The sequence below is a fragment of the Salarias fasciatus genome, chromosome 15 (genome assembly GCF_902148845.1).
Source record: "Salarias fasciatus chromosome 15, fSalaFa1.1, whole genome shotgun sequence".
Taxonomy (NCBI): domain Eukaryota; kingdom Metazoa; phylum Chordata; class Actinopteri; order Blenniiformes; family Blenniidae; genus Salarias; species Salarias fasciatus.
In genome coordinates this window covers 9650378-9720971 of record NC_043759.1, presented here as the reverse complement: position 1 = coordinate 9720971, position 70594 = coordinate 9650378, and the positions used below count along the sequence as shown (strand labels likewise).

The 70594-nt window shown below is 43.6% G+C and overlaps 4 protein-coding genes across 7 annotated transcripts; 1 reads left to right on the top strand and 3 right to left on the bottom strand.

Annotated features, from left to right (window-relative positions):
- Positions 1-20598: 20598 nt before the first annotated feature.
- scml4 (Scm polycomb group protein like 4) lies at positions 20599-26899 on the bottom strand. 3 transcript variants are annotated; one of them, XM_030109712.1, is made up of 6 exons: positions 26716-26899; positions 25514-25770; positions 24540-24669; positions 23103-23303; positions 22708-22847; positions 20599-22310 (listed from the first exon to the last, which is right to left on the bottom strand). In XM_030109712.1, exons 2-6 carry the CDS (start codon positions 25709-25711, stop codon positions 22185-22187), a joined length of 795 nt encoding a protein of 264 aa, XP_029965572.1. In that variant the 5' UTR covers positions 25712-25770; positions 26716-26899; the 3' UTR covers positions 20599-22184. The 3 variants fall into 3 exon arrangements, with proteins under 3 accessions (XP_029965572.1, XP_029965570.1, XP_029965573.1); XM_030109710.1 differs by having other exon boundaries at positions 25514-25716; XM_030109713.1 differs by having other exon boundaries at positions 23103-23300; positions 25514-25716.
- A 7207-nt stretch (positions 26900-34106) lies between these two features.
- sec63 (SEC63 homolog, protein translocation regulator) lies at positions 34107-44719 on the bottom strand. 2 transcript variants are annotated; one of them, XM_030109707.1, is made up of 20 exons: positions 44470-44719; positions 43465-43564; positions 42100-42214; positions 41829-41941; positions 41670-41731; positions 41330-41388; positions 40932-40982; positions 40722-40830; positions 40524-40618; positions 40067-40199; positions 39767-39859; positions 39507-39652; positions 39232-39379; positions 39002-39084; positions 38764-38829; positions 38489-38644; positions 38217-38396; positions 37929-38129; positions 36794-36898; positions 34107-36409 (listed from the first exon to the last, which is right to left on the bottom strand). In XM_030109707.1, exons 1-20 carry the CDS (start codon positions 44591-44593, stop codon positions 36272-36274), a joined length of 2277 nt encoding a protein of 758 aa, XP_029965567.1. In that variant the 5' UTR covers positions 44594-44719; the 3' UTR covers positions 34107-36271. The 2 variants fall into 2 exon arrangements, with proteins under 2 accessions (XP_029965567.1, XP_029965568.1); XM_030109708.1 differs by having other exon boundaries at positions 38489-38641; positions 44470-44593.
- Positions 44720-46765: 2046 nt separating this feature from the next.
- iyd (iodotyrosine deiodinase) lies at positions 46766-49631 on the bottom strand. Its single transcript, XM_030109709.1, has 6 exons — positions 49580-49631; positions 49210-49402; positions 47675-47872; positions 47395-47554; positions 47150-47306; positions 46766-46948 (listed from the first exon to the last, which is right to left on the bottom strand). Exons 2-6 carry the CDS (start codon positions 49397-49399, stop codon positions 46766-46768), a joined length of 888 nt encoding a protein of 295 aa, XP_029965569.1. The 5' UTR covers positions 49400-49402; positions 49580-49631.
- Positions 49632-50585: 954 nt separating this feature from the next.
- ppp1r14c (protein phosphatase 1, regulatory (inhibitor) subunit 14C) lies at positions 50586-68699 on the top strand. Its single transcript, XM_030109714.1, has 4 exons — positions 50586-50925; positions 64435-64518; positions 65080-65112; positions 66228-68699. The coding sequence occupies exons 1-4, from the start codon at positions 50692-50694 to the stop codon at positions 66300-66302; spliced, it is 426 nt and encodes a 141-aa protein (XP_029965574.1). The 5' UTR covers positions 50586-50691; the 3' UTR covers positions 66303-68699.
- Positions 68700-70594: the final 1895 nt, after the last annotated feature.

Below are 70594 nucleotides of genomic sequence, written 5' to 3'. Positions count from 1 at the left end.
ATGTGGTAAGAGTTGTTACAGGACATTTCTGTTTGTAAAACTATAAACTCAGATGTTTTTCAATCCTGTCAATAAAAAGCACCGGATCACTCAGGTGTGTCGTGCTTTTGGATTCAGAATGTGAAAATTCATCCACTCCGACCCGCACATCCATTCCTGCTTTATGAACCACAATCTACCTGCAATAACTGGCCAAGCAGAATGTTATGGATTCTTTATGAGGGTGCACTTATGCCTCATTAAAGTAGTTTAGATTAATTTTCAGTCTGTGCTGAACCTATTTTTTTTCTCCTAAAGCTGTAGCAAATCTGAAATGAAATACTCAAGTTGAATTGAAAACCTCATTGAAGTCTTTCATTATGTGGCAAATAATGACCCAGTTTTAATCTTCGCTGTAAAGCATCAGCAATATGCAAGTACATTCAATTTTCATTCATTTCTGAATGCTGGTCATGACTATTTGTAAGTTAATACTTTTTTTTTTAATTTTGTCATTTGTTCTTTGTAAATCACCATAAAGAATTTGAAGTGAAGCACTCAAGATATCAGCAGTGAAGGCACTGCCAGCTTTAATACAAGTGATTCAGCAAAAAATACTGCATTCACAATTCAGGGACTGCAGTCATTTTTGTCTTTATTGTTTTCATGTGCTCAGTAGTAATTGAACAATTGATTGTGTGCCACAGTCAATAATGTTAAGAAGAAAAGCCTGTTGATTTTTTTCCCTCTCTTGATAATAATAATAAAGCCTATTTTATTTAAATAATAGTTGAAAAGCAATTTACATTTGTTTCTTTCAAATGAACAGCAGTTTTATTTTATCTATGGTTCCTTTAAAAGACATGGGTCCACAGAGAAACAACACACAAACTACAAACAGCATAAATCTATAAGGAAGTGCAGTTAACTGCAACATAGAGTGTGTGTGTGTGTGTGTGTTTGTGAGTGTGTGTGTGTGTGTGTGTGTGTGTGTGTGTGTGTGTGTGTGTGTGTGTGTGTGTGTGTGTTTAATAAAACTAATCAAAACAGACTAAATGAAAACAATTATCAGAGAATCCATGTATTTCATTGGCAGTGAGTTACTGGATCAGAAAGGAAACACAGGGAAGTAGCCAAAGCGCACAAACACACACACACACACACACACACACACACACACACACACACCCAAACATTCAAATACACATAGTGGATTTCCGGCAGGATAGCCTTGCTTTCTGCCTTCCTTCATCTCTTTCTCTCCCCTGTCTATCTAACAGCATTTGGGCAAAGTGCCTGAACCACAGCAAATTAATTAGGCAAACAAAGTGCATGCTGGGGGAAAATTAGACCTCCATTTCTTTGGAGCATTCATCATGTTTGCTTTTGTCTGTCGCTTTTGGGTGCCGCTCCGGCGCTTGATGCCACAGACAGCGGCCCCCACCTCGGGGGAGAGGAGCAGTCTGCGGTGTGGGTTGGTGAATATTTTGTTCTGCCTCATCAGAGCAATTCGTTTGTGGGAAGTTGAAAAGTGCCTATTGAAATATGAGAAATACAGCTGGAAAAACACCCCTCAAATAGCCGTTCAGAGACGTCTGGTGAGAAAGGGAAGTTAAAGTTTTGGAGTTTTTGGCACACCTTTGAAAGAGTCGAGGTGTTGAAGTTATTTGAAGAGACAATCTGTTTTTCTAAATGAATCCACTCGCAACAAAAAATGCACAACAGGTAGATAATATATGGACTTTTTTCTTAACAGTTTAACACATGTGGGAAAACTCAATAAACCTTGCACTACACAAAGTATACATTAATTCTTTTTTATTATAAACGGTTGAATTCTAAGATATACTTTACATCAATCTTCTGCTTTATCTAAACGAGGGTCGCTCTGCTCGTTGGCAGAGGCCGGGCACACCCTGGACGGGTCCATCACGGCCCAAAAACAACACACTCACACCTGAGTGCAGTTTGGATTCACCGCTCCCCGCAGAAAGACAACCAGCTGGACCGCGCTCACACCGGAGAGACTCGCAAAGAGTGCCGAGCACCACGCCAACATATGGCTCCACTGCACATCGTTCCCGTTGTGGAAATGGACTTTTAATAGCCTGCAGTTAGTAAGTAACTGTGAATATTTACCTCAGCACCAATTGGATTATAAGTCTATCTGACCATCATGAAGACAAGCACTAAAATCGCAGTATTTACTGCAACATTGCTTTTTTAGTTGTTGCTCAGCGTTCGCCCTCTGCGAGAGCCTCATTGAACTCAAACGGGCTGCGTTTCGCTGCGCTAATTGCAGTGTGACCACATGCTCAGCGTTTTAGGCTCAATTTTTCAGCAATCGGTGCATGCCGGGAAGATTTTCTCACACTTGTTCCTCTCCCACACACACATTAAGAACGTTTATGCCTCTGCCTCCACACGCGCGCACACACTCAGGAGTGTTAGTGGATTGGTGGCGGGGCAAAATGACAGCTAATAGACAGTTCACACATTTCAGTGAAGACATGGCGGTAATCTTCGTTTGGCAGTCTTGGAGCAAACCAATCCACCGCCGACGAGCCGGCATGCATATATGCTCGTGTCAATATTGAAATAGAAATGTAAAACCGAACACATGATAAAGATCATACTAAGCCATGCAATTACCAATGCACCGCTCCACGGGAAATCCCAGTGCACGCTGGTATTTGATGTGGTCTGTGGGTGCGGTATGGTTTTATCGCCATTCCTCTTTATATCTGTTCAGCAAAACACGTCTGTGATTAGCATTCGCAATGAGTCACCCAGCAACTCTGCAACAAATCATTAAGGAAGGAGATACAGCAAAAAAAAAACAAAAAAAAACAGTAACCACCAGCTATGGATTAAGTGCATGAAGTTGCTGAAACCACAAACATCTGAAATGAAATAGAACATTCATGAGCAGCTGAGAAAATAATAAAAACATAATTGTCTTCAAAAATGGATCTTTTTTTCCTTTCAGCATCAAATTAACTTATTGTTCTTATTATTATACGATGGTTAATGTTTTTTGCCAAAAGTTATATGATAGATTAACACCAGCCTCATAATTATGTCCCATGCCCATGTGATAAATATGAAGCTGACAACACCAGATGTTGTATGCTAATTTGTGCGCTTTATCTGGGTTTTTCTTCCCTTTGGACATAGACAGGCTTGCTGCCTCTACTTACTTTGAGTCTTTATGCTAAACCAAGCTATCCTGGCTGTAGCTCGGCATTTAATTATACAGGATCAGATATGAGAATGGCATTGATTTACTCAGCGAGAGAGCAAAGAAGTGTATCTCCCGAACAAACCACTCTTACTTTCATTAAGTATGATATCGAGTTCCCTTGTAAGTGTCCCGGCTGCGTAATGGAAGCTCACTGCAGAGTTGTTTGTGGAAACTATCTACTCAGAGGAGACGTGACGTCCCGACTGAGCATCTTAACTCGGCACATTTTTAGTAAAGAAATTATGGAAGCATTTAAAGCTAAAGAACCAGTCGGCCCGGCTTTGCTATTGATTTTGTCACGTACATTAATGCGGACGACTATGGAATATGCGTCTGTGGAAATATATGACAGAGATCAGCAGTGTGTGAATTAAAGGCTCTCAAGTTTGTCCCATTAAATTCATAGTACACTTAACAAAATGAAGGGTTGGGAGATGTGACGGAAAAGATCCCGACCGATCGAAGAACCATCCCCGATATATTTTACTCACTCCGAGTCAATGCTGACATTTAAATTGATACAGTCTATAAAATGAGCCACTATTCATCAGTTCGTTCATTCATCTTCGACGTGGTTTTATCCAAGTTCCCAGCTGACAGGTCGCCAGTCCGTCACAGAGTTATGCTGATCACGACACGGCGCACATTTATTTCCAGTAAAGCTTTTACCTCGTGTGATAAGAGAAAGCTTTTGTTGCGATAAGTACACCCTGGTCTTCCCTGTGCATGCATGAACTTTTTCCAGATATTCTCTGGAAATGTATCTTAAAACGTATTTTTGAAGTAAATTTGTGAATTTAAACTGCCTGTCGGAGTGATTTTTGGACTGCGTTTTCTGTTGACGTGTCTCCACCCATGGTCAGCCGGGAAAGTCTCCAGCAATTTACATTAGACAGAGTGGCATAAAAGATGAATGAGCGTTTATGAAACGTAAATGTGCACACCACTGATAAAGACTCATCATAAACTAATGAGTCTACACTGCAATTCAAAGGCACAACAGAGTTATCGATTGCTAATTTCATATAAATTATAAAACCTCCAAATTACTTTAGATAACGTTGGCTGTATTCTATAAAAAGCAAAAAAAAAAAAAAAAAGCACAGATAATGTCGACAGGGAGAGAGTGGTAACAGATGTTGCTGAACATGAAGAGACACTGAGTGATATTCCCTGAAGAAAACAAAAATCCAGCTCCACTTATCTCTCTCTAACACCTTTAAGCTCCTTGACTGAGGAGACAAACAAAATGTCTGGTGCACAAGTGTCAGTATTGATAAGCATGCCTAAGTTTACCTCCTCACTTCGGATAAATCCAGACTAACTGTAATAGCCAGCGATATTAAACACGGGGATACAGTCTTAACTTGGGGGAGTTTTGTGAGAGGCGATGCTTGCCGGCGCTCTGGCATATCATCTGTCTTCATTTGATTATCCAGACAGCCAGAAAGAGTCTCTTATTGTCGGGACACGGAGGACTGAGGCTCGCAGACTTTGAGGCGCTGCAGCGGGAGGGCGTGTTGTTTCCTCAAGTAACACTATGGCGTATCAAAGCTGAAACATCAGCACGCTAATGCAATCCCAGTTACACGCAGCCTTTGATGCCACATTTGATGGCAAGCAGATGTTCTGTAGATGATAGTGCCTTGCTCCGTATGTGTGTGTGTGTGTGTGTACAGCACTTGTGCACGGGGCTCCCGTGCGCATGCGTGCACCATTTTCTGCAAAAAGCCTAACACTTTCTGTCCTCTCCCTTTGTCTACAGGTGTAAGTGCTGCGGCGGAGCGGGATTGGTAAGTCAGAAATGTAAGATCAAAGGTAAAAAGAGGGACTGGAGATGAAAGAGGATGATAAGGCACTCTGCAGTTAAAATGAATGGATTTCGACATTGCTTTTTGCCTCTGCAAGGGACTATTATCAACTTTTGGCTTCAGTGTCCCTCATCCATCGAAAAAGGCACAGAGGCAACTACCTTTTTGCAAAACACCATTAGGAGTCATGCTTTGTGCTTTTATTCGAAAAGCGGGAGAGGGTGCACGGGGTGCTCGTCCCCCGAGCAAATACAATGATGTCTGAGTGTGATTACACGTCTGATTAAACTGCAGCTCCGTCAAATTTGAGGATGAATGCAATGCGGATGATTATGATCAGGCTTTCATCACTTCCAAAGGGGCTGTCCTCAAGGTCTAAGTTGAGATGGTTTCAGCTGGCGTGAATTCGGAAAATATATTTGAGAGGAGTTTCCCGTGAACGTCTGAATGCTGGGGCAGGTAACCATACAAAAGTTTTTGTAAGAATTTCATTAGGTTGCTGTTATTCATCGCGCTCTCAAACGTATCCTTGCTCAAAGTCATTTTTGCCTGATTCCCTCAGCAGAACGACGAGTGCTTTATTTTATTACAATCAGGTCCAAGTGAAAGCTCACCCAGGAAAAGGTGTTTGGGAGGGGAAAAAAAATATCTTTTTAAAGGTTGATTAAATCATTAAATGAAGAACTGATTAAACTGTCAGTGCTGTGGTGAAAGAGGGAGCAAGGAAAGGAGGGAGGTGAGTGCCAAAATCCATTTATTTACCCAGAGGCTCATTAATTCTATTTTCTCCCTTCGTATGCACCACTGATCCAGCTAAACAGGGCCTAAAACAAGTGGCTAAACAAAACAAGGCAAAAGCACCTGGACAGAAAACTGAATATTAAGGAGCAGCAGTACTGTGTTAATGTGCATCTCGAGTTCATGATATGTTTTCTGGTTGATATATGGGGCAGCGTGTGGTGGTGTGGCGGTTCGCACAGAGCATCACCGGCAGCTTTATCATGTGCAAAGGTTTTCTCCAACTACTCCGGTTTTCTTTCACAGTGCAAAAGCATACATTTGAGATTAATCTGTAATACTCTGCCACAGTGGGGTCTGTGGTCCGGTGTTTTTCTGTTTTGGTTTCAGGTGGGCGGTGCCAGGCTGTGAGCTGGCTGCTGATTGCAGATTTGTTTCACCTGTAGGGCCGGGGTGGAGATCATTCACCTGATGAGAAGCAGCTCTATTTAAGGGGACCTGAGAACGGAAGACCGATCGATTGAAACATACTTTTGCTGCCTGTGTATCAAACACGATGAACGTTTCTCTTTTATGACCCCATCATGTCTGCTGCTGCCTGCAGGTACCTGGAGGTGTCATGGGAAGAGTTTTTCCTGCACAGTTAGGCAAGTTTACAAGAGAATATCAGGACCGATTTACATAACATTTCAAATGAAAGTGCATTGTTTGTGCCTTTTCAGGTCAGAACTTTTTGAAAAAGAAATGGCAGAAACACAGAAAACTGTAGTTTTCATGCAGGGCCACTAGTGGGTGCTGTTGCACAGAACAATATGGCGAGTACACAAACATTTTTTCCAGCTGGGGTGAGCATGCCCAGACAGAATTGGAGCTTTTTTTGAAAAGTTCCACCTTGGGAGTTGGTTTTCAAACACTGCTGTCGTGCAAGCAGATGAAAAATCCCAAAGATTCAATCAAAGTTTCCTCCTGAAAACACTGTGGCGTAAATGAGGCCTCGGAGCTCTCTCAAGTGGGCCTGCTGTTCCTTCACAGCCTGGCTTTGTTTGGCTTGGCACATGAAACGCCTTCCCCACTCAATATTTTCACTCATCCACAGCGTAAACGATCGACTCTGCCCGAACAAACACATGTGATCATTTCCGTTAATACTTTGAATTGATTTGATGTGGATGATTTAAATGTTGCCCTCAGCCAGGGAAGAATACGACCTAATGCATTAATGTGCGATACCCTGTGTGATTTTTACGTCTTTCTATCTATCGGTGCTTCACTCATCCCTCCCTTCCATCCACTCCCATGATAAGAGATGATCAGTGTGATAACGTGGCGTTTTCATTTGTGCACGTACACATTTTTTGCACAAGTATCCACCAGGCACAGTTCTTCATTCATTTATTTTTTTCCTCCTGCAATAATCACAACTCAGGACTCTCTCTGTGACGGCAATAACAGCTCCGCGGCGGCTCGCATTTCAACGAGGTGTCTTGGACGATTTCTGTCTTTAGTGACAAACAAAACTGAGGAATGCCTTCCTGCTGAAGTTTCTATTAGCATCAGAGAGAAAAGCTGCTTTCTTCCAAACAACTTTTTTTCCCCCCCGAGTACAGCAACTGATTTTGTTCTTTGTCTGGATTAATCAATAAGAACAAGATTTTAATTTGTCATTGCCTATAATACACAGACACACAAGAAAAATGGGCCCTGATGCAGCAGAAAAACGGGGACCGATACTCCCTTTTATGCATTTGCCTATATACAAGCAGCAGGCTACTCTGTTTTCTTGCCCGTTAACTAATTACATATCTGAGGGTGTGTTCACACCTGTCACCATTAGCCTGGTGTAAATGAACCCCGGTGTGATCGCGGCGTCAGCGCGTTACATTTGCGTAAACACGTCAATTTCCGCACACCGCACGAGACGACCGAGTCTATTTTAATAAGCAGGTCTCAGTAAGTTTACAAATGGACAGCCTGATGGTTTAAATTGAAGATCAGTGTGAGTCTCGATGCAGCACAGAGACCAAAAACACACGAAAATATAGTGTTACTGCTGCGGGTCATAATTAACCTGCACAGCAGTGACGTCCCTGCCGCTATTCAGAGGGTCTTATGCATTTAGATGCGGCTCTGTAGACAAATAATGACCACAAATGCACTGTACTGCATTTACTGGTTCGGAAGTTATGTCGCAGGATATGAGTCACAACGGCTCTCTGGCTCTTAACATTTCTATCTGGTGTCACAAATGTCAGCGTGAGCACAAAGTGAAATGGACCGCCGTGAACTTTTCTCTTTTATTCACCTTTGTCCTCTGTCCTGATCAGCGGAGCGCGTCACAAATGCAGTTCTCCGTTTTAAAAACCTCTTCATGGAGGTGTCATGAGCGCTGATATTTATGGAGGCTCGCTGGGCTTTATGAAAACAGCAATTTCAGATGAATAAGACAAAAAAAATGGGGTGAATTAAAAAGATTTTGTCTAAATCAGTACTGTGAAGGGTCAGAGTGGGAGTCTGGTCACAGTGTGAAACATCAGGCCGCGGTTCTCAGCACCGAGTTTTGATTGCGGTTGTGGTTCCTTATTGTGTTACGTGTCGGAGACAGTCTTCTCGCCGTGTTTGGCAGGTTAATTGAGCGAGTGAATTGGCCATAGATGTATTTATTTACTGTCTGTCTCTCTGTGTTAGTGCTGTGATTGAGTTGGAACCTGTCAGTTTTCTTCCTCTACCAACCTCACGATTCAGAAAACAGATGTCAGAATGGGCCCAATAATCAGCTCTGCACCGATGGCAGCCTTGTTTAACACTTTTTATATGTCACATACTGAAACAATCAATCCCGCCGACTTCCAGGGTTTACTGAAACATGATGTATGTTTCGGTGCCATTGTGATTCATCAGCCTACAGGCAATCGTTGTTCTGGAGGTGGGAACCATCCGCATATTTACAGCCCCGCACACCTCAAATGGAGGTAAACCATCAGATCTGCATGAGTTTAGACCGTCTGCCTTATTTTGGACCTCTCCATATGTCAGTCCCATGATCAAGAAAGAGCTTCTGAGGTTTAATACCAGGGGAGAAACTTCAACAATGGCTTACAAAGGAAAAAAAAAAAAAAAAAAAACGGCTTGTGTCTAATTTTAGCTTCAGTCTGGTCTGACGACTACGATGTGTGCAAAGAAATGATCTGATCAGTGATCTACTCCTGAATGTGAACATACTAATTGGACACTTTCAAAAGCTGGAGAATGGAGAAATAAAGAAAACTTCTTTTTCCATAAATCCAACAAATTTAGATTCTTTCAGCTCTTACTGGAATACATTTGTTCAGTTTAATATTTGTTTATTGCAATAGATCTTATTATATATGAATGGCCCATAAACGCATTGATCCACACTGACTTTATAGCAGTAAAATGTAATCTAATCACACGCTGGGAGTGGGATGTCTATTTTCAAGTATTTTGATAAGTGTCTTAAAAAAGGTATAGATTTTTGTGAACTGGAGCCCAGAGCTGTTCGATATTAAAGCTGACATGAGAAATGATGGCAGAGTCACTACTTAAATTTAAAGAATCCTTCCAGTCGATTTAAGGTTAAGATATCACATATTGACAGCAGTGTTTTATTTCTGCGTCTCCCATAGCAGTTAAAAAAAAAAAACAGAAAAGAAGAAGAAAAGAAAAGAAGGAGACTTCCTCAAGTAATAATAATCACATCACAATGCTTTATTGATCCGGCTGAGATATTCTCTTTTCGCTAACCTCTCGCCACAGGCCGTCTCTCAGCCTTGAGAGGAAGAAAGCAGATCAGAAAAGGAGAATAATTTTTCTCTTTTAGGGCCTTCGATGACACTAAGACGCTCAGTTTTCATTCAGAGACACTTGACAGCACTCAGCGCTGGGGAGAAAAGGATATTCGGCTCTTTGATTAGCTGTGTGGGTGCCTCTGTGAAGAAAGGCGAGAGTGACAAAGAATATTTTCTAGAGGAAACCAAGCACAATTAGCCAGCTCTGTGAAATAACATTACAAGAAACAGTGTATGGAAAGGCTGTTTGTTCTCGCTCTAATTGCTGGGGTGTTTAATATAATTGCAGCCACTTGCTTTTCGGATGCATACCAACAGGATGACTGAGCGTGTCAGCATCGTACAGAAATCTGTGCAGACTGCTTTCGGTTTTAAACCAAGTGAAGATGCGTTTTAGGCTCGTTTTAGATTCACGAATTGCTGCAGGGGTGAGACTTTGTGGGTCGCTTCAGCAAGTTAGACATGTAAACTCATCCCATCTCTCAATTCATTTCGCTCCCACCAAGAGAATGGTGCAGAACTCAATAATGACAATATGCAGAAAGCCCCAGAATCTAATTTCTCCTCTATCCATCTGAATTACAATGCCGTCATTATTATTCCAATGTTGGAATTATACACTCCATCAGCTGGAATAAGCATTTTCCACCTTTGTGTGTGCATATTACCTCTGCTGAAACCGCATGTGTGTGAGCGTGTGCACGACCGTACGTGCATCTCTGTATGTCGAGGGATAAACACAAGCTTTCACACTTTGGATGTGTGTTTTCTCACATTAAAAGGTTAATTTTTCAGGGCAGCAGTAGTTATACCAAGGTCACTGCCGGCGTCAAATAGAAACTTTTTCGAAAACGAGTAATTGCCAAACGAGCAAGGCGGGCTGAACACACCAAACATGATGGAGTGTCCTCTGGGAGCAGCCGAGTGTTTAGATCCTGCTACATTCATTTAAATGTAACAATAGTTAGAGGACGTCCCCAGATCTTCTCTGTCTTTGGCCATCTGTGCTCGAATAAGGACGGCGCCGCCCGTTGTCAACCTGTCCTCATATCAGATTTGCATGCGTGGTCCCTAAGAGGGCAGTCGCGATTTTATGAACTGTCCCATAAATTATTTAAACAGGAGGTGGCCTGACAAGACTTAAACTGCAGCAAAAACACCACATCTGAAGCAAGTGTGTTACAGTCCACTTCTTGCAGGCTGTGATGAAAGTTTTCCTCCACAGCAGAAACTTTTAGCTCTAAACACACACTGTGTAAACGGGGGCTGCTGCATATGGGAGCATATAAGCCTATAATTACAACCAAAACCTGTTATTTTTATGGAAAATAACACTTGAGATATATCATAGGAACCAAGAAAACGGTACAAGATGCTATAAAGTAGATTTTGTACCTTTGAAGAGACTAAAATATCACATTTCTTTTCGCCCCAACTGTTACACTCTAAAGCTAATTAGCACTTTTGCATCAGAATTAGCAGGAACCTTGACTGAAGTAGATACTTTTCGTTATAATATCAGTCTATGCCTGTAGATTTTAACTGTTTTTTTCTTGTGCCAGAACTGGATAAAGTAAGATGACGGGATAAAACAGTCTCTTCACTAATACAAGCGTTCGCTGTGTGAGGAGGATAGTTTTGTTGTTCCATTGTGGGGATGTTTTTTTCTTTCCCTCTCAAAAGTACTCCGCATTAGAACTAAGCTCGGTCGCATTGTTGCTTTATGTTCACGCGGTCTTCATGAAATGAGCCTCATAATTCAGTGTCCTTCATCTGCTTTTGCGTCTGACAAAATATTCCATGGCTGTCTCCTTTTTTACAGGAGAACTTTCTACTTTCCCAGGCTTGCGTTTTGAGAATGAAGTGCTTAATGGCTTTCATGAATGAACATGTTTGTGCTCAGAGTGAGGTACAGTCTATTATAAGAAACAAGCTATTAAAAAAAAAAAAAAAAAAAAAATGAGAGAGAAATTCAGCGCAGTCTGAGGTTTGTATTTTCCAAGTCTTGCAGCAGTTAGTGAATTAATTTCATTCTCAATCAGTATTGTATCTATTAATGTTTAGCAAATTAAGATTAGAAAGTTCTGGGAATATATTATGGGGAAAAAAAAAGTTCTTTTGCATGTTTTCAAAATGCTGTGGCATAAGTAGGTGGCAGGTCTGCTTTAAAGTCTTCAAAACAAAGTGGGAGCATGTGGCTCTCTGAGTGTTTTTACCTCATCACTGGAGAGCATAAACAACAAACAGTCCCTTGAGTGTGTCCAGATTGTTCAAGTGTACTCAGAACTAAAACCAGCGAGATGAGAGGACGCGGGCAGGGTGGACAGCTTGTACCAACGGCGTGCGCAGCTTAATGCCACATCTGTCATTCATTTGTTGCTTTTATCCACAGCATCTTGAGTGCATCCATTTAGTATGGGCACTCTGAGTGGGAAATGAAGGTCTAGCCTGACTGTGCCACCACCGCCGCTGCACTCTTTCCATTATGCACCAGTGAGCCGCCTCCTGTTAGGGCAGTCTGAGAGGCCAGTGAAAGGTCGCGCTCATCCGAGCAACATAAGTTAGGTATGAATCACCCTGGAGGCAGGAAACCAGCTCAGATGAATCTCCAGACATCTTCGAGCAGGTCCAGTTAAAACATTACATTGACATTTTTTTTAGTTAGAATTTAAAGTACTAAAGTTGAAAAAAAATCATTAACGCAGGATAACAATGTGACACTTGTAGTCTGACACATACATCATCATCATCATCCAACTGTATTACAGACACGAGATCCAGGTTAAGAACAGACACATAAAAAGGGGTCTAAAGTAGACTCCTGTACCAGTGACGCCGCAGTTCAGACTGACAGCGTGTGGTACTAATACTAACACTGGTCAAACTCAAAATGATTGAATTTTCACAGTCATTCAGCCGACATCTGAATTTGTACATTAGGTTAAGCAGAAATGAAATGTTTGAATTCCAGCTGTAACAAATAAATGCCTGGCACTCTCCCAACGAGGCTTTTTCTACAGAATTCTCAAACAGTCATTGAGTTTCCGAATGCTCGACTGTTTAAAGTTACACCACGGGTGGGCTGTATATAACGGTGTACAATGTGCTTTAAATAGTGTCTTTTTCACTTCATTTGTACATGCCCCAAACCTGTGCACGAGCATATTAGCTTGTGCACATATCATGCGACACCGCCGCTGCGCGTCTTCATCATCTCTACCGAGATCGGCTCCAGCGCTCTGTAATCCTGAGCAAGATGAAGCAGTATGAACAATGGATGGACTCATTTGCTCTGACTGTTTTGGTTTTTCAGAGCCTCATTGCCACTGCTCTCACCAGCTTTGCCTTCAGACAGCAGCAGTTTTAAGCTGAAAAACTCAGATAAACTCGCAGTACGTTATCTCCCTCGCTGCAAAAAGGCTGAGTAATAAAAGTCGTGCCTGTGTGGCTGAACCTTTTAGTGCCTCGGGAGCAAGTGGAGACTAGAACAGAGCTAAAACACAGGTGGACATTAGGTGGACATTTTGTTTGTTTGTTTTTTTTAAGTTCCTGTTTTCGTGAGAGTAGGTGTGTCTGCCAGTTTTTGGTCGATACTGTTGTGTGTCGGCAAATCAGAGGTTGAAGAGGGGGTCCTCAGCGTTTCTCAGAGGCAATTCTGTGGGACGAGAGCGACAGAACGCTGAGAAACAATGATGTGAGACAGTGATTGCTGACATATCGATCAGTTCTTAGCGTTATGTTCCTGTCAAGTTTCCAAGTTTCCTTTCAGTTTAAATACAATTTGAATTTTAGAGGGGGCACACACAGACCGTGAGCATCATGTCTTTCAACGTGACTCACTTGCTTCTTGAACACACCTCCGAGGTTTGAGAAAGGGAAATGAGAACATTCCATCAGTATCTCTCAGCGTTTATTTGGGCGGTAAGTAAAGTCCTTATAAATAGCTAATTATACATTTAACTTTGCGTTATTGGCCTTTAGAGCCATCCATTATCATTTTAAGAACAACTTTGGGGCCATTGGTTACTCAAAAAGAGACTAAACAAGTGTTTTGTGCGAGTGGGCGCAGACACCTGTTGGATTTATGACAGACTCATTTTCTCGATTTCTTTTTTAATGGTTCATTGCTCATTTATAAAGCGCTATATTACTGATCTCTAAAGGATGGGGGCAGCTGCTTTCCCCTGTCATGCCTCCATGTATTTCATTTAGAAAATGAACTACAAATAGGACGGATGAAAAATGTTTATTTGGACAAAGGTTCCAAATATATTACATGTTGATAGATTCCATGATTCAGTAAAAGGCTGCAGTCCTCGTTTTGAATGTTTAAAAATGTGAAAACAAACTATTCATAGCCCAGTTGTGGATGATGAGAACAGAATAGGTATTCCTTTGAGTCCCACAGTGGGGATAATTCCAGAGTTTGTAAAACAATTACTGATATGAAGGCCGTGAGACGCCTTGCTCTTGAAGTCTTTGTGTTTACAGTAATTTCTCCGCCGTCAAACAGAACGGAGGTGCTGCGGCTCCCTTTCTTTACATAAAAGCCTTCTGGAAAGGTTGTTACAAAATAATCCTTGATCAAATGAAGTGAGACATAATCGAATCACAATTTAAATGGAAATCTTTGCAGCATATTGCTCCAATCCACAGACTCAGTATTTATCTGAGACATGGCCCAAGTCATCCATAAACATGGAAGGCTCACCGGTGTGTGAGCGGTATTGGATTGAAGCTGGGTAAAGCCTGGAAGCTCAGGTGTTTCTCTATGTTTGTTTGTACTCATGCAATATTCATATTTGTATGTGACTGAAGAGCATTAGAGAGAGGTGTGTGTGTGTGTGTGTTTTTTTTTTTATCCATTTACACATAAATGCACACTCAACTCACTCTCTCGCGAAGCTGCACTGATTGACAGTAAAAACAATTTTGCACAAACGATTTAAAGCATTTATAAAATTTTTGTTTTAACAGAACCTGTGATAGATGTGTGTTTAAACTTTTACGTGATAAATCTTAGACATTACAGAAAGAAATTCAGTGGATGTCACCCTCATTGGATGCACTTTGTGTTTAGAGCTAATTATAAAATACTCACACGCTTGAGACTGGTGGCACAAAACTTTGTTTTCAATAAGCTGAGGAGCAAAGATCGTTTGTAAGGGAGAATAAAAACAGCCTCTATAAAAAGGCTCGATAGTAAAATGCACCATGTTTGACTCATTAGGCGACAGCCTTGTAACTGGAAAACTGCTCAGACTGCAATGATTTCAAATCCATCACTAAATTCACGGCAAACTGTTGTTGTTGTAATCGTGCCGTAACTTAAATATGCCGATATATTTGCACTTAAGGGAGTCTCTTTGTGGGCAGCGCAGTGACGCAGCGGTTTGTTTGATTCGCTCATGGCAGAAAAAAACACAAGACATTAACGCTGAGACTTTTGGGTATTTGCGACAGTTAACAGTCACACTGGAACTTTGACTGTCGAATCCATTTTTTGGAGTGTACAGCCTTTAAATTACAGCCTTCATAACTCTTCCCTGGTCTTTGCAGAGCTCCGAGGCGTCCTGAAAGGTGCAGAGTACTTTGAGACAATCAGTTTGAGTAATCACTGCAAGCATGTTAACATGATGACATTAGCCTGAGGCCAACGGCACCGTTGACCTTTTACGCTGTTTATGTCAGACTTATCAATTACATGTTTCGTATCATTCATGTGATAAAGTCTCTGGAATGGCTAAAGACTCCTTTTTTTTTTTTTTTTTTTTTAAAGAACCAGAGTGGAGACGTTTAATTATTTACATGGTATTTATAAAATCAAGTCTCCTCTCCTCTCCCTCGCTCTTCCAGTCCCCCAATAGCCAGAGGGCACAATCACACAACCAGAAAGCCAATCAGCAAGCTTATTAAACATGACACTCACTGAGCACACTCGATATAGACGAAGGGCACAGGATCTAAAGTCTACGTGCCAATTAGAAAAATCAGATCAATCATAGCAGTCGATGTGAAGTCTTTTCTCACTCTTTCTTTCCTTTTCTTTCCTTTTATTTTTTCATCCCCTCCTCTTTTCGGCCCTCTTTGCACATTATCTCCTCTCGTCACTAAACCCTCCAGTCCCCTTTGAAAATCCTTCCCAGCTCCACGCACCAGTGCCGCCGCCGCCGCTGCTGTTGCACACAATCACACACAGCTTGGGACAAAGTAAACAAGGAATAGGCTGTTGCAGTCTACACACACACACACACACACACACACACACACATACTCTAAACTCCAGAAAGCTATTCATCACAATTTAGCCACAGCATTAGACATTGAGGGACAATAACAGCCTCTCCAGAATACCATCCAAAACACAAACAGATATCACAGAAAACAGCTGTAATTAAGCATTTCATCTTCTTATGAAGTGTTTTAGATGTTTGACACGTGTCTGATTGTATGCATTAATTAGGCAGATTTTAAAAGATTTTCACACAATTGAATAAAAAAAAGTTTTTTCTCATTATCTAAGAATATGACCCAAACTACTACTAAAATTACAGTGCAATAATTGAAGTTATTAAAGTTATTAAAAGCACCTATTAAGAGTCTAATCATGACTTTTAATGTGATGTATGAAGTCATCTTTTAAAATGTATTCATGCTTCCAAAATATCAAAGACTTTCTAATTCTATATTCCTGAATAAACTGAATCAGAGGAGGCAGTGAAAACATATTTACCTGTCAGCTTAACCTCTCCTGATCTTCTTCCAGCCCTTTCGCCACCTTCAATCTCATCAAAGCCACCAATGACGCGCTGCAGGGGCCAGAAAATGACTTTTTAAGGTCTTGTCAAAGGCTTGTTGAGACACAGTAATGGACCCGCAAGAGTGGTGATGATGAAAAAGAGAGATCTCCTGACAAGGATCTAATTTCAGAGCCACTGAATAGGATGCTGTAGGCAAAATCTTGCTCCACGAGCGCTTAGTAATGAAGAGCACCAGCACCACCTATAGACTGGGAACGTATAGGAACACATACTACAGATACAACAACTCTGAGTGAAGACAATACAAAATGTAGGTGCCTATTTGTGTCGTGGTGGTGGTGATACACCAGCTGTAACATTATAACCACCTGCTTATTGCCGTGGAGGAATGCCCCTCATCAGCCCTGACCTGATGAAGCATGGACTCCGCCACACCTCTGAGGGTGTACAGTGGGATCAGGCACCAAGATCTACCAGAGCCGTTCAGTCCAGATAGATTTAAGTCGATTCCATGTGTTTAAATGATCCTCGGTTGTCCTTGAACCTTTTTGCCGATTCATCTTTTTTCGACCTTGGGTCAGTTTAGATGGACGCAGCCCGCTGCAAACTGGGAACGCCGAGCTGCTCTGATCCAGCATCTTTCCATCCATCACAGTTTGAGCCTTGTCACGATTGATCAAACCCTGACACTCGTTTCTGCTTCCAGCATATCAGGTTTCAGGATAAAATGTCCACATATAGCCGATCCCACACACGACTAAACAGATTTCAATATCAGCAGTCACGATACTGAATAGCTCCACCAGACTGGAACTAATTTTGGTGCATGTATCAATTATATGTCCTAAAAATGGTTCCTTCCCATCACAGCATTAAGCAAAAAATATCAAGTTAAACTATAAATGAAACCAATTTAATCCATATATTTCTGTTAATTCTGATGTTGCTGGATGCATAAGATGATCAATGCCCTGAACAGGTCAGTACAGACACAACACAGAGAGGAAATCCCTCAGTCACACACAGCCTAAGAACTGTGAGGAGAAGCTGCAGTAAAAGAGAAACGTACCACATAAAAGCAGGTCAGGTTCAAAACACTGTGCCACCACTGAAGTCGTTGTTTATTCTTTGATGTCTAGACGTATTGAGTTGTAATCTGCATGCTGTTTTCAAATGACTTATGTCCTTGCACTCTTTTGTCTACAAATTTCTTTTTTTTTTTCATTCATTTTCATTGCAGAAGAGATTTTTTTTCTTGTTTGTACCAGAGTCCATCATATCCTAAAGAGTGATTATCCCCTCAGAACACTTCGTTCTCAGACTGCTGCCACAGCAGTTCCTGGGGTTTTTAAGTGTAGAATGGGATGCAGAGCTTTTAAACGTCTGGCTCATCTTTTGTGTAACCAGCTCCCAGCTCCAATTTGGGAGGATAACTCGATCTCTACCTTTAATATCAGGCTCTCCTGTTTGATGAGGTACATAGTTAAGGTTGGCTGGAGAGACCCTGGGCCATTTTCTCTTTAAGTTGAAGAGACTTTCTCTCGCTTTTCCTTTCTCTCCATGCACTCAGGCTGTACACTTTGTCTCTTTTTCTCTCTGTACCAACATTCCTGAAGGATCTCGGGAGCTCGTGATCTGTACCTCCTAAAACCGTCACAACTACAGCGACTGGATTAGTTTTCCATCTGATAACACCTTGTCTGCTCCGTTGTTGCTCTCTGCCTCTGTATTGCCATTTTCTTTTACTGTCTCTGAACCGCTAACCGTGACAGCATGAAGCCGGCAGCTGAGTGTTTCCCCTTCAGTAACCAGTGTAAGATTGTTGGGTTTTCTGAAGAAGTCTAGTGATGTTTCTGTGGTAATGAGCATTAAGTTAATCAAACTGAAGGGAATACATCTCTGTGAATCTCCACTCTCGGTATTCAGGATGGGTGGAAAGACCAGTGTTTTAAATGTCTGCTTCGCTGGCGTCCCTGCAGTGTTTCCCTTTCTTCCAGCAGATGGCACAATCACTCAAACAAAAAATCTGTGAAAGTTTAAAAGGTCTATTACTGGAATTAAACCTTATTCAAACAACAGAAAGGTTCTCCTAGTGAATGCCCTGGCACGTTAACATATTCTGAACCTGACTGTACCTCAGTTTGAGTCACTGTCTGAAAGGAGCTGCAGCTTACATTTATTACACAGTAAGTTTTTCCTCAAGTTTCCTTTTAATACCAAATAAAATCCAGGGTAAACTCACTTTACAACATCTGAAAGGTTTTCACTTAACAATACATCATTAATAAATAAAACAATGTATATCCTTGGTGACAGTGAGATGGTAAAAACTCATTCTGAAGATAAACTAGTTCCTGAAAACAGGTTTTTCTACTGTCTGACACAGCCGGTGATATTTCACCACACACCGCTTCCAGATTGCAAAAGAGTAATACCCAGTCTATACAAGTGATATATACATTCATATATCACAGTTTATAAAGTTATAGCTGGCTTGGCCATGGTAAGAAACTGCGGGAGAGACAAAAGGCAGGATCAATATTCACCCCAAGAAATGAATAATGACTTTATAACACTGAGAAAGAAACATAAATCCAGACTGCTACCACGCCAGAAAACCCACAACCATGATGGTGTCAGCAGCCAGAGGGCGATGCTTGTATTTTCAGGGTGGAAGAGTCACTCAGGTAGTCAAACTCAGAAGTGTTTCTTTCGCAGGTTTCCTCCATAAATGGACGGACATGTGGGACATCCAGGATCCAGCAGCTTGACAAAGCAGACAGCTCCAAACCCTGCAGAGGAGAATACACAGATTACACACAGAGTGAGGTACACGATCATATTTGACCAGTCGAGAAGAGTGCACATAGAAAATCAGACAGAATTGAGTCTCGGTTGGGCCTGTGTGTGTGCAGTGTGGTGTGTGTACCCTGTGTCAGCTCCATGTTGCATAATGCATTCAGAATGCACGCATAAATCCATGAATCTTGGAAAATAGTGCGAGTGAGGACTGACTTGACCAACAACACCTAAAGTTCTCTGAGCGTCTGTCTTCAGCCATGACTGTCAGGACAGTGCAGTCTTTACCATTCAAGCCAGGTCCAGTTTCTTCTGCGTTTCTGACAGTTTGTCCTGCAGCCGCTTCTTCCTCCAGTCCAGGAACTTCCTCCTCATGCGGTTCGCCTGCCAGCCCGCCACGAAGCCGCAGGCGAAAGACGCCGCCAGGGCGACCTGCAGCGTCCTGTCCGAGATGTCTGCCATCTTCACCTCTGTCGGACGGACTGATGTTCGCAGGCGCTCACATAAGCCGCGTGTGTGTCTACCAGGAAGGGAATCCGGTGAAGTCACGCGATAGTCCAGGAAGTCTCGCGATATTTCAAGTAAAGTTCTTTTTAGTTTTATTAAGGCGTCTAAATCCCTGTTTTTTTGTTTTTGTTTTTTATTAATACGAGTAACCTAATTAAACAATTGCATTATATACTATATATGTGTGTGGAATGAGACTTTTTTTTTTTTTCTTTTTCACTTTATGACCGGGACTCGAACCTACTCCCCAACACTCCCCCACCGCCAATGATCTGTTTATTCTGGATGATTCAAAGTATATTACACACTAATCAATGATTCCAGTGGCTGAAAATGATCAAAACCAAGGGAAAGAAAATGCAATGTTATCAGCTTTTTTGTTTTTCTTATCAAAAACTGGTTTAAATATTAGAAGTAACAATATGCATAGAAATTAACCAAAAATCAACTCTTTGCTCACAGACGTATTCCGTGAGAAATTAATATTATATCAGTTTTAAATTACTTTGCTTGCTTGAACTTATCCATCCATCCAGTGCAGGGCCATGGGGGGCTGGAGCCAATCACAGTTTACAACAGTCATAGAACACCATTGAAATGTCCCCACTCCAACACAGCGCAAACACACTCCCTCACATTGACAGCTCAGGGCAATTTAGAGTCACAAATCAACCTCACGTGCAGGTTTTGAATAGTGGGAGAAAACTGGAGTACCCTGAGAAAATCTGCACATATACAGAGAGAACAGGACGTGAACCCCACAACTGGATATATTCTTATTTTCTAGATCTTCTATACTGCTTGGATAAAGATGGCGATGGATATGAATTAAATCAAACATTTTATTTACCCAGGAATGTTTCCAAAGTTTACTTATTTCAAATCAAATAATAAAAATTGATTTGATGTCAGTAAAACAATGTTATTGAACTGAATTAGTTAAATTGGTCGATGAAATGAAAATGTTTAATAATGGGTCTAGAAACAGTGAAGTAATACAGAACTACCTCATGTACAGATGAGCATGCCATATTTCAGTCTGTTTGTGGTCCTCTGACAAATGTAAAGAAAACACACCAAACACAAGAGAGTAAATGAACAGCAGATACTTGGAAAAGCACTTTAAAAAGTTTCAAAATGGCAAATTTGGTCACATTGTTTACAGGTTGTTTATACAATGAAACAAAAGTGTGTTTGGCAGCTGCACTGTCTCCTTTGGAATGAGAAAAAAGCAGTGTTGTTAAAAAAAAGTAATTAATGCTTCATAAGTCGTTTAAGCTCTTTTTCTCATGTTTTTAAAACCTTGAGATGAAAAACTGTGTAGTCTTGACATCTGAGCTCAAAGTGCCTCAAGAATCAAACAAGACTCATTTAAACTGTAAAAAAAAGAATCTCACAAAATGCAAATGGAATTTCTAATTGTGTTAAACTCAATTGAAAACATGATTTTTTTGTTTCAAATGAATCCAGTACTTTGCAAAGTCGCAATTTATTCTTCCAGATATTACGAGTGCCATGGAATCACTGGCGCTTCTGATTGATGAAGCATCTTCTTACTCCCATTTCATCTGAACTTATTCTTTCTGTTATCTGATCAACACGTTTATCTACTTGATCATGATAATGGAATAAAAGTTGAAAAAAAGAGTAGGCTATAAAGTGGAATTGACAATGCTTCAAACTATAATATCCTGAAGAATGGTACAAACTGTACATTTCCCCCCCAAAAACTCACTTTTATATTGAGAACTGTGTTCTTTGCCTGCTTATGCACATTTAAAAGGAGGCTTGAAAACCTTTTCACAAAGTTGCCCTGTAACAGTGTGGTTTTGGTTAAGATTTCAAGATAAAACAGAAATGGAAAACCCTGCCGGTCACAGTCAAACATAAACACAATCATTGTGAGGGCAAAAATTTGCTTTTCTGCAGCTTTAGAGTATTTACTCATTAAACGCGATTCAAATTTGGTCCTGGCATCTGCTCAAAATCAAAGTGAGGGGATTAAAACTGGCAGGCTGACACTTCCTTATGCCTGCTCGAGACACATGGCATTGTGTCATGTCCTCAGAGAATAAAAAAGTACAAAAATGTTAAAAAAAAAAAAATGTAAAAGATTCTGATTCAAAGCACCAATTTCTTCTGATCCCTGCTTGTGGAGGTATTACACGGCGAGTGTCTGTGATTACGACCAACACAAATACGTGATGTTGACAGTCATACAGTCATGACAGGTACATATTTTAATATGCACTAGCTGCCCTCAGTCGGGAATCAAACTATTTACAACGTAATGCCTTCTGGAAAACAAGGATGAGAAGTTAAATAATAGCTTTAGTGGTAAATAACCGTGTATGTACAGCAACAATCTTCAGTTTGCTAAACGTACTGCAGATGCAGAAAAAGCCGCCACGCACAGAGTCGGGCTCGGAGGTTGTTCTTGACGTATTGCTGCCAGTTCAGAAAGCTTGAGAGATTCAGCACCGGTTCAGTTTTAGTAACAAGGCGACACGCCGCTCGGTCACCTGACCGCAGCAGCTCATCACAACCGGTTCTGTCTGAGCCGGTCGATGTGGTAACAGAGTTTGAGCGCAGGGCCCAGCTTCAGTCCCAGATACTTCATCATCATCTCGCTCTTCAGCAGGAGCAAAGCGTCGCCGTCTATTTCCTGAAACACAACGCGCAATCACGTGATTGAAGAAAACTCACAAATGATCATAACGCGTATAATTTGGGCTGATTTCATCCTCTGATCAGGCTGGCAAGGATCCTCTAAATGTTGAGTCATATTGAGATCAGCCTGAGGGAGGCAGCAGAGTTACTCTTTGGGAGTTAAGGCCTTCACATGTGGCATCTTTGGGACCGGCTTTAAAAGATTCCGTTAAAATATTCATTGATGTTGCTGCGTGATGGAGAAAACTGAGCTACAGGCCAGAACTTTTTTTTTTTTTTTTTTGAGCAAGAGGTAGTCCAACCCTCTTGAAAGTAAAACCCTATCTAACAGCCATTGCATATGAAATATCGTTCCAGACCATATCAGAAGCCACGGTATTCAGAGGACTTACATGCTTCCTGAAGGTTTCAGCATGGGGTCCCAGAGCTTGAGGGTCAGCGTCTTTAATGAACCACACCACATCTTCTACGCCCCAGCTGGACGGGTCCTTCCCAGCGGGGCGCTTGCTCTCGCCGCTGTCTGGGCTGTAAGCTGTGTGGTGAGTCAGGACAGCACAGGGAAGATTTTACGCTCAAGCAGCCTCCAAAAGACTTTCAGTTCCAGGGTGGAGGGGAAAAAAAAAAGGCTGGAAACCAGCAGCCATGTTATATATGAAGGTAACAAAATAGTAAACAAGACTTCTACAGCTCCTTGTTCAAATGCTGCAAAGTGTTCATTTTGAAAAATACAAAAATGTGTGTTTTAACTCTTCATTATAGTTCTACTGATACATAAAAACAGCCTCACCGGTTCTGTTTCCGTCCTGAAAGCTGGCCGGGCTGGACGCCTGCCTGATGAGCCGAGCGGAGCAGCTGCTGCCCCGGTACGAGAACTTGTTCTGGTACTGCGAAGTCATGAGGTTGAAGGCGGAGTCAGTGGGGTCCACGGCGTAGCGCTTGGAGTCCAACGCCGGCTCGAAGGAGAAGTCACCCGGCATCGGTGTCTCTGCTGGAGGAGAAGAGACACAAGTTGGCATTTTTGAATAATTCAAGTGGCTTTACATACAATATTAAAGAGCAATTACGTGTCTCGATGCAGAAATAATCTCCAGGTCAGCTGTGTTAAAGCCTCTGCTGCTTGTAACAATGCCAGGGAGAAACGGATCAGAGGACGTAAATAATTCCTCAGAATTTGTTGTTTTTTTCTGCCAACAACTTTTCAGCTCATCGATAATGCAGACGGCTGCTGGTTATGCCAGAAACAGAGAGCTATGGACCTGATGGCAGGTTTAAAAGATGGAAATACTCAACTGAGATGCTTCTGAATGACCACTGAGCACAGGAAAAGGTCTCAGGTATTTTATTTTATTCAGTGAAAATCAATTACGTGACAGGAGCTCACATACACGCACACATGTGTATCTTTTGATCTTATGGACATTTGTGTCCTGCAGATTTTCTGTAACTAAAGTTAGCACTTGCCTGATCTTTCACCTGACTATAAACAAAACCACTTCATACACAGATATATTGATGTGTTTTCGTCAAAATAAAATCCTGAAAATCTACAGAAAACTTTTCATCCTAAAATCTATCAGTTTCAATAATAAACTTTAAAAATGACCACAAATGAATTTTATTTTTTTAATACTGTGGAATTAAAATGAATATTTGACTTTTCCTCATTTCTTTTCCATGTCTACAGTATGCTGCTCCTTAACACATGAGATTCCCTCATCACGAACTCATCATACACTTCAGGCACTTTTTGAATATTATCAAATAGGAAACCTGAAATAAACAAGTGGCTGTATGATCATTTATTTTCTCAATGAATCAGAAGCATCCAAAAAACATAAAGGTCACTTGTTTGTGTGTGTTGGTAGACATTTTCCTGCTGTGGTAGCCATAAAGAAGCAGAGTTAACAGTGAACCCTCGGCCTTATGTGGTTTCAACGTGCAGAATGAGCCGTTTCACATCCAGAAGCAGAGCCTCTGTCATTGGTGCACTCAGAGAACAAAGCAGGAAGTCATCCTGCCGACTCTCGAAGAGACAGAAGTGTATATTTCAGCCCTGAATTACAGTCACAGGCAGGGTTTGGGCAGCAGGGCGAGAGAAGAGATGAGTTATAAAAACAGAATCCCACCTCAAGCTGGCTGTGCATAATGAATGGAAACTTATTCAGGAATATCTGTACTTGTGGTACTGGAGCACCAGGTTTCAAGGGTGAAAAATCACTCCTACCTGTTAGGACCTGTGGCGTGGCGGAGTGCGGCACGATGGCGGCGTCCTGTGGGATGGAGCCCATCTCGGGCTCCGGCGTGCCGCCGGGGGGAGAGATTGCTAATGGGGACATCAACATCCTGGGCTTCAGCTGCACAGTCCAAAACACACAGAACACACACGTTTAGAAAGAAGACAACAACTCAGCAATGCTAGTATAAGTCCATTATTATTTTACATTATTATCACTCGTAATGTAGAGTACAGTGGCAAAATGATTTTATAACATACAGTGCTGTGACCTTGACTTTGTTAGACGTAATATTCTGTCAGTTTCTCTCATAATAATTACTCCGTTAACTCAGTTAAGGCAAATATTTAACTAGAATCTGAAAACACGCTTTATAGGGCTGCAGATTATTAGCTGAACACGCCGCTTAGAAAACCTTGTCATACTGCTGAATACCAACAGTTAAGTTGTGAACATAAGATTTCTTTTCTCAACAGTGCTCTTTCTCTTGCCACACCCGCTGTGACTGGGCTGGTTTTTTTTTTTTCATTTCATGTGGGACTGTAGTTTCCATCAGCAGTGTCTCACTAAAGGAGCCGCTTGTTGACTTTTAGTACTTCTTCACTTTTCTTATCTACAGAGCGTGACTGCAGGAGGCGAGGAAATCTGATCACAGTTCAGCCAGTCGTGTGAAATGTATGTTGTGTATGTTGATATCACAGAACATCTGCGATGTAGGATAAGATAAGATCAGATAGAAGAAGTCAATAGAGACGGTGATGGAGGAAGTGGGTCAGCAAGCCTCGTAACACACTCGCTACGATCAACAGAAAACTGATGCTGAAAATGAAGAAAACCAGGTTTTAGAAAATTTACAGCATATGTGACAAGGCCTTATGAAAGTATATCTCTCCTTCGGTCGGGGTGAACGCCGTTTGACCCTCATGAAAGCCTAATCTAATAAATACAGCAGGGAATGACTGACCTTGAAGCCAGGCTTCCTGCCTCTCTTCTTTGGCACTTTGAGCGGTGACAGCGGGCCGACATAGTGACCCTGGAGCTCCAGCTTGCGCACGGGAGGCCGTCCCCTCTTCCTGCCCGGCACCTTGCCCTGGGGCGCCGCGATGAACTGAGGGCCGAGAGTGGAAGTCTGCATCTGCGAGCCGGCGGGCGAGCTGCTCATCAGACCTGAGAGGCGGCGAGAGGAGATCGCTGGAGACAAACCGAAAGTGGGGGGTGTGGCTTTAAAAAAAAAAAAAAAAAGCACACAAGGCTGGTTCAGCGGGGCTGCAGCGGAAACTTTCATGTACATGTGACACACACACACACACACACACACACACACACACACACACACACACACACACACACACAGAACGAAATTCATGGAAATACAAGAAACAAAGCCACATAGAGCTTTGTACTACTCTGCACCCCTCCCCCTCTACAGCTGCAAAGATTGCAATAAATATCATTACTGCACTCAGAAAGAGAGAGAGAGACAAAGCACCCCCCTCTCTCTCTCTCTCTCTCTCTCACTCACACACACACACACACACACACACACACACAGAGGAAATGAAAGCAAAGCACATACACCCAGAACACCCACACAATCAGACAATCAATGACGTGCACTGTCTCTCTCTCTCTCTCTCTCTCTCACACACACACACACACAAACACAGGCATGCATGCAAGCACATATCAGGAGTTTGCAGTGTTTTTTCCTCAGTTCCTTTCATCCACATGGCCATGACGTTCACAATACCACCCCTCTCCTCCATCTACTCTCCTCTCTCTCTCCTCTCTCTCTCTCTCTCTGTCTCTCTCTCATTCATTCAACGCCGTCTCTTACCTCACGCGGCCTCTGAATGCCATCATGCAGATCACCTGTCATCCCACATAAGTTGATCTTCCACTAATTGGACTATGAACTACTGACTGACCTCTTTCTTTCTTTCTTTTTTTAAGTGAGACATCACAATGACCAAATTTGAGTCTAGCGCAGACACCAGCGCTGAGAAGGCATTTTATTACCGTTTCCCCATCACAAACAGAAGAAAAGCAGAGATGGATCGAACACTTGTGAACATGCACGAAGGCCTACATCCTCCCTCTCACATCAAGACATGAAGAGGAAGCTTTCCAACACAACATGGATTATTTTTTGAGAAAAAAGCCTACCATGCACACAGCTGTCTGGTAGTTGTGTGAGTGTGTGTGTGTGTGCGTGCTGCTTCCGTCCAGCAGCAGGGTTTGAGGATATTCCCCCTCCGGGTGAGCGTTCCTACTCCAAGTAGTCTGCCGCTGCGTTTTCTCCCGCTGCTCACACACTGTCAAGACGCCGGCAAACTCCGCACGCCTGCTCCTCTCTCCTCTCTCTCTCTCTCCGTCTCTCTCTTACCTCGATCGCCGACCACCTTCCTCCCATCAACACACAACCCCCCCTCCCCCTCCTCCTCTCCTCTACCCTCACCCTCTTCCTGTGTGTCCCCTTTCTGTCGTCATAGCAACACGCCTCTAACATCCCGCGGCAGCCGGCAGCCGTGCTGAGCTCAAAGCCCTGTCTGTGTGTGGCTGTGTGGGACTGTAATGTAATTACAGTTGCTGCAGTTCAGGCTTCTTCTTATGTGTTTTTTTTTATTTCACTGTCTTTAAATTAAAAAAAAAAAAAGAAGAAGAAGAGGAGGAAGATGAAAAAGAAGCTTGGAGCAGGTGACAAAGGATTCAAGCTGTGCAGCGTTTTGTGCTACAAGGTTCATGCAGCAAACTGTAGTCTGTGCTGAAGACATTTCTGTGATTTTCAAAGAGCAAATAATTACATGTAATCTAATATTATGGATTTTTTTTTCCTTTATGCTTACAGTACACACTGGTTCATAAACAGAGAGGTGCATTTTACACATAACTAGTAACAAAAAAATGGCAGAAAGAAGCAGCTTCTGGATAACCCCTCTGTTTTTAAATGATATTCACCCTCCTGCTTTTATAATATATGCAGCTTTAGTTTTATATAAACTGAAAAAAAAAACACATTCATGGCAGCGTCTATTTTCCCTACAGAAGAAGAAGGAAAAGGAAAAAAAAAAAAAACCAGGATCTAAAGGGCTTACTAGCTCTTAGGTTACAAGTTTAACTCGGGCTTTTCCAACCCTACCGCCATATTGATTAGCTACGCTCAGGCTGCTCGGCTGATTCCTATTCTAGGCTGTATATGTGGGTTTTAACACTCAATCAAAATCAGGTTAACCTTTCAAAGAGGGGGGGTATCATGCGCTGGCGTGCCCCCGCTCCGGGCCCACAGCCTCTGCCAGCATGTAAAGGGATTTGTCAGGAGTCGGCTGTAAAGCGTTCGCTCACAAGCGGTTTGAAACAGAAAATGTGACAGGCCAGACGAATCGCTCTGTTTCATTACGTGAGGCCTACACACCATCGTTAAAAAAAAAAAAAACGACAATAAACAGCAAGGTCAGAACATAAGGCTATATACACAGTGCTGGCACACTTCCACACTCTTAATCTGCACTGACCGCATGTGTGTGTGTGTGTGTGTGTGTGTTAAATAGGACTCATAAATCATAAAAGTAATTACACAGTGTGATAATCCTGATGTCCCTCCTCAGTCAGTCCTGTCCTATTACAGCGAATCACATTACAGTCAGAGACGGACTGAGAGCGAACTGATAATCATCTCTTACTTAAAAAGAATGGGATATTAGGAGGGAAGCCCATTAACGCTGACTGACAACGTGAGACAACGGCAGCTTTTGCAGGCGAAGGGGGCAGGATCTGCATCATTGCACCTCACACTCGCACAATACGTTTGGGACCGCAGCCTAATTTGTTTATGGCTAATTAAGCAATTAGGCGATCAGTGAACCCCTGTGCATGATTTCACTTTTTGTTTTTTTCTTTCTTTCCTCCAACTGAAGGATATTTTCCCCCTTTTGGAAGCCGAAAAGCTGCAGGAGCCGGATGTTAGAGCCTCAGTAATGCAGCAATGATCAGCAATGATTAGCATAACTTAATCACCAGCTTCGGGGGATGTAGATTTGTATCTGTTCTCACTTATGCAAAAAAAAAAAGGGAAACGGGCGTGAAGGGAGTTGTGCTGATGCCTCACTGAGCTGCACACCTACGACACACACACACACACACACCAATAATCCAATATGCCCGCTCACAGCCACACGCATGGAAATGTATGTATGCAATAAGTGCATTTTGACTAAAAACAGCAAACACACTCTAATCAATGTGGCAATGAGGCACCCCCACCCATCCGCCCCCACCCCCCGAATTTATTTACAGCTCAGGCAGGGAGTCGCCATGGTAACAGACAGCGAAATGGGATCCTGTGCCAGAGTCATGTGATAAGGTAGAATAAATAAACACATAAACAACTATGTGTGAGCTTAATAGGCATGTTCTCACACACACACACACACACACTGCTTCACACACAGCCAAACCTGCGGCCCCTCCTTATCTCCATTCAGCACCTTAATAACACAACACACTTGAGGAGAACAGGGAAGGTGAGGAGGGCTGTTCTTTTCACCGGCTTCGGGGTCAGAGGGAAAAAAAAGGAGAGAAATCTGATAAATCACATCCATTAACACTCAAGTGCTCGCTCTCGCTCCTACACACACACATTAACACACATTTACCAGTTTACACAACACATTTCATTCAAATTATATTAACAAGTGAATATAATTTACTTTTCAGTTTCAGTTACTTTGTGTTTCCTGTATTTACTATATTGATTCCTACTTCCTGTGCAGACGTCGACCTCCTGACCCGCCAGTCTCTGCCCAGCCGGCTCTGGCTCGGTATCCTGGTCCACCAGGTGCCAGCGGACGCGCCCCCGGCGGTCCCGGTGCTGGTGATCCAGACGCAGACGCAGTCGCACGCCTTGGCTGAGGACGCCGGGCAGCCAGGCGACGGGGGGAGGAGGAGGAGGAGGAGGAGGAAGAGCCACGTCCAGGTGGGAGCTGGGACTGAAATCCCACCTCCCTCTCAGTCTCATCCAGAGGAGAGCGGCGGACTTCACACTGGAGGAATGAAGAAAACCAAACAGAGCTCAGTGCACGCAAAAAAAAAAAAAAAAAAAAAACACTGCACCAACAATTACTTTGCTCTAACTCACAAAAACAAATCGTACGTGAGGCTGACACACCTCCCAACATCCCTGATGAACCAAATCATAATTCCATTTATTCAGAATGAAAAATGTAATTCACACTTTTAAATCCTCAAGCAAAATATTTGTAAAAAAAATAAAAAGCACGACAGTAAAAAAGCCAGAATGGAAGATGCATTAAAAGACCAAAATAAATTGGGGAAAGTGGTTGAATAATTACACCAGCGAGCATTCAGAGGTCAAAGAAATAAACTGGAGGCTAATGCGGGAATATGGCTCTGCTAATGATAAAAGTATTGGGGACAATGTGCCTTTTGTGCTGTAAAGTGAATGCAATTTGGCCTCCGGGGCGCCGGATTTACTGATTAACACCGACTAACGGAGCCTCACTGTCCTCCGTATCGAATGGAACAAAACTGAGCGAGGAGGGGGGGGGGGTGGGGGGGGGGGGGGGGGGGGGGGGGAGCTGAAAAACTCGTTAGAGTTAATGAAAATGTTCACACTATCGCCCCAGTAAACCGTGCTGACGGCAGATCTTATGTCTGGCGGCTGTTAATTACTATTTACAGTTTACGAAGGGCTTGGCTTTATTTATCAGGCGCTGGATTTGGGAACACAATGCTTGCAAATTTAGCCCCCGTTTCCCTCCTGAAGAATATATTCTGATCATGAAATCTAGCTGAAGTGCTCCTGCATTCTGTCGAACAAAAAAAATATATATATATATTTTTGCAGAATAGACTTTCTATTGAGAAGAATAAAAATGTGTGGGATTCATAAGAAGCCATTGTTCTTGTGACATGATGTAGTTTAATTTCAATTCTTATCAGATATTTTGACTCAGTGACTCTGTTTTCTAAATAAACACTGTAATTAATCTCCGTCTCCCTTGAGCGTCTCCCTTTTCTGATACGTTGAAGAATAAGTTAAATTCCTTCCCATCCCCCATGAAACTGCGAAAAAGCTCAAAGCTCTCAAACACTCCGGCCTCAAAGAGCTTCAGTGGTTACCACTTCCTGGTTCAGGTCCAGGTTAACATAGAACAGCGTTCAAGCTCCAGATATCCACAAAAATTGTGTGTATGTTTGTAACGATACACCCAGACAGGTGAATGTAAAATTTAGAGGAAGCAAAAAACGACAAAAAAATGAACAAATGATCAAAAAGAAAAAAAGATATTCAAATTATTTGCTGTATAAACTGGAATTTAAATACATGTGATGTATCTTAAAAACATTAAAGACATGCCGGGCTAAAGTATAAATGAATAAAATAATCAAAGATGGAAAAAACAGGAAAACAACAGAGAGAAAAAAAAGAGCTCTGAAGGAAGAAAAGTATAAAACAGATAAAACACTCTTCAGAGCTGAACTGTCAGATGTGATCAGGCTGAAGATGAAAAAATCTACCCACAAGCTCAAAAACTCACGTTTACACCCCCCTCAAAAAAAATCTGGAACATCAAACAGTTATTCTGAACACACGCACACACACACATGCACACACACACACACACACACACAAACACACAGTAAAAGAATGAGAATAAAGGATATGTTAGAATTGATGAAACTCAATGCAATGCTTCACACACAGGTGTGCACCGTGCATGCACACACACACGCACACACACACACACGCACACACACACACGCACACACACACACACACACTCATGTCTAAAGGCTGTGGGTCCCAGAAGAGTGCTGCTTTACCTTGCCACTCGACCAAAACACTTGTCGCTTGGAGCCGTGCCAGGAGAGATTTTTTTTTTTCTTACTTGCACAGACACACAGTAATTTATGCACACCTACACACACAGACACACACACACATAAGATGTGAAAGACACAAGTGGTGAGGGAGAAAGTGCTTGAGAGGCATGAAAAAAGTCCTCCTGGTGTCTGTTTCCAGTGGAAGGTGTGACTTTTCTCATGCATGTCATTACTCCACATTCCTCCCTTCAGGTGGGTTCAGGCTCGACTCCCATGGTACATGTTATGTTTTTTTTCTTTTTAAATAGGTCAAGCTATCATCACATGTCATTGATTTATAAATCATGGACGTATTTAATGAAAAAATGTCTAGTTTTCAACATTTCCAAGACCAAATGTCCCTGACACTGTGTATGATAAGGTCATCGGTGTTATTATTATTATAGTTTTACTCGTTTCCCAGATAAGGAGGGAAAAAAATGTGCATATTTGATATTCTTTAACTTGGTATGTTAAATATTGACAGAAGTCACTGCTTTCAGGAGTTAAAGTCAAACGTGCAGCAACCGACATTGCATTTGCATGAAGATATTTTCCAACAGTGTGAAGTCTTTTAAAGGCAGCTTGAATAATAAAAAAAAAGAACTATTTTCGTTTTACTCTTGTGGAGTATGGTTCAGGGCCTTTCTGTGCTGAGTGTGCATGTTATCCCATGCATGTGTGTCTTTTCTCCATGTGTCTGAGGCTGATTAGTGACCACGGTTCCTGTGAGTGAGGCTGTGGGTCCAGAGTACCCTGCCCTCGCCTCGTTTCTGGTCTCAGCACCGCCACCCTAACTTGAATGAACAAAATGGGAGCAGAAGATGGATGGACTAAGTGCAATGAGTTATAAAGTTTACACACACACACACACACACACACACACACACACACACACACACACACACACACACACACACACACACACACACACACACACACACACAAAAAGAGTATTAAAAAGAAGCAAAAAGCACACATGAACCTCAAAGTGGAATTTTAAAAGCTAAAAAGCGGCTTCCTGATTGTGGCCTCATTGTGAACACAGACCGCCTGCAGAGAGCCGCTCTGCCTCATGTGAAGGCCTCTCCACTTAGTTTTATATAGACATTCTGAAAGGGGCAGTAATATGCCACTGTGTGTGTGTTTTCTTTTTTCTTCCAATGACCACATTTATCTAGATCAAAAAGCTTTTCTGAAAGATTATAATGCAGAGGAAAACAGTGTCAAGGTCAGACAAGTTGAGTCCCTCACTCCCTCTGCATGCAAAAAGAACAATAAAAAAAAAAATAGGATTTCATTGAAAATTGTTTCCATTTTAATTACACTATGACTGACACTAACTGTAATTGTTTTCAGCTTCAGTGTCTCCTGAGTCATTTTTTTTCACTGCGGCTGAAGAAAAGCCACAGATGTTTAATTCTTGGTTTCAGTGAAGAATGCTGCTGGAGTTTTGCTGTCAGGGCATCAGATGCATCTTCCCAGAGGAGAGGCTGCTACTAAAAACATCAACATGGAGCCTGGTGCTGCGCTTCTACCAACTTTTACTGAAATAACTGCATAAATCAACACACAAACACAACACACACACTCATAATATTAACATTAATGCGGGGAGTGTCAAGGTATTTCTGACCTTGCAAGTTGAAGCTGCGATCATGAGGAATAAAACGTTGCCGTGCCGGAAGTTGAGTGTGTAAATTATATTTTATTATATAATATTTACCGATCAGCAGCGGGGGTCCATGCGTTTCTGCAGAGGAGCGGACGGACTCCCGGTCCGGATTGTATCGAGTCCCGGTTCCTCCCCTGCAGATGCGGTGAAGAAACGAGCGCGAGCGCCGCGGGCTCGACGCGCCTCCTCCGGTCCCGGTGTTCCGGTCCCGGTCCACTGCCGTCTCGCCTTCACCGGTTCCGGCTGTCAGGAGTTCAGGTGACCGCTGGGGCGCAAGTTGAAGATAATCATGTTGATTTTCCAGCCTGCAGAAGAGACCGAACGGAAGCACGAGGCTCAGCCTCCTGTGATCACATCAGAAACACACCGCGACACACACTCCGGGGTGTAAAGATCAAACCCCATCGACCGTCTTCCCCTTTAAACTTGCTTGATTAAATTATTTCAGTTTTGTCTGTGCAACCATTTTTCAAGATTTTTTTTTTTTTTTCCAGCTGAGTCATCCTGCAAAACTGAAAAATTGTAAGACCAATTAAATAAACGGAGCAGCTGTATTTCAGCATTTCATCAAGTATTCTTATTAATGATGCTTTACTTCTGCAGAATCAAAGACCGTCTGAGGTACAGCCAGCCTTAACAATTTAAAGTTACCTATTCATCTAAAATGTGCATTTCTGTACTGTGTGGAAAAAAGAACTACATCTAAAAATCCACACAAGCACAGGAACAACATGCAAACTCCACACAGAAATTCTCCAAACTGGACAGGGACAATTCTCACTAACCCATGGCACCGCCAGATTTCTACCGCTCAGAGACGACAGCGTGAGCTCATTTAAAATTTTTTATTTGAAATGATTTTAAATACAAATAATATATTTTTCAATTTACAATGACAGTTCCTTTGTAAACAAAAGTGGCAGAGAGATAGTCGCCGGGTCGTCGTTTGTCCGAACTGAGGCGGCCTGCTGGCCAGTCGCCTGGATAATGTCTGTCATGGGAGAGAAGATGGTGTCGTATTTAAACCTCACTGCAGTCTCTTTGTTTGTCTTTTTTTTTTTTTTTTTTCCACACAGCATTAACTGCTGATGCTACATTCTATTGCAGAGCGATAAATACTCAGAATACAATAAGACCTGTCCGCACACACCTGCTCTGAACACAGTTAAGGGTATACCAAGTGTGTGTGAGGAGAGAGCATGTTGCGAGTTCTCAAACTCCTCTCTCTCCCACACCGACGCGTCAAACTAGGATATACTGTATATTTAAAGAAAATGAAAAAAGAAAAGTCTTATGGATGGTGAAGGATAATGCATTTCTTTCAAAAACTCAAACTGCAAAGTTATCGACACAGACGGTTTTCTTTCCAGTCTAACACGTAAAAAATCAAGGTTAGAATGCAGCAAAACAAGACAAAAGACTTATGTGTAACATTAGTTATAAACTACAGCGTAGACAGAAAAGAAACTAAATTTAAGTGGAAAAGGACATTTTGTTTAGCAAGAAAAGAAAAAAAAAAATCCCGTTTCGAATGGCAGTAATCACCAAGTTCAACCTGCTCTGCTCCAATGCACGAAGAGAAGAAGGTGCTGGACGAAAATACAGCCTCACGCCGGCAAGAGACTCAAAAGGTTTTTTTGTTTTGTTCGAAAGAGGTTTATCAGACGATGAGTGCCGCGTGTCGAGGACTCCGTACTCACACCGCTTTCACCAATAACTGCCAGCTATGCGTTAAAGAGGCCAGATGAGAGATATGTATCCCACAACAGAGGAGGTATGGGTTAATATAGTGAGGAAAGAAACAAAAACAAACAAACACAAGCTAATCTGAAGTCAAGAAATCGCAGATTTTAACTCAAAAAAAAAAAAAACTTTTCAGCTCTCCCAGGATCCAGCGGTGCATGGCACCCAAGGTTGTTTTTTTTTCTATGTTGCAGTGTGTCAGTTGTATTCATAAGGCCTTTTATTGGACGATGAGCGTACACTGGAATGTGCTACAGTAGTGTCAAGAAAAAAACCGGGTGGAAGTCACTTCTCTAAAAAAAAAAAAAACAAAAACAAAAAAAAGCCAGGAGCTATGAGTATCTATACATCTGAGCCTCTTAAAAAGGACCGAAAAAGTCACAACTGTCATGGAGAATATGGAGAAATTATCCTGATTTCAAACAAACCGTAACACTGCGGGGTTTTGCCATCTCTTCCCAGTCATACTTGAAGGTTACAATTCATTCTAGGATCCACTGCCTCTTCGGGTAAGCACGAATCGAGGTGGATGGAGAGGCAGGAGATCAGTGTTCTGCCTACAATGTACAGTGAGAAGAGGGGGGGGGGGGGGGGAAAGAGGAAAAAACAAAATACCATCTGACGAGAAACTGTGCCTCCGAACGCTGAAAGAAGTAAACGTCCGAAGGGTTTTTTTTTTTTTCCCTCAACAGAGAGGAGAGTAAAGCTCACATTTCTGCAGTTTAAGTGTACAATAGAAAGTATCATTGGTGTGGAAAACATTGGTGCCGAGTGATTCTCTTTTAAAAAAAAAAAAAAAAACCGGCGTGACGAGTGAAGTCACGTGTGTTTGTTAATTTTGCAGCTGGGATTAGCCGTTACACCCCCCCCCCGCTCTCCCCTCCCCCCCGACGAAAGAAGAAAAGAGCCCACAGAGTAGTAGTAGTAGTAATAATCATAATCATAGGTCCTCCAGTCCACTGTGTGTGCACCTTTCACACCTGTACAAAGACACACAAGGTTACACACCAGACACACACACACACACACACACACACACACTCTCTCTCTCTCACACACACACACACACATACACACACGGGCCTGTTAGTATTCACAGAATTCTCTTCCGCCAGCAGCAGAAAGTGAGCGAAAAGGTCTCTGTAGAAAAGGGGAGAGGGTGTAGAAGAAGAGGGGGGGGGGGGTCATGGTCACAGTAAATGATATTGTAAAGGTAAAATGGAGAAGGGTTGTGTGTAGAAACCGTCCCTGGTGAGTGAGTGTGTGTGTGTGTGTGTGTGTGTTGATCCTCGCTTGCAGCTCTCGGGCTGTCGGGAGTGGAGAGGCGGCCGGTCCGTGGAAAGGGTGGGGTGGGGGGGTGGGGGAGAGACGGGGTGAGGGGGGGGTGCAGAGAGCAGCGGGCCTCCGCTGGGCTGTGTTGGTTCAGTCGTTGTCCTCGTCGTCGTCCTCGCTCTCCTCGATGCCGTCGCTGTCCTCCTGCTCCTCGTCCTCCTCCTCCGTGTCGGGGATGTCCCACTGCGGGTGGTTGTCCAGCATGGCCTTGGCCTCGTGGACCTCCAGCTGCATCAAACACAGACAGGGGGGCATGTTTGGTTTCTTTCGGTCGTCTCGCTGTTCAAGACTTTTCTTCTGTAATGTTTCTTTTTTGTTTTTTAATTCTGGGTGTTAAAAAAAATAAAACAGTAGAAATTCTGCTGTTTGGCTTTCACCAGATCCCCTTCCTGCCAACACACTGGCAGCAGTTAACACCATTGTTTAGCATGCTTCTCATACAGCAGGGGGGGGGTCCTGTTCAGCCACTTTGGCAGGAAATGAACCATTCTATCCAGCACAATTCACACTGATTCGGCCCAAGGAGCGGCGGCTCAGCGAGCTAAAGCCGCCAGCGGAGGGCGATCCCTGTAAAAATCCCACACATGCATGAGCAGCCGGCTGCGTGATCACCTTGAGTGGTTTGATCTGGTCCAGGCCCAGGTAGGAGTCCGAACGGAGGATGACGGAGTACTGGTAGTTGCCCGTTTTGGGGGGCGCCGGAAACTTCAGCTCCACCTGGGGAAAAAAAACAACATGAATCTCAGAATGAAAGTCCTATTCCTCAAGACGGACTGACAGATCTGCTTTACACTTCAAATTACCACGTTTCTCTCAAAGGTGCAGAGCGGTAGGTAATCAGAGGCATGCCGCCACATGATGATGGGGTCCAACTGTAATATTAGACCAACATTGCCTCGGGCTGTCATTACCATGTTGTGCAATTACGTATGGCAAACATCTAATTATCACCACAATGGGGCTAATTATTATTCAGCGTGTGATCGCGGAGTGAGGCGCGAGCATAGGCGTAATTTTACTGGCGTGGCTTGATGAAAGCCGTCTTCCTGTCCTCGAAGTGAGGGGAAAAAAAATAAAAAAAAAATTAAAACTGGTAGTTTTGTGGGCAAATGAGCAGTCGTCCCACAAAAACCTGCAACGTTAAACGTTGATTGACGAACAAATTCACAAGTAGACGTTGACCTGGTCGCACATGGAGGGGGCGGGTCGCCTCACGCTGTTCCTTCAGAGAGGCAACAGCTGATCGTGCCGACTTACACGGGCCTCATTAAACCTTTACCTTGCTGTCAATCTGTTCCGCCAAGATCAGAGGTGTAAAGTGTGCAAAATGAGCCCGCATACAAACACACACATAGAAATAATGACACCAGTGCAAAGGGTTGCCTAGCAACAGGATGTGCCAGGGCACAGGAAACAAAAAAAAAAAAAAAATGTGAACACAGTAACTTATTAAAATCTTTGTACCCAAGAGGGATCAGTGTATAATCCACACTCTCAGAGAGCGGTAATGCAACACAAAGACACGACCGCACAGACCGAGGAAAACACAATGTTCACTTTATCAGGGGGTTTGAGTTACAGCCACAAAAATCAGAAGACTTTCTCCTCTTAACCATCTTTAACAGTTCATCCGACTGGTTAGAAATGCAAATGTATGTTCAACGATGCTATAATGACAAATGACAGCGACACACGCGGCATAATGACGGCGCTTCCCGTCCTGTCCCAGCATGCAGCTGCGCCTCACCTCTTCTGTGTCTTTTAGCGTGCAGACGTGATAGGGCATGGACACGAGGGTCTGCTCCCGGCGGTCGGCGATGTACAGCCACCACCACTCCTGCTTCTCCTCGGGGAAGTAAAGGCTGTAGACGGGATGCGTCACCTTGGACTTGGTTTCCAGCAGCGCCCGCTCTCGCCGCTGGATGCTCTGTTGCAACGCCTCCCATTCCTGCTGGGGGAGACACAGTCTTTACTCTGCGCCGACTCGGCCTTTTTTTTGGGGGGGGGGTTACTGAGTGACACGCCGACGTCTGACCTCCTCGTCGTCGCCGGCCATCTCGTCGACCTCCGTGTCGCTCTGCTTGTCGCTGTCTTCGTCTCTCTCGCTGGGGGAGTCCTTGTTGGCCTCGCCCTCGTCCGACTCGCTGCCTTTGTCCGACGCGTCGTCGTCGTCCTCCTTTGTGGCCGCCGCCGCCGACGGAGCCACGGCGACTTCCTGCGGCACCCAAAAAGTCACACGCGCTTTCAGAGAAATCACATGGCGGCGGGACAGCTGGGGGCAGGTGTGACTGCGGGAGCGACGCTTACGTTTCCGGCCACGTTCCCGTTGGCCTGCTTGGCTTTGACAGGAGCCGGAGTGGCTTTCTTCTTGGTTAGTTTTTTCTTCTTGGATTTCGCCGCCTTCTTGGCCCCTTTATTTTTGTTCTGCCACACTTTGGTTTTGGTTTTACTCGCATCTGCCTGCTTCAGAGCATGTAGAAAAAAAAATATTAAAAAAAAAACAGACACAACAAGACTTGTCTAAACTTTGATCTTGGCCTCAATCCCACCCAAACGTGTGCTGAAATTGAGACTGTACTCACTGCTTCCTCTGTAGATGCTTCTTCTCCCGGACATGACGTTGAGTCCTGCTCTTTTTCAAACATGTCCTGCACAGGAGGCACATTGACACAATCACTTCAAGCCTTTCTTGCTTTGCAGTTAATAGCACACTCTAGTGGCAGTCCAAAAAACAAACACAAAAAGCATGTGCAACACACCAGCATCATTCCTGTCACTTAATAACACATCAGTGTTGAATGAAATCAAAGATTCTCTCACCGACATTCGCTTCCTTGTCAGAGTGACAGTTACTGTGACGATTGAACCTGCTGTGATGTTGTTGCTGTCTTCATCGTCGAGGACTGCAACGACACGAGGAGACAACGGTGGTTAATGTCTGCTGGGTACAGACAAACTCGGCTCTTAAATTTGATAGAAACGTGTGTGACTTGGCTGTTGATGATAAAATGGTGTACCTGTGTGTGTGTGTGTGTGTGTTTGTGACTGACCCTGCAGTTTGGTATCCATGGTGAGGTGAGGGAAGCTTCCCAGCACCGCCATGACCTCGTCATACTTCTCCTCCCCGAGGAACCGCAGCATGCTGCGCCGGTCTGAGTCCTTCAGACTCACCAGGTCCTGAAGGCTCCGCACCTTATACTGCACGGGGGACACAGCGAGGACGGCACAGTCAAAATAAAAAGGTTAATCGACTAACCAGCTGTGCGTACGACAAATCTTTTCTGACACAGACACGAACATCTATAATCTCGACTCAGACAATCACCTTCTTAGAAATGCAGTAGCGGAGGTGCTCCTCCTCGAAATGAGGCAGCTGCAGCAGTGGAGACTTGGACTCCTGCAGGCCCTGAACCGTCATCTGGGTCAGCTTCATACAGTTCTCGATGGTTACCAGTCGAGGGGCGCGGAAACCTGAGGGGAGGAGGGCCAGTGTGCACATATCAGACAAAAAAACAACACTTATTACAACAAGCCTGTGTGCTCTTTCATCAGTCCTGTGTGGAACGGTAGTTTGTGCATGCGTACCTCCTCTGCTGTTCGCCATCATGGTGAGCTGGCAGCCCACGTTGATCATCTCCTGCAGCAGAGCTGGACTCTTCCTCACCACAAACCTCTGATCTGGAGCAGAAACACACAGTATCTAAATAAAAAAATGCTTCAAACAGTTTAGAAATGAACACAATATTGTTCTGTTCATGACACACGCCTAATCCCAAAAGCTTTACATGAAAAAAAAGAAAAAAAAGAAGTCTGGAGGGCAGATAGAAAATACATTTTTTAAAAATATGTAAATGAAATGCAGTCACTATAAAAAGGCTGTCCTACCTTCCTCTAACTCCTCAGACACGTCCATGCGGGCCAAGTGTGCGAGCACCAAGACTCTGGCCTTCAGACTGTACGGATAGCAGAAAGGAGGCTCCTTCTTCTTCACATTAATATTTCCAAGCTCACGGATCAACTGCAAGATACAAACAAGTCCTTCATCAATACGATAATGCTCCGAAAGTCACTTGAACCTTAATAGAATTAAAAACTTCAAAACATTTTACCTTACTTTTTACTGACAGTAAACATGAAATGTTTGTTCAATACCAGAATTCTCTTTATGTAAAAATATTGCAAAATCTGCACAGCAAGGTCCTGATCAGTGTTTCCAACAGTAGACTTTCCTGGATACCAAGTCTTTCTCATACAATCCAAAAACATGCGCTCAAGGCTAGCTGCTGTCCTGATGTTCCTGAGTGTTAACTTGAGTTGATTCTAAAGAGGCTGATGATTTCACCTGTGGCACTTCGATGTTGTCTGTGGGTCTTATGGTGGCTTCTTTATTGCTGCGAGGGTCGAACTCAAACGCCGCCGTCAACACCATGGCTAACCCTGGAGGAGGACAGAGGCCATTAGCTTACAGATGCAGACATCAAAACTTTTGCCAACAATCTCCAAAGTCACATCGTCAGCATATAAATAAACCGGCGCTCACGTTTCATGTTCATGTTTGGCGTCTTGTACATAAAATGCATGAAGAGTTGAGTGGTGTTGATGAGGATTTGGTCTCCACTGTATCGGATTGAGCGGTACCACCATGTGCCCTGAAGAAAGAAATCACAGACTGAGAAACTCAAAGAGGCGTCTTTCTTTTTAAGCAGAATACTAATAAGTATACGATTTGAACTCTGGAGGAAAGACGTACCACAACCACAGGCAGGATGACCATGAAGGCAAGTCCATACACCAGCAGTACCTACAGAGGAAAAACAAACGTGTCGAATCAGAGAGTAATTCCGACCTTGAAAGATGTGAGATGGTGCAGGATAAGATTAGTATGTACTGCTTTAGCGTGTTACAATGTGCTGTGGGAGAAAGAGATAAAACACAGCCAGACGCAAAAGAGGAATTTCAGGAATAAAACGAAACAGAGCAGGTCTGAAACTGACCTTCCGAGATTAAATGAAAACAATGAATCGTATTTGATTGTAACATTTAAAGAAGAAAACACAGTGTATCAAAATATAAATGAAACAATAAACCTCACAAGAAAATGCAAGGTAATTGACAAGTGAAGCTTCAGGGAGAAATCCAAATACACACCAGCATGGAGTTCTTCTGGTCGACAATCCAGGCAGGCAGAGCGATGCCAAAGCTGGTCGCTGGAAAAGAACACAAAAGATGGACCACATCAAAACGGTCATTTATTCATCCTGACAGTCACTTCAGAACACAGGAAGATGTAAGGAGATGTCGCCATGACTGCGTCTCCTCAGGAACACGGGAAGGGATGAGCCGCCACGTTTCAATTAATTCTCTACAGTCCGACACTTTGGTGATGACGAAGGTCTGAGTCACCAGCACCAACACAGAAGGTGTGTCAACACATCAAAATGAAAAAAAAAAACCCCCATTGTGTGCACAAGCACGCAGCTTCGCTCACCTCCGGGGCCGTCCGGGTTCCCGTACGTTTCCCAGTTCTGTCGAGACTGTTCGTTGGTCAGGCTGCAGAAACAGACAAAGGAAATGAAGCGCTGATCCCGAAGGCTGAGCTGCAGACGGTGATTTGCTTTCATTATTGCTTCCTGATATTCACACTCACGCAGCATAGGCTTTGGCAATCCTCATGAATGCGGCCTCATCGCCACCTTTGTCAGGATGGTACTTGAGTGACAATACACGGTATTGCTTCTTGATTTCTGACGGCGACGCACCCTTAAACGTACAAGATATCGTCACTGTATAGAAACCGCAATACATACAGAACACTGCGAGAAACACAAAGATTAAGCGATTATGGGTAAGTAATAGGTCTAACATCCTGACTTTAGTGGCTATGTGGAATGCACAAACTGTTTCATGCGTTTCTTTACCGGGTCCAGGTTGAGGACTTCAAAAGGATTATACTCCTGATACTCTCTGTCCAGCTTGGACACCTTGTAGGCCAGCAGGAGGAACACGGCCCACCCAAACAACAAAGCAGCTTTCCTGAAAAAAATGTTCCAACACAAACAGAAACACGTAAACAGACGATATGAGGCACAACTCATTCTTAGACAATGTGTCACATTATGGATCAACTGGACAGATTGGCTTTGAAAATATAGGATCAAAACCTTAATAACCCATCTCAATCTGCCTTAAGCGAGCAGAAGGGCAACCTCGGTTCAGACATTGTTGTTGTTTAGTATTTATACATCGAAGTTGAACTTGTTTCCATGACAATGAGAGAGAAAAAAAAAAACCCAGGGCTTCCTCTGCAGCATCTGTTTCCGTGACAACGGCTCACGAGCCCCACTGATCTGAGCAGCTCGACCAGAATAAATACACAATATGATGCCTATAATATACACCATCACTATGATACGAAAAGGAAACCGAGGCAGCGAGCCTGAGAGAAAAGTTGCGATGATTGATTTGACTCACACCATCCTGATTGGAAAAAAATAAATAAATAAAAGTGCTGAATTCCTGCATCAGTTTTAGTCATTAACGCAATCATGCAGAGGAAGATTTTTTTTTTTTTAAGAGATGGCTGTTACGTTTTGAGAGTAAACACAGGATGTGAGTCTTGTGATGAAAGGGGAGAGGAAAACAGCTGTATGAAGTCATACAACTGACAAACTGTTTAATTCCAGAGACTGAATAAGCAACACTTGACGCTGGGAGAAATGTCAAGCAGCGCAACTAAATGTTTAGAGAGGTTTAGGCTTAAGTGCAGCATAAGTGAAAAAAAACTAAAACAGCACCTGCTTCCTAAGATTTAAACAACCTTAAATTGTGTATCGCGTGACATTTGCTTCAACGTCACAGCAAAGTGACAACACCTCTTTGCAGCTGGGAATGTAAGAGTGATTGGAGGATGAATAAGTCTTCTCGGTGCAATTAGCTCAGGCACGTCACACCCAGACAACAGCAGAGATGTGACGTTTGACAAAAGAAACAAGCTTTTAGCTGTGGAGCCAAAGACGTCACAAACACCACATGTCAAAATATCTGCACAAAATTAATCCAAATAGCTGGATTAGGGGTGAAAGGCAATGTAATCCCAGTCATGGCTGCAATAATGAATAATTCAGAGGTGTAATCAGCTCCAGGCACCTTGAGCTAATTTTATACATATGATCAACATTTCTTAAGACAACATTACGTTACATTATTGCAACATCCACCCTCCTCGAATAAGTCATGGTATGTACAAGACTTTTATTAACATGGCAAATATGAAATGAACTCACTTTAATGTTGGAACAATGCTCTGCTGGGACTTCATTAGCCTGAGCCGGTACCACAGACACCTGCCGTGGACCCTCCGCAGGCTCTTCAGGCGAAGTTGCTCTAGAAGAAACACATGGAGGGGTCACATGGCATCTCACAAAAACTCATTCAGATAATAAAGGAGCTTATCCCATTCAGGAACAATGTGGATAAAACATTCAGTCAGGCAAGCATGTATTGTACATTCAAAACAGTTGAGAGTTTGTTGCTGACTTTTGCTCCAGTAAAAGGCTCTGGTCAACCAGGATCAGGACCTCACGACACCAGTCCGACTGCTGGACATTGGTCCAATTCCCTTTAGTTAACATCACCACCTCCTGCAACTCATTTATCTTATCTATGTATTGACTCATAATTACACATAAATCTTCTTTGAATTTTGATTTTTGTCAAATCATAGTGCTGTAAAAAAGAAGAAGAAGAAGGTGGTACGTGGAAATAAAGTGTATCTGATCACTGAAATTAATTGCATTCCATATTAATATAATCCACGCTGTTGGGGATATTTCATCTGTTTGCCAGCAGAAATTACATAAAAGTCAGATTTGCTGTGTTGTTGACAAACTGATAAGTACATTAAGATAAGGACACATGAAGATAAGGTAATAAACTGCTGACTTTTGGTGCCGCAGATTTCGCTTAACCAGCCAGTTGTACCATGCTGCAGATATGAAGTTAAGACAGATGGTGAGGAGAACAGTGTGGATTGTTGTTGGCAAAGCTGACAGCAGAGCAGCGGTGTTAACAGTGGATGACTAGTTACTGAACAGCCACAGAGACGTGGGCATCATCTTGGTAACGCATGCTAGCTCACACTACCTGCTTTCTGAACTGTGAAGCGTGTGCACTCGGAGCCAGCTGTAGACTCCCACTAGCATTAACATTAACCAGTCCTGCCACTGTGCAGACGCTTCATGTGTGGGTTAGTTAGCTGAGTTAGCTCTGAGCCAGACATAGGGCCTTACCAGCATTCTGATCCCGGGGCCAGAGGTAATAAGTGGCCGGGATCACAATGAGTCCGACGAAGGACGTGAGGAAATAGAAAAAGGTGTTGCCGCTGTCATCGTACTGGAACTGTTGTCCGGCCATTTCGTAGCGGCGCTCGGGTCGCCCTTCTTCTCCACCGCGGCGCTTCCCCCCCTTGAACCCGACGTGTGAGAGCTGACAGACCGTTAGCAGCCAGCTAGCATCCAGCCGCACAGCTCGGTGCTCGGTGTACGTGGTGTACGCATGCGCAATGGACGCGCTCTTCTTCGCGTCGGTGTCGGGGGGCGTTCCCGTGCATTAGCGCCCCTCGTGGGTAGAAAAGGAAGTGAGCTTTCTGAGGCAGTGGAAGCCTGTCGTGTCCACATTAGAAAAACACGTTTCACCTGTGCAGCCAAATCCGTTCTCTGCTTTCCAGGCTGTCTTGAAAATAGCACACAAAAGAGCAAAAACGTGCAAGTCAAAACTATAACATGTAAGTATAAACCAATTCAAAAAGAGCTAAACAAGTGTTTATGTACAAATAGCAAAGCAGGAGTCATGAGCAGTGTGTGTTTTATTATTTAGGTAGTGTGTGACTCCTGTCAGCTGTTTAGGAATCTGATGGCTACGTGTTGACTATAATCATTTCTATAATTCACTCCAATGCGGATTTTGGCGATTCTGCTATTTGGCATTAGATGCAGCAACTAAACATAATTGCTTGTCACACAATAATGTTATTTCTTGATTTTCAGCAGTTCTTACACTGCACTGTTGATTGATTGTATTTTTGTTTTGTTTTTTTACTTTTGTTTGCCATTTTCTAAACTAAAAATAATTCATATTTGTCTGACTGAATTATAGTAACCATGTGTAATAATAAAGAAAAATGGGGATGTACAGTTATGTATTGTGATGCATTATGATGCATCATGATACATCCCATAAATCAATCGAATCAAATTGTGAGACCAGTGAAGATGTACACAGCCCTACTGATGTCAGTGGGAAAGAGGGAGCATCTGACATTCCTGCATTTCATACTTCTGTACTTCTGGCCTGATGATAGAAGAAGTGTGAAAAGTCAATTCTTGGAATGGGAGGGGTTCTTTAGGGATGGGGCAGTGCCCCTGTGGACCATACAGCGGTCTATTCTCTGCAAAGAGAGCAGTGGAGTCCTCGTGACCCTCTCAGCAGTCACTCTCTTGCTGTCCGTTACAGTCGCTGTACCACACTACTGTCAGTTCTGCTGTATGCACGACGTCCACAGTGAATGTTCCTGGATGAACAGTGGTTGATGAGATCTACTCCTCAGTCAGCATTGATACTGTGACGGCCTGTGAGTGGGCCTGGTGAGATTCTGCCTTCTTCTCTTTCTGGCTGTGTTTCTGTTGCAGGTAGCTGTGGGCGGAGTTTCCTGAGATTTGCAGTGATGCAGCACACCTGAGCAGGCTGGGTCCAGGAGGCTTTAAAACTGAGCTGCGCTGCATTCTCCCCCTCACTTCCCCGACCTGCAAGCTGGCTTCTTTGTTTTGGGTGTGTGTCTTTGTGTTACAGGACTCATGCACACACTGGACAATACACACACATTTACTGAGCAGATTGTACGTGGTCTCCCTCTTTAGGGACACACTGTTGAGCCAGGTTGTGACTATACACTATCCATGAAGTAGATGAATGAGCAATTTCTCCATTATTTACTGCGTATCTACATTGGATAAATGGCACCATGACGATGATTCAAAATGTGACTCTTATCTAATGGTAACATTGATGGTAATCTACTCACTCAAGTCAGGAAATGAAGCAATATTGTGCAAATACTTTTGGCTTTTTTGTTGTATGTGGAAACTTCTGCTGATACTTTTTATAATAGGGGATCAAATGTACGGCTTGCGCTCTGAAAAAGGATTATCACAGAGTCAAATCCAGTTCACAGTTAGTGTTGAACTACTGGAAGCTGATCCACAACACCTGGCGAATCTTAGTATACTCTAGTCTTGGTCTTCTGAGATTAGATAGTCTTCTTGACTACAAAATGTGCCGACAGGATGACTTTGAATATTGTAAAAGTGAAAAACAATACTGGCAATTTTCTCAATTAAAGTAAGTGCTATTCCTGATTTTCCCACTGTATTGGAAAGATATTCCAGCACAAGAGACAAGAATCAATTATCGACGCAACTGTGAAAGCAAGTTACTTTATTTTGCTTGATTACACTGATATTTAAATGAAAGTGAAAAAAGAATCATGATGCTTTTTCCACATCGTGTTTTCTCTGCAGGCCGATTCTGTTATATGTGCACCACAATGTCCTGCAAAGCTTTGCGTTTCAGGTCTGGAACCGTGGCGTCGGAGGCTGGATAGCCGACAGGAAGGAGCATGAGCAGCTTTTCGTTGACCGGCCGTTTGAGGAGGAGCCTGAGCCGCGGGCCACAGTTGAGGGGCGTTGATGTGACGGTAACAAGTCCAACGTTCTGATTGACAAACAAGAAAAAAAAAAAAACATAAAAAGTGACTTTGTTGCATGCATCCATACACCTGTTTTCTATACTGCTGTAATCTCAGTCACATTCACACCGATGGGCAGTTTTAGAGAAATCAATTGAGTGACTGAGACTTAATGCATGAATTGAAATTTATTTTTCAAAGGGCCAGGTGATTTTTTTTTTTTTTACCTGTAAAGCAGCCAGCAGGATCCCACAGGATATAGAGACACTAATTTCATTGTAGTAGTGTGTCTTTTTCTTGGAATTTGGCAGAATACCATAAGTCTGTTTGAAGATGAGGATGAGATATGGAGCAACATCCAAATATTCCTTCATCCAGTTTGTCCTACAACAAGAATGAACTTGTGAGAAAGATGCAAAGATTGTGTGTTAAGTGGATACAAATCTGAGTTTGGCATGAAGTGGATGTTCACCTAAATTTGCTCAAGTCCTGGACCCACTTATCTCCCATCCTCTGGCGGTAGTTCATCTCCTCTTCTTCCTCAACTGTCAACCTGATCTGGTGCTTCACTTCGGGATCCGAGACCACGACGAAGGTCCAGGGCTCTGTGTGGGCTCCGCTGGGGCCTGTACCTGCCAAGATTTGAAAAATCAAAAATTATTGGACTCCTATGAGGAAAAGAAGATTTCCAAAGTATGACTCATGTTTCTTAATGTCCAGTTAGCATCATGAAGTTGAAGTGATTCACAAACCCGCAGTGTGAATGACTTGATCGATGACTTCTCGTGGGACTGGCTCTGGGCTGATGAAACGCACGGACCGCCGCTGGTTCATCAGGGAGTAAAAATCTTTGGATTTCTTCAGCATCGTCTCCTCAGAGTAACGCTCAGGCGAATAGGGGACATGTGCAACATCCTCCTCTTCACAGCTGTCCGCCCAGTCGTCACCCTCTGAAAAGATTAAAAAAAGATATCAGGGACCGGGGAATGATGGGGGCAAATTATTCTTCTTCTTCTCATTCTTCTAACTACTACTTCTTCATCTGTTTTATACTTCTTTAAAACTGTTTTCTCCATCTGTGCATGACAATGAAAAAAAAAAAGGAAATCTGCAAGTCCTGCAACAACACTGGAATGTCTTTGTTACTGAATGAGACATGCGCGGTGCAGCATGCTGCATTAATTGTGTAAATTTGCAAGCTATTTGAGTTGGAGGACTTGTTGCAACATTGAGATAGCAGGCTTCCGGTTCTCTTTGTCAACAGCACCATGTTTACATCAAAGATAAAGATTTTTTTTAAAACTACTTATAATGTAACAATACCACTTCCATGAAGTGTCATTACTGATAAGCTTATTCCAACTTTTCAGGTCACCTGAATCAAAATAATTTTGTTCCTACAGAGTCTTAAAAAAAAAAGAAAGGAGTTGTTTTCACTCTTTTTGGCATCAGCTTCAATTCAGTCCAGTCCAGCACAATACCAGCTCCCAGAAAACAGCAGTATGGCAGAACTCAGAGTTTGAACACAGTCGACACAAAAACCGCAGGTCTCTCACTCCTGCCTGCTGAATAGTTAATATTTGATTTTTTGAAAAACTGAAGTTTGAAAAAGCTTCTTGTTTTATTTATTTTTCTCAAGAAAGGTTGCTTTTTGTCAAAAAAAAAAAAAGGGGGAACAGGCACAGAACTCTACACACTGTTCTACAACACTTGATGCAGCAGTGGAGTGTTTTGTTTTTCCTGCAGTGAATTTTCACTACACACACTCCTCCTTTGTGCAGCGGCGCTGATGGATGAACAGGCCGCTGACCATCCATGAACGCCAGCTCTTGTTGTTTACTGTCCCCCCATTTGATCTAAAACATCGGCTCCAACTTTACAGTTGTTGAAAAAGTTGTTTCAGAATCCACATTCATGCAGTCTCTGTGAATGTTCCGCAGATGCAGACATGCTCTCCGGTGTGATTGCCTCAGTTCAAAATGTGATGGCTGTTCTTCTTGAACTCTGTCTTGCATTAACTTTTTTTTTTAAAGCCTGCTTTGTAATTAAAGTTTCTAAACTTATTTGAAATACGTCCAAACAATTGGAAGCCTTCTTTAAATAGTTTTAATGTTTTGTGTCATAAATCAATTTTGAAGAAGTAAAGAAGGAACTTCAGGAGGATTTAGATTAGTGCACAGGTCAAAAACCTGCAGTCTACAAGTGAGAGCACACACTGAGGAGCCAACTTCAGCCATTTCTTTGGATGTTTTTAACAAAAAATGCAGGTAATGTGAATTAAAAGTACCTGTTTCTTTTGCTGAGATTTCTGAACTGTCTTGTAAGTCCTGGTCCACCCATGGCCTTGACTCTGTGTTGGACACCTTCCCCTCCGATGCACCTGTGGTCTTCCTCTCCCATGGTCTCAGCAGCATGAAGCCCACCACCAGGCACAGGACCGCCACCAGAGCCGGGGTGAGGACAGAGAGCACAGCCATGATCTGTAGAGAGGACACAGCTCAACGTACAGTAAAGACCCATAAAGACTCAGCTCAATGTGCACAGGTCATAAAACCTGGGTGCAAACAGCTTCAACAAGATAATCCTGACACTGAGTAAATACATTGTTTTATCTGTAACAGACAGTAAACCACTACGAACTGAAGAATCAAACATACGCTGAAAGGCTTCAGTCAGTCAGTCAAACAAAGTCCTGTCCTAAAGTTCCAGCTTTCTTTCCCCTCCACTAACCCAGTCAGCAGAGTTGGAATTTGCTCCAGGCAGAAAAGTGGGAGGTGGTGTCAGGGGGCGTTGACTCAAGAAGAGAGAGGACTTTTTCTCTTTAAAGATTTTCTGACATGTTGAATTTAAAAAATGGCATTTATTGACCAAATTTCAGATGCAAAATAAGATGTTTCTCTGCATTGTAATATCAAAACACTGTATGCCTACATGTCTTTAATACATTTTGCTTCTTCCTTTGCCTTTTGTTGATTTGGATAAAGTTACACAATGAATTTGTAGTGCTTTAGAAATAATAAATTACTTCTGTGGTCCAGAAAGAGAAGTGTTTTTGATTTTTTTACAGATTTATGAAAGCAGCAGAGCTCTACAAAGTGTGAAGTTATTGCTGAATAAAATATGTGGGATTTGGCAGATGAAAAGAAAACCATACTTGAACACAATTTAAATGGCTTAACTTGATCTACCTTCACCCTCAGACACATTTTGGGTGAATGGATGAAAGCCTGCACAAGGTGGCAGGAGAGGACAGATAGAAAAGCAAGACCTGCTCCTCTTTTTGAGCACTGGTGAAGGGAAGCACAATTTAATCAATTTGCCTGCGCAATTTAAAAAATAAGATTAAAAAAAAAAATCACACATTTTATAAAACATTCATGAAATTTTCTTAAACAAGTTTTTTTTTTCATTTAGAGTTAAATGAAACTGCTAAATCAGCAACTCTGGTTACTAATTTCTACATATATGTATTTTTTTCTTTTAATCATATCATCATGTTTACAGTGTCATGTTCCATAGATCAATCTTGTTGATTATTGGTTTTAATTTCAGGAGGAGACAGTTTTATTTATTATTTTTTTCCCAGCTGGCTCCTCCTTCTCCGGCGCTGCGCTTTAAATAGCAGCTGTTAAAAAGCTGCTCGCCACTCTCCGGTCCCGCCGTGCCGCACACGCCTCAGCCCCGCACCGTGGTCGCCCCCATCACTCACGCATCCAGGTCCACAGGAAAGCCTCTTCTTCTTCCTCCTCCTCCTCCTCATCATCACGCCATGTCGGCCGCCAGCACCGAGACCAGCGCCCCGCTGCCCGCGGCCGGGAGCCGCGTCTTCTTCCAGGCTGCGCCCGGGGTGGGCTGCGTCGCGTCCGGCCCCATCACGGGGGACGACCCGGTCCAGAAGAAGCAGGGCAAGGTGACGGTCAAGTACGACAGGAAAGAGCTGCGGAAAAGACTCGTCCTGGAGGAATGGATCATCGAGCAGCTCAGCGAGTTGTACGACTGTGAGGTGAGTGGAGAGAAGAAAAAGCGCAAAGTCTGGTGCGCTCTTCGTCCTCGCAGCTTTAATTAACTTCTGGAGACAAATCCTGAATAGAGGCTTTGTTAATTCTGAAGGTGCATGGCTCAAATGTAGCGTTTAGGATCGTTTGAAGTTGACTTGACTGTGTGGATCCGGTTCAGAATCTGGATCCAGCAGAACTGATCTATTGTTTTAGACACTGAAATGCACCGTCTTTGCAATTATGTTAGGATATAATGACAGTAATTTCAGTGAAGCCCACATCCTGAATTTAATATCTCTGTCTCCGCTGTTGGTTTGTTAATCCCTTTGTCCTGTGATACCTGCTGGCTTTATGCGTTTCAGGGAGATGGCACAGCAGCGGTCAAGATAATAAAAGGCTGTGTGGCTTCATAATGTGGCTTTGTTTTTATTTTATTCTTGAAAGCCTATTCGGGCTGCTTGATCTAATGTGTGAGCACTTCTGCATCCCGCTCCTGGAGGGAAGGATAGGCCGGGTCCGCTGGATCGGGACGCACAGGGACCGCACATTTGCGCTTTTTTACGCACCAGTCTCATTAGTGCGTTCCGTCGCTCGCAGGGACTGTATGTCGGATTCCGTTTCCTTACTGCATGCTGACAAGCGTTAACGAACCAATTCCCCGTGACTGACATTCATCTGGGGCATTTTTGGGCTCTCAACCCTCGAGAGCAAATCCGGGCTCATTGTGCCAGTAACCCATTTAACCGCACGGCAGTGCCGTGAATGTCTGTACCGCTCCTGCAGCAAACATCTGACCTTTTAAACCCAGTTCACCTTTAAAGAAGGATCTGTAGTCAGACAGTATTGATAGGTAATAATTTGTGCTCTCACATTTATTAGTCGCATTATTTAACGTCTAAAGGGGGGGTGGGATGCCATGAGGTGCAGGAGAAAGAAACAGAAATTCTGTGTGTATGCATGTGCGCGCGCGCGCGCGTGTGTCAGCCACATACAGTATGCTGCCCCACGGAGCCAAATTGGGGGAGGGGGCTGGAGAAAGAGAAAGAAGGGCAGTGGGTTAAGGATGTGCTGATGCTGTGACTCTCCTCACCAGCCAATCACCTCCTCCGACTCTGACCCCCTTCCTCTCTGCTTATGGTCTGCACAGACACACACATATACACACACACATACACACACACACCTCAGTCATGCAGTATGTCTGTCGCCTCACACCCAGCCAATCGGAGATGGGAAAAATGGCAGTGCGAGCATGGATTCGCACGTGCCCAGAGATGTGTGAGGCTCTCGGCGGCGGGGCGTGTGCCGCCTGTGATCATCCATGTGCAGAAGCATCTCTGGTCATTAGGCTGCTTGCGGAGCGTGTGCGCGTATGCCGGAAAGAAACACCTGCACAAATCACAGCGGGGAAAGCTCGACGTCAACGTCGGGAGTTTTTCGTTCTGCTGACAAGTCATTGAAATGCAGATATTTCTTTCTTTCTCGCACTGGAGGCAGAGAGACGACTGGCATGTGTGCATATAGGCGTTCTGATTCCCTATAGCTCATGACAGACTGAAGCTGCCAGCAGTGCTCCACAAGCCAGTGTTTTTGCAGTAATTTAAAACACGCTGGTGTTCCTTTTTTTTATGACTGTCATTTTGTTTGCAAGCTTCCTCCTCTCTTTATGGGCCTGCTGTGTTTCTCACATGAGCGACGAGGAGCAGGAGGCTGCCTGAGAGTGGACCGGTTTGCACTTCAAAGCCGGCTCGCTCCTCCGCTCCATGTCAGTCTGTCGTCAGCAGGTGTGCTTGATCTACAAGTCCTATGAAGCTTCCCCGGCACTGAGCCATTTGATGTTCGGCATGGGAAGGCTGCACCCTCGCTGTGTCGATCCCTGACATTTGCCTCGCTGTTTCCCGAGAAGGCCGCCCTGCGTGACTTTTTGATTTGTTTAATGCAAATTGTTGTTCAGATGGTTAGGAAAACAACGGTGGATAAAAATCCAGTCTTCACTGTGATTTCTGGGTTGAGAGTGTCGCCTTACCGAAGCCTCTGCAGTCCCAGATTGAGCACAGCTATTCCCAGCAGCGCGATCCTCGGCGTCTATCATACTTTTAACACAGCAAATGAGATAACATCACATGATAGTCCCTTGGCATCCGGCTGGAAGCTGGAAAAAGTGTGACGCGAGGAAGACGGAGAACCCGGAAGGATTTCAGCGGACAGGATGTAATGAGAACACTATATCTTTATTTTGACACGGTGTCACTTTGGTCTATTGTTAAGGTTTCACTCACGCGTGCCGTCGAAGCCTTCTTTCATCCGGGCATCTGCTCGTTCAGCCGTCACTAGCCGGAGACGGGCGATGTTTGAGCAGGTGGACTTTACGGCCTCGCCGGCGCCGTTTGCTCACATGACTGTAAACAGGATATCGCGCCTTCCTCGTGTCTGTTGATGCTTTCAGGCTGAGGCCGGGACACAGGTGTGTGTGTGCGTGTGTGTGTGTGTGTGTGTGTGTGCGCTTTCTATGTGGCTGCATGAGTGGATTGACCATGCTGGACAGGCTTAAAGGTCAGCCTCTGTATCGGTTTCATAAGAGAACCTGATACTACATGCATGAGAGACCATTACAAAGCCGTGTGTGTGTGTGTGTGTGTGTGTGTGTGTGTGTGTGCTAATGGAGAAATGCAATATAGTGGAAAAGGAGTAACCTCAGACAATACTGGAATTTGTCTCCTGCTGGACAGGATAGATTTCGGTGTTTCGGTAATAAAAGTGTGCACATGCAGTACTTATTCATGTAGTTGTTTAAACAGTGTGTCTCTCTTTGTATTTCAGTCTTTATGAATGAATACTTGGAGTTTTTGTTCAAATTAGATGATGCCGAGAAGGTTTTCGGTCATTGTCTATGTAGTCCTTGTTTCACCTGTGTGTGTGCATGTGCCTATTTTCCTCTCACAGTCCAAAAACATGCACGTGAGGTTAATTGGTGTCCATAAACATAATAGTGGCATCAAAACCTTTGCAACAACAAGAAATATAAAGAAACAGGACAAACTGTCTGTATTTGGATGTCATTTCACTTTGTGGCTCTCCGTCTTTTATCATAATATCTTTGTCCTTTACTCAATTTCCCTTTGCCTGGAAAGAGCTGCTCTCTCTCCCCCACCTCCAGCTCTCTGGGCAATATAGGATAACAGAAGGTGAGTTCTGTCAGAGATGGATTCCCCCCTCCGCTCACCCGGGATTTGCTGCCTCTGTTTATTTTGCCACTCAAAGGACAGAGAAGAGAGAAAGGAGAGAGGAAACGGGGGGGGGGGGGGGGTTTGATTTAAAGGGAGCGAGCGAGTCGAGGGCCTGAGTGCTCCCACAGCTCTACAGAAGCCCAAAATATATCAATGTGTTGATTTTTGTCACATTGTTGTCTGAGGAAAAAGAGCCAAGTTCTGCTCGTTGCTCATACTGTAGTGGCTGTGTTTCACTTCTTTGGGGAAAAAAGCTGATCGTTCACCCACAAACTCGCCTACTTTGCTCTGAGAGAGACTCTACCAGAGTACGAATGATTGCTGAAGTCAAGTCTAGGTGATTAAAAGGCGCAATGTGTCAGCGTGGAGTCGAGTCTGGGAATGTCTCAAGTGTAATCGATGAAGGTTATTGAAAGGAAAAAAAAAAAAACTGAGGCAGAAGATTGATGCGGTGGTAAATCTGTTTGCGTGTGCTGAGTTGTGTGTGTTGTCGGGGTGCACACTGCAGAATAAGCAGAGGGAGACGTTGCACTGCCCTACTTTCTCTGCGGCAGCTTAACCAGAGCGCCCCCCCCCAACTCAATGAAGCCCATTGGCGTGCACGAGCGCAGACACGGTCGGCGAACGGCGCTCTGCCCTCAGGCCCGCTGTGTAGATGTTTTTATGGATGGGCCCGCGAGTGTGTACGAGTGCCGCACGGGCTCTTCTGAGTCGATGATGCCCTGCCACTCTCTGGCAGACGCGGGGCGGCCGAGCAGTCGGGGGTATTTTCCATGAATTGATGAGCTTTGAGGACAAACGCACAACTCACAGGTCAGTGTGCACATTCAGACCAAATGGAGCAAAGAGAAGCTGGAGAGGAAGCGTCTTCTCGATGATAATGCTGATATCTGCGTCTGCTGCTCGCTTTCTCTCTCAGTGATCGTCATCCACCCCAGGGAGGGAGGGCTTTTGGCTCGTCTCTCCATTATTTTGTGTTGGAGGGTCTCCGGGCAGTTATTTGTGCGCATCATGAGCAAAAACATCAAGGATTGTTTTGCAGAATTCTGACCCCAAATGACATAAACGATGGCTTCAAGGTAGTATAAAACGAACCTCTTGCTCGATCTGTTCTCCTCCTGTGACCTTGTCAGAAACGTTTCTCCTTGCATTTCATGTTTTGCGGCTGGAAAGCAAAGCAGCCGTGCATCATCTGGACTTTGAAGGAAAGGGTGCAAATCGACTATGTTGAGGCAAAACACAAATATTGGTAACGTACTGGAAAGTTTAAGGTCTTGATGAACCTATAGGCTTCTATTTTTACACTTCCATTTATAAATATGAATCCATCACGTGTGACAGCTGACAGATGAGACATTCCTCAAAGAGCTGCTGAACGCGTCTCACCCCGACTGACGACAACAAGCAGTGAAGCCTGATCACCTCATTAATTTGAACATGGCTGCTCTTTGTTGCAGGGTCTTGAGATCGATCACATTGGTCTGATTATGAAAAAAAAAAAAATGGCACAACAGTACAAGCAAAGAAAATAAAGTGGTATTTGGAGGATTCTATTTAGTTTTGATTAGTTTTTTTGCCGGAGCATTTACGTATAAGGAGAAAGCTCAGTGGTGGATGGAGAATGTAAATGCGGCCAAAACCTGTAAAGTCTCATTTTGTTGCAGAGCTGGCGTCGCTCTGGTCTTCATTCACTCCTGTCTGTTTATTGGTTGTTGGTGGCCGTAGCTCATCGCATCAGTCACGCTGCCCGGCGTAGTGATGCCGCGTGAAATCTCTCATACCCTCTGATGATCATCTCCGCTGTCTGTGGTTGCATTGCCATGGCAACGGCAGTCCCTGATCATCTCTCATGACAGATCACTACGACTGCGCGTCTTTCGTCTGGGACGGCCATGTTTGGGCGACTTTAGCTTTTTTTTTTTTTTGCAGTTTTTTTTTTTTCCCCCCACTTTTTTTGTTTGTCGTCTGTAATTTCATTGAGCTCTTCATATTTGGACAGGGTGTTTTTCAAAGGCGCATTTCTCTATATCTCTATAGATCCAGGTATACATAATGGGGAATTCAGTCAGTTGTTAAAGATCAGAACCTTTCTTAAAAAACTACCACAACAGTACAGAATGGCCACCAACACAAGCAGTCATTACAGCGAGGCCGACAGATTCAATCATCAGGAGATTTAACGAGTCGGTTATTTGAATCTGTGACCCTGATGTGTTTGTGGATCCGTCCAGGAAGGTCACCGTTGTGTATGTGTGTGTGTGTTATCTGTGCCTGGAGAGGCAGACCTTTCTTCATCGGGCTTTTAAAATTGCTTGGATAAATATAGGAGCTGCTTGCCGAGTGTCGGTGTCCGAGCGGAGCGTTGACACATTTCATGCAGCACCTGCAGACATGTGCATGTGCGGCTAAACAAATCAGAGGTGTTGACAACAAGGCCTCTTCGCAAACGGATATCCAGCAGCTGTTGAAACTGTAATGATAAAAAAAAAAAAATGAAAACAGCGGTAGCAAAGCGGTGTCAAATGTCTTATTTCACAAGCAAATCTGAAGACAAAGCTCACAGTGTTTATTGGCCTTTTTACATTTTCCATCCCGCCGTCATTCTCCACACTTCTCCTCCTCTCTCTCGTCTCGACTCCTGACTCACTGGGACGTCCACCCACCTGCCTTTTATCTTCCTCCACCTCCTTCATCGCTCTAGAGTTTCTTCTAGTGGCTGCCACGCAGATGCAGAAAGGGCCACTTCAGTTCTGCCGCTGACATGAATCACACACACTTTCCATGTGTGCCGAGAGGTTCAATCAGGGCGTCAATAATGTGATAACCCTGTCAGGACTGATGCACGACACCTCAGCCGGAGTGTGTTATTAACCTCATAATTGATCAGAAGTCATTCCACATGTGGCCGGCAAGTAATCGACTGGAGAGAGCAATCGGAATACAAAAAACATTGACGATAAAAAGGCTCTGGCTTCGTCCCGATTGAACTTGTGCACTTGTGGGAAGTTTTGGGATGAAGAATGATGTTTTTTAGGTCTCTTCAGTGAAAGAAAAAAAAAAGGAATTCAGTACAGTTGTCCGTGAGATGGTTTCCATGTGCATAATTTGGATTACGTGACTTGTTTCATATGAAATGTCGTCTGAAAACTGCTGAAATATGTATTGAAAATGAAGAAGAGCGTCTATGAAGTGGCTGCTCGGTGGAAACCCACTGCCACGGGTGAAAGGATGAGACTTCATTTCGCTTCGCACAGACTCTTCTGTCTCTGACATCTTCCTCCTCATAATCACTGCCTGCATTGTGGGTTCGTAAAAACAATTTATAAACCGGCTGTGTACAAACACTGACTCACGCTCTGTTCAACCGCTGCGAGAGGATGCGAGACACTGCCATCATTCACACGCATCTGAGAGGAAGACTGAGAGGGACTGATGATGAGGAGGGGGAAAAAAAAACAAATGAAGGAGGCTTCTTGTTTTGACTCTCAAAGTCAGAGGGGTGTGTGAGTGTATGGGTGTGTTGTTTACTGGCACGTCCTGAATGACTGCGCACATTCAAAGTGCAGCCGCTCACCTGCTAGGTGAATAGAAACGAGCCAATCTTAGAACACTTAATAATAAATGTCTTTAAAAAAAAAAAGCTAATTAATAAGCCTTTGAATGAATGGAAAATAAATTTTACGAGTTATTTATTGCATCGGCTGCCTGGTTGAGGGCGTCTGACCCCGGCGCTATTGACGTTTTTAGCCCAGCTTGTCTGCAGGCATTGTTTTGCACAGAGGGTAAAGGTCCAGCTGAGCCCCAGCTGTCAATACATGAGCCTCGGGCTGCGACTGTCTGGTAAACAAAACTGTAAAGTAAATCTTCTAAACTGTAGAAATCAAGTCATAAAACAGATGCTGTGATTTATATTCCAGACAACCTGCAGCAGTATGCCAGGCTTTAAATGAAAATTATAGCCCAAAGGAAGAATGAAATCAATTATTATTATTTTTTCTTTTGCAGCATAGTGATGTGTCAAACTGTGTTTGGATGCTGGACATCTTTTTTCTGTATATAAAGTCTGTGCTTTTTTGTAGATTGCAGTTGGATTCACTATTATCATACAAAACACATGAATTAAAGGCTGATGCAGAACAGTAGTTTATCAATCTACCATTAACATAATCTCCTCCCTTTAAGAGATATATATGACTCAGTTATTCTCTGAACATACATCGATCAGCCCTCCTCCAAGTCGGCTGCTTGAGTGATTTTTTTTTTTTTTTTGCTCCTCAGACTTTTCACTGGAGAATTTCATGTGGAATGGGACACCTGGGACACTGGAATGGCCTATTCTGAGTGACTAGAGTGTGAAAGTCTGCGATATTATCACGGCTCGCAGCGGGTTGGATTGGCAGTCCTGATTTATCACAGTATTTTTTTTTTTTTTTAGATACCTTTCCTGATGCAACCCTCGGCGGGATTGTTGTTCGACGTTCCAGCCATAAGCTCGCTGATCCAAACTCCGGTCTAATGTCAGATTTTAAAGTTTTCTACTGAAAATGCACCTCACACAAAAATAAGCCGTCTGTGATCTGGATCAGAGCGCGCCATGACCTCCGTGTGCTGGAAACGTAATGCCGTTTGGCCTGATGTTACTGAAGCAGCAGCCACAGTGAGATCGCATGATTAAGATATTTACATCACAATGAGCTTCCAATTCTCACTGTGCATGATAATCATTGTTATTTTTAACTGCAAAATTTCCTCAGAGGATTAATTTCTCCCTCGCAGGCTTCCTTTCCTACCGCTGCTGCTCTCTGATATACCGTGTCCTCTGGAGTACAGCTGAATCAGCGTGGGAAAGAGCTTTTTGCTGCAGCAGCTAACTTTATCCGGTGAAGTCGCATCATCCACGGTGTATGGTTTTCAGCAAATTGCACCGCTGCAGGGCAAGAGGGAGGTGCTGAACAGAGGGAGGTAGAGAGGACAGGGGAGAGGGGAGAGAGTCCTTCATTTTGCTATGATTTAAACAGTTTTTTTTTCCTGTACTTTGTGAGACGTGGGCTCCTTCGTGATATTTAGTTGTGCTTCTTTACCGCCTGCCTTCGTCCTCACTCACCTTGATCCACCCGGCTCGTTTTCCCATCCTGCCCTCGCCACGTACTCCCTGTACGCGCCGTAGCTTGACTTCCTCTAACCTCGTTTCGCTCCGTCTCCAAAGATGAATCCGTCCCACCTTGAGGTGTGACGCAGCGCGGTGTCGAACGGAGAGGGGAGCTGAGCGACGAGCTTTTCGTGTTGTACAATCCTCCTCTCACTTCTGCATCATCATCATCCTCACCGGTGACCCATTTATCAGCGCGCTCTCCCGTCTCCCAGCATCTCACCTTCTCCCTCATGCATTCTCATTAGTGATCTCACAGTTTTACTTTCATCTGCATCGTTTTCCACCTTGCTGTTACACTCATTATTTGTCCCTTTGAAATCTTCCTTCCTTGCCTTGTATTATTTTTGTGCTCTCCTCCTTTATAACATTTTCCCAGCATTCCTGTGCAAAACCATGTATACCTGTCTGTCCGTGTCGGCCCCAATTTGTTTATTTTTATGGAGAAAGTCGTTTTCAGTGCAGCGTTACAGGCTGAGATTGAAAGTCGCCCTGCTCTCTGCACTGAACCAGAGCTCTTCTTTCTTTTTTTTTAACACCCACACATGCACATAGCACTCTCTGAAAAATGTCCAGAGAGAAAAAGTGACAGCAGTGATGGCCACTAAGCTTGTGCTTACACATCATGTGTACCTGACAGCTCCTGTGGTCCGCCAGTGAAACCGTCCCTCTGTAGTCGCCTCCGGGCCGCAGTGATAATCGGTGCATAATCCCTTCGTTTAGCAGTCATTAAATGTCACCCTTTAAAACTGAGGGGGGAATTAACATTAGCAATAAAAAAAAAAAAAAAAAAGGTTTCATTCCTGCAAAGTGAGGCTTTGTGTGACCCCCAGGAGGTGGATTGCGTTACGTAACGGCTAAATACAGCCGACTGCGCAAACCGCTACAGCATCTTATAGCTCCGATTGGCATATTGATTGAAGAAAGAGTAGTATTTCACCTATATTTGTATCTAAATTGAGATTCTTGAAAAAGAAATGGTGCATTTTGTATTTTCATCCTTTAATTGTTTTTAGAAAACTGAAAATCACAAATAAAATAAAGAATTGTACTCATTTCAACCATACGGGCGATCATCGTGGCCGCTTCTCTGTGTGGAAAAACTGCTGTAAACAGACATACTGACACATTTTTGCGGCTGATCCTCGTGCCCCGTCACGTGCCGCCGCTCAGACTCGCCGTTTCTGAAGTTAAACCGCGTTCACTGTGGCGTTATTTCAAGCAATTGAATTAGCAGCCGGGAAAAGACCTCTCTGTAATTACCTCTTCAGGGAGGCTTGTTTTTTTTAACACAACTGGTTGTTCTGGTTTGCATAAAAAGGGACTGATCATGAATCACTTGGCTGCACATGGCGATTCCATATCGCGGAGAGTTTTGACTCTTTTGTTTGTGGACGGCGTTTGAACAGAGTCTGAATAGAGCCGGTGGTGAATCAGCGAGTCGGGCCGCGCTCACGTTAGCTTTGATTCGCCTCATCACAGATGAAGCAGACTGAAAACGCTGCCGGCTGATTCACTTTCGGTGGAAAACAAGTCTGGCACACGTGCAGGCAACACTTTCCCGGCGCTCTGCAAACACACAGGCTGCCAGTCTCTCTCTCCGGCTCTTACACAAAGTCTTCACACAGTTTCTTTCAGCACAACAAACACTGTCTTCCTTGTTTGTTTGTTTTTTCTTCTCCTTTTGCACACACTATCCTCTATTTACGACACAAGCTCTCTTTCACGCTTTTCATCGTTGTATCTGAATATGGAAATCCAGCTGTCTCTTCAGAATTAATATGCACAAGCACAATGTTGTGTTACTTGCTGATTTTACTTTTTTTTTATTATTATTTTCTGTTTGTGAGTGCCCGTGTCCTTCTGCCTGTTACCACTGTGTGCTGACACTTTGTCACCCCCGACTGTGGAAAAATGACAATTAGCTTGCTGGGAGTAGTGGGTGTGAACCCAGCTATTTTAGGCTCTCGATCACGAGCAGGACAGCAACATCGCCATGAGAAGTGTGAGTGTGTGTTTCTTTCCATTGTGCTTGCAGTCAGGCATTGCAGGAACTGAGCCTTGTGGTTTTCTTGCAGAGGATAAATGATGAGAAAAGAAAAGGGGAAAAAAAACACAAACGTGTGCGTGGATTTGCACACCATTGCTTCCCATGCAGATGATGCTCGTCATCAATCACAGTGGCAGAGAGTGACGGACTGCTGACGAGTGGAAAATCCAGGGCCACATATACACAGGCGTGCTGATAGCCTCCTCAGACTGACTGATAGACAGATCTCCATTATTATTACGGTCATGCTCCTCTGTGCATGAAAACCTGCAGACCACCATATTGCACAGAGGAAACTCCTGGCTTTCTTTCTGAACAACTTGACCTTTCAGGAATAACCTGCACTACTTGAAGATTATTAAAATTTCTATTTAATTGAGTCTTAAAGCAAATTTGCATGGACAACTGGACTTTCTTTTTTAAATCCTGTTTAAAAGATATTTAAAGTTACACACATTAAATAAGAATCCAAAAAACTCCAATAAAAACTTTGCATTACTAATGAATAACTGTTTTTTTCAATCCATCAAAAGAAAATCTTCTGGAAAGACTAACTCAGCAATGAGGCTATGAAGGCTGTTTTCAGCACCTGCACTCACTCGCCTTGGTTTCAAGATATGTGTGTGTGTGTGTGTGTGTGTGTGTGTGTGTGTTTCCATATTTGGCTGTCATTTGTGTTATGTTTATATAGCCACGTGTTTTTGCACGTTTCGATCTCCACCCCTCACCTGATTTTCTATAATCAGCCTGGCTTTTGTCTCCTTTGTCTTCCGATGATCCTCTGTTCGGAGTTTAACCCTTTAGCTTGCTCCTGTTTTCCTGCCAGAGACTGAAAGAACAGAATTATCTGACTAAAGGTTAAACTAATTCACAGTTCTGAATGATTTCATAGTTTCATTTTGTTGAAAGGTAAAAAAAAAGAAATAAGAAAAATAATTCAGGTCTTGACTCGTTTTTAATGACACTTCAATGTCATTAAGCTCATCATCATCATCATTTCACCCACACTCCCCCTTTTCCCTTCCTCTTCATCCTCCCCTCCTCATCTCTCCTCTGATGTCGTCTTTTCATGTAACCTCTCTTCTGCGGCTCCACGGCGTTCGCTCTCCAGCGCTGCTAAATGTCAGGCTTTCATATGTTTCGCCGCGTTCCCTGATTTCAGTTCCCTTAACGGGGGGAGGGAGGCGGAGGGGAGGGGGGGTGGGCGAGTGCGGAGCGGGACCCTCTCGCTAAGACCTGGAGAGATTTCAGAGAAAGAGGTCGGAGGGGATGCTCGTCTGCGGAGAGGCTGCTGCTTAAAATGCAGGTTGTGTAAATGCCTCTGAGCAGCTTAGGAATCGGGATGAAGGTGGGGGAACCGTGTGTGTGTGTGTGTGCATGTGTGTGCGTGTTCAGGAGTGTCAGTTTAATGTGAGCAATACAGCCAAGCTGGGTTTAACCTTTTGAGAGCCAGTGGGATTATTCATTTCTTTCAATCTGTGTATATTTAGTAAACGAAACATGTATATTCATGATTTTTTTTTTTTTTTCTGTTCTTACACAGTATATGATTCATTTTGGGAAATGTCAGCGGTACAGTAATCCACTTCCAGTCAAAAGACGTCACATTTTCCTCCTGAATGGAGCGGCAACGTGTAAGTGTTGTCATTCCGAAGGTGTAGCTGTGAGTGAATTCCTCTCCGGACAGATCAGCCTTCCCACGCGAAGCTCAACACAGTGACTGAGCTTTGACGCTCGGAGCGAAAATCAAAACACGCTTCCATCCTCCTCCCTGCTCTTCCGTCTGAATACCAGAGCGAGCTCAGAGCGAAGCCGCCCATGGCTGCTCCGAGAGGCTCCAACGCACAGAAACGCTGAAATACCAGATCATGGTAGTTATTGGGAAGCCTGCTGGTCAGCGTGCTGGACAGAAGGTCCAGAATAGTCTGAAGGTGAACGCCTGATTTGAATCGTAGAAGATTGTTTCTGTTCATGTATCAGTAGAGAAATAAGTCTTGTTTTCCTGTCTATTGACACGAGGTTCAAAACGTGTTCGTAGATCAAGCAAAAGCATTTTATTGCGTAAGACGCATACAAAATCTTATCGTCTTTATTGTGGTAGCATTTGAACTTTGTGCTTTAATACTAAAACAACTGGAACTTTTCCAGCGTATTGCATAAGTTTGGCAAAAGCCGCTGGGTTTGAAACAAATCACTGACTAAACTCGATATTAGATTGGTGTTGTTACAGTTGACCGGTGTACGTGTTGCGCCGTCTTATATTGTTTCCAGCATGATTACTTATTGGATTTCTGAGTTGAGCTGGAAGAAATGCAGGTGATTTTACCTGGAAGGGATGGACCGAGCGCGGCCTTTGACCTCGCATCCCGCCCCTGGTTTGTATGTGATAAGTCTGTCAGTTTCTCTTAAAAATCCATATTACCATTTCAGTTTTATGCAAGTGAACTTTGCATTCTTCTTCTTCTTGATTCGTGTCGAATCGTTTGTTGAGGAACATTTTAGACCTTAGATCATTCTGGATTGTTTCGGATCAGACTTTACCTCAACTGAACACCGGGACATATGTCATCGTGGACATATGTGACTTAATTAGGAGTGTCTACTTTGGAGCAGTTAATTTGAATGTGGGTTCAGGGCGCCGCCTGGGCGAAGACGCCGCGTGGTTTCTGCAGATCCACTTTCCAGAAGGGGGGGGACTCAGACGAAGCATGGTGCGGTAGCTGGGAGGGACGCGCTGCTCCTCCCTGCGTGTTTCGTCTGCACAGGCCCGGTGGTGAAATAAAACCAACAGCAGGACCTTTGAAGTGGCGTAAAGTTTGAGTAAAGCCTGCAACCCACTCAGCCGAAGCTCAATGACATTTCCACGCGGTGCTTGTTGCTAATAGGCAAACGGATGATTTAGAGACTGCCGTTGTGTGATTGAGATTGTGCCGCAGCGTTCTGTAAACACAAATCCAACTTTATTGTCATTCGTGCCAAGTTTCCCCGTTTTTAATTTCCTGTTAGCCTCGGCTAATTTTGCAGGCCCCGGTCTGCGTGACTCGTCTCCGTTTCAGCAGTTCGGTAATGAGCAGTGTTTGTGTTCCAGGAGGAGGAGATGCCGGAGGTGGAGATCGACATCGACGACCTCTTGGAGGTCAACAGCGACGACGAGAGAGCCATCAAACTGCAGGTACCTTCAAGTCGCTTCCTGCCTTAGATATACGCTTATGGCCGAATTGAAATGATTTTATATTCATCTTATCTTTATTGTTGCTGTAACCTTTTGTCTCGGCACGTTTAATTTCCCTGCACATCAATAAAGCAGCTGTTCATTCACAGTAATGTCACGCTCAGAAATCCCCCGCTTTACAGAGCCAGTCGCAACGAAGTCACATCCGTCTGACCCATTTACATCCACACCATTAAACCATACATTGATAACTGAGTCACTTTTAAATGCTATTTTTTTTTTTGCTCCGTCTGAACGGTCCCTAAAAGCTGGATGGGTTTTTTTCGAGACGAGACACGACAACAGGCTGTCGTCTTGAGGTCGACCTCATTTTTGCGTTCAGTCCTCTGATAGCTGAACACTAATTCTCAACTGTAGCCACTCATGAAATGGACCAAAGAGTGTAATTTTCACATTAAGTGCCTGTAAAAAATGATAAACCCAGGAGCCTTGGCGAGTTTGAACATTGTGTTGCAGCTTTTCTAATAACTGTTTGGTCCTCTGTCTCTTCTCTTTACACAGGAGTCATTAATAGACTGCTACAAACCAACAGAGGTGAGTTTATTTATTTATTTTAACTATAGCTGCCATCTGTCACATACAATAAAAAGCTCGATATCGGCGACCCGAACAGCTCGTGTGTCGACCGACATTATTGACGCTCGCACGGCGCAGTTCGATTTGCAGAGTATAGTACAATGACACACAAATGATTTCCTCGTTCCACTGTCAACCTGACCTGATTACGACAAGGGCTAAAAAGGCCACAAGCTACACACACACACACACACACAGGTTTCTACATGTAGCATGTGTTTATGAGTGCATGGATTGGTGTGTGTGTGTGTGTGTGTGTGTGTGTGTGTGTGTGTGGTTCAGTGTCTGAGTTGGGGTGAGGTGGGGTTAAGCTATTTTGGTGATTAAAAGCGGTGCTGACCAATCACATTACCTCCACGCACGGCCCTCTCTCGCCCAGCCGGGACTCTCCATCTGTTATCTGCGACTCTCTGCGTGTGCGTGCGGCGTCAGGTCAGACCTGCAACAACCGCTACAAGGTCGACAGACGCCGACGCGTCTTCACCTGCGCAGGAAGAGACAGATGAGCTGTAATCGGCTGAGAACGGAGAGAAGAATGGAAAGGCATCGCAAGGACGACTTAAGACGATATGAAGTGAGGAAGGAAGCTGTTAGAGGGAGAGAGAGAGGGACGTGGAGGGATATATGAAAAGACAGCCAGGGACGTAGGACAGAGAGGGAGAACGGCAGAGTGAGGAGGTGGAGGCGTCAGGAATCAGGTCATGTGTGGTGTCACCCCTGCTGTATTGAGGGGTTTATATTCCAGCATATTCGTCACACTATCATGGACCGGGACTCAGGACGATGCCTTGATTGAACCCAAGATAAGAAATCCCCTCGCCCTGAGTTACTGCACTTAATAATCCTGTATTGTGGTTTAAAGGGAAAAACGCAGCTGGATGAAGTTTGTCGATTCGTGATTTTTTTTTTTTTTTTCACTGTTCCTCATAGGATTTTTCTTCATTTAGCCTGGAATTCATTCTAGGCAACCACAATTTAATGCTGATTCATGACTTTATTGTTAATATTTGAGCACCTTCTTTAGCTTGTGTGTGTGTGTAAATGTGTAACTCTTGGCCCTCTTCTCTCTGCAGGACTTTGTCCGCGAGCTGCTGGGGAGGATAAGGGGAATGCGAAAACTCAGCGCTCCGACCAAGAAGGGCCTATAATGGGATTAGCGTCCACCTTCGACTATAGAATCATCCGTTTTCAACTACTTAACCAACTCAACATGGACTGTCATAACACACAATTATTTATCAAAAAAAAAAACAAAAAAACAAACGTCGGTAACTATTCTGCAGCCTGCAAACATCGCACCACGAAAGTCATACATAGAGCACTCATTTCACAATCACACAGAGTCAGGAGGTGTGTTATTATATTTGACTGTTGAGGTACATAAGCAGAACAAAGCCAACATGTTTGAATAACTACATAAATGTAGAATCCTGGAATGTGCCAGACCTACAGCTGTGCTTTAACATGAACGCCACCTATACAATAACATCACAGAGCCATTTTTTAAATTAAGAGAAAAACTTTTCAAAACAATCCAGTTCACTGAACAGCCATATACAGACTAACGACACCAATAAATCTTAAGAGGGACGGTGGTGAGAAATAAGGAAATTAAAAAAAAAAAAAAAGACAAACAAAAAAAAAAAAGTTGCAGTGGGTGTGAAATTAGCTGTAGCACTACGTAAACACAGTGCTTCATGTATTTTGTCATTTTTTTACTGAGGTGTTTTTGCTGTTACAACTTTTAGAAGAAGAAGAAGAAAAAAAAAACTGATGTACTGTTTGTTGCCATTTCTTGTTCATGTGATTGCGATGTGGTCTTCAGCCGTTCGTTTGCCGCCCTCTTTATTTTCCACTCCATCAGCGCTTGCAAAAAATGGAAAAAAGATGCTCCGTGGCTTTGTTTCGACAACGCGGGAGCATCTCCGTGTCGGATCTGTCCGTCTGTGATGTGTAAACTCTGGAAAGAGTGTACGTTTTTTCACCACCGCAAAGGCATGATGGGTGTTGCAGTTTCTCCGTGTACGAGACTACAAAACCTGAATGATTAGCAGCCTTCTCTCCCATCCTGTTCTCCATGCTGTCCCTGTCATGCCCTCCCGCACCAGAATACATATCAGTCGGTAATTTTAGGTTTAAGCACAAAACCCGAACACTGTAGTTGTTTCTCACCCGGCTCACTTATTCTCTACCAACTTATCTCTCGTGATAACGGTTGATGTTGCCTTTAAGGACATTCAGGATCAGTTCACTTTCTACCCAGCGCTGAACCTTAACTTACTGACACACTGAAGGCGAGCGCAGCCGAGCGAGAGCCTGAGGACGACTTGAAACTTTTGACACTTCGACCCGTCGAGTCCTGCAGAGGGGAAGGCGTGCCAAACCTTGAGTTATTGCTCTCAACGTCATACGTCATGGAGGCATTAGCGTGACACTGCATCACCACATGGATTGTCCGGAAGCTTTTTTTTTTTTTTTTCTTTGTTTTTTGAGTGGGCACACAATTTTAGGATGTTTAGTACCTCGCTAGGTTTGCAGAAAATATGTTGCAATTATATAATCCCCAGTTTAAAAAAAGGGTGGATTTAGTTATTTATTGTGGTTAATTACCTTCTGTGCACCAACACACTGAATAACCTGTAAGCTCTGATACAATCATGACTCTGTTTCTGGGGTTGGGCCCAGTTTCATTCAGCTGATGTGAACCAACCGGAATGGAGCAGACCTAATCCTGCGACGCGATAGACACGCTCCGCTGCCAAAGACAATAGCAGGGCGATGTTCGGTTTCAACGTAACACTTGCAAAGCACCCGTCTTGCATGCTAAAAACTGAGACAAAACCTTGATCAAGAATATATTATAAACTTATAATCAAGAAAAAAAAACCTTCTCTTTTTTTTTGTTGTATGACTTTGTAGATTTTTTTTATTTTGTTTTGTTTTAACACAGCGTGATTGTCACGTTGAAGAAAATCCAGGAGATTTTAATAATGGTGCTGTTTTTGATGTTCTTCCCAGAATTTGGTTGGAAAAAAAACAACAAAAAAAAAAAGGCGTTCCACTGTTGACTGATACCAGAGAAAAATGTCTGTATCTGCTCTCTCTGAAGGAGCGTGCGATCTGAAGTGGCATCCTCTTTGCATTTCTGTCCCTCAGTCCGGACTGGGCTGGATCGGTGTCGCCGCACCGAGGCCGGCGTTGGTTCATTTCTTCAGATGCGTCCCGTGTGTGTTTCTGGCTCGGTGAAATGGAGGCGAAAGTGGAAGAGGAAGCCATCATGGCCGAATGAGACGAGAGCCAGGATTCATGTCGAGGTTTTCTCCTAAGAAACAGTTCAGGGCAAGAGGCTGATATTTTATAATTCATGGAATTTTGTGTGGAGAGTATTTCGAAAGTGTCCATACTAGAGAGCTTTACGTTTGCATGTATTTTTAAAGTAGCATGTTGAGGGGAGAATTTTCTTGGCCTAAAGGTTTTTATTTGATTAAATAAAAGTCTTTCCTTTTTTATACTTTTACTATTATTAACGATAATGATATTATTACGAAAAAATATAATTTTTTTTTCAGCTGCAGTTTTTGTTTATCTGTACATCCACAATAAGCGTTCTTGTTTTTAAAATGTACTGTGGTGTGTGGTTTGTTTTTTTCTTTTTTTTTTTTTGTTGATAATAAAAATGCAGAATGACTCTGTATGATTTAAAAAAAAAAAAGTTTCAACTTGTATCATTTAAAGGAGTCTGTTTGATTTTTAACCAGAAAACTTTTATCCATTGAAACCTTTCTGCCAGGGAAATGAGTCCATTAAATGTTGCAGACGCTGAGTTTTTGATTCCCTTCTTAGATCTTTCAGCTGCAAAAAAAATAAATATATATGTACTTCCCATGATGAGGCAATCTTCCATTAAGAATATGTTGTGTGTTAAAGTGTGTAAGAGACCCATGTGCTTTTTCACGTGACTTTCTGCGCCGGGGCCGTATTAAAGCATCATGGTGGCCAATGTGTTTCCCCTCGGTGCCACACAGTGTGGCAGTAGTTTAGTAGGGCACTCCTGTACGCTGTCTGATTCTGTAAAGCGCTCATCAGGGTTTGACATGATTGCTCAATGTGCGCATGAGTAGCCTTTCTCTGCAGCACGTCTAGCCCCATATGGATGAGCAGACTGGCCTGCTGCACTGTTGCTAGGTAGTAGACTGTTCATTCATTCAGAAGACGGGTTTAGGAATGCCTAAAAGTCCAATCTGAGAGTCTTAAAATAGAAGTAAAACCACTGGTAAATTATTTGTGGGATATGAAGCATGACTTCAAATGAAAACTCATGTTTTTATGTCTTGAGGATAATCATGTGGAAGAATATAGGCCAGTCTAGAGGAAGGCAGACAGAGAGAAACATGCATCTTTTCCCCCAGCAGAGAACGTGATAATGAAGGTCTTCAGAGTCACTGACACACATTCCCCAACAGCCTTGTGGATTTCACTGCAGGAGACGGGATTGCTCACACTGCTGCAACTCATGGAGCCGCTGAGTGTTCGGGTGAACCTCGAGCCAAAGCGGTGCCAGAGCAGCTTGAGCGGCGAAAACAGGGACGTGTGCGCCTTTAAATTCCATGACCCACTTTTCACAGCTGGGGCTGGCTTGGCAGGGTACGCTCGTGCACGCCGCCTTGAATAATTGGGACTGCAAGGTGAATGTGAGGAGAATGGCTAAGGACGGGAGCCCCTCTCCTCCTCCTGCATCCATCCATCCATCCATCCATCCATCCTGCCTGCGTGCCTGCTTCAGTCAGCTGGCTGCACACCAGCACGTCTCACACCAGCACCGTCCTCCAGTCGCCGTCGGTCACGGCGCCTCAGAGTGATGGAATGACAGACAGAGGAGAGAGAAAATGTATGGATGGTCGTCAGTGAAATGAGAATGGCGTGAATGAATGCGTAGCGCCTTAATGATCCATTACCGCACTGCTTTGTCAGAGCAGGATGTTTCCACGGAGCGCAGGAGACGACGATTCCTGTCCTCCAGCTGCTGCTGTAGATTTTCTGCCCTCCCATCCCCCTCTTTATGTTCACTCTCTCCTATATTTTCATCTGCTTCTGGCTTTCCTATTTCACTGTACCCCCCCCCACCCCTCCTCTCCCTTGTGGGTGCAGCGATCCATCATGCCACATTTCACCCAAACACAAAGAGAAAAGCAGGAGCGGTGGATTGACAACGCTGAAAGACAGATACCATGTTGAAGCAGAGAGAAAATGAAGGACTGGGTGACACCGGCTGCACCCCCACTCTCTTCTCTAACGCTGGAAGATGGATCTCCGTCTCGCATCCACTCCTGTCGGACCCGGCTGCGTCATGCAGCAGGGATGTGTCACACCGCTGTAACCTGCTCATTCATTCACATGACAGGTAATTCAGCCCCACGGCATCACTTATTACACCGACAGA

Coding starts and splice junctions, on each gene's coding strand:
- scml4 (XM_030109712.1), bottom strand. CDS start 25,711: ATGAGCAGCTCGCCCGCCGGCTCGCAGATGCAGACTTCCACTCTCGGC. Junction 23,304..24,539: donor CACGCCACAGGTCCTAACAG/GTAGGAGTGATT, acceptor CTTCTCCTCCAG/CAGAGACACCGATGCCGGGT. Junction 22,311..22,707: donor CTGAAACCTTCAGGAAGCAT/GTAAGTCCTCTG, acceptor GTTGTGTTTCAG/GAAATAGACGGCGACGCTTT.
- sec63 (XM_030109707.1), bottom strand. CDS start 44,593: ATGGCCGGACAACAGTTCCAGTACGATGACAGCGGCAACACCTTTTTC. Junction 40,983..41,329: donor ACCAGAAGAACTCCATGCTG/GTGTGTATTTGG, acceptor TTTCCTCTGTAG/GTACTGCTGGTGTATGGACT. Junction 38,397..38,488: donor ACGGGAACGTGGCCGGAAAC/GTAAGCGTCGCT, acceptor TGGGTGCCGCAG/GAAGTCGCCGTGGCTCCGTC.
- iyd (XM_030109709.1), bottom strand. CDS start 49,399: ATGGCTGTGCTCTCTGTCCTCACCCCGGCTCTGGTGGCGGTCCTGTGC. Junction 47,873..49,209: donor AATCTCAGCAAAAGAAACAG/GTACTTTTAATT, acceptor TAATCTTTTCAG/AGGGTGACGACTGGGCGGAC. Junction 47,307..47,394: donor CAGGACTTGAGCAAATTTAG/GTGAACATCCAC, acceptor TTCTTGTTGTAG/GACAAACTGGATGAAGGAAT.
- ppp1r14c (XM_030109714.1), top strand. CDS start 50,692: ATGTCGGCCGCCAGCACCGAGACCAGCGCCCCGCTGCCCGCGGCCGGG. Junction 64,519..65,079: donor AGAGAGCCATCAAACTGCAG/GTACCTTCAAGT, acceptor CTCTTTACACAG/GAGTCATTAATAGACTGCTA. Junction 65,113..66,227: donor ACTGCTACAAACCAACAGAG/GTGAGTTTATTT, acceptor TTCTCTCTGCAG/GACTTTGTCCGCGAGCTGCT.